This window comes from Nerophis ophidion, linkage group LG01 (assembly GCF_033978795.1).
Source record: "Nerophis ophidion isolate RoL-2023_Sa linkage group LG01, RoL_Noph_v1.0, whole genome shotgun sequence".
Taxonomy (NCBI): Eukaryota; Metazoa; Chordata; class Actinopteri; order Syngnathiformes; family Syngnathidae; genus Nerophis; species Nerophis ophidion.
In genome coordinates, this window is record NC_084611.1 from 60,011,303 (window position 1) to 60,083,391 (window position 72,089).

The 72,089-nt window shown below is 39.7% G+C and overlaps 1 protein-coding gene across 3 annotated transcripts; it reads right to left on the reverse strand.

Moving 5' to 3' along the window:
* Positions 1–18,284: 18,284 nt before the first annotated feature.
* On the reverse strand, positions 18,285–59,597 carry LOC133557813 (high affinity choline transporter 1-like). 3 transcript variants are annotated; one of them, XM_061908630.1, is made up of 11 exons: positions 59,323–59,597; positions 50,788–50,988; positions 50,581–50,694; positions 44,494–44,649; positions 41,363–41,483; positions 35,919–35,965; positions 35,152–35,300; positions 24,127–24,270; positions 23,756–23,909; positions 23,443–23,660; positions 18,285–20,916 (listed from the first exon to the last, which is right to left on the reverse strand). In XM_061908630.1, exons 2-11 carry the CDS (start codon positions 50,969–50,971, stop codon positions 20,386–20,388), a joined length of 1,818 nt encoding a protein of 605 aa, XP_061764614.1. In that variant the 5' UTR covers positions 50,972–50,988; positions 59,323–59,597; the 3' UTR covers positions 18,285–20,385. The 3 variants fall into 3 exon arrangements, with proteins under 3 accessions (XP_061764614.1, XP_061764623.1, XP_061764631.1); XM_061908639.1 differs by lacking the exons at positions 35,919–35,965; positions 41,363–41,483; XM_061908647.1 differs by lacking the exons at positions 35,919–35,965; positions 41,363–41,483; positions 44,494–44,649.
* Positions 59,598–72,089: the final 12,492 nt, after the last annotated feature.

Below are 72,089 nucleotides of genomic sequence, written 5' to 3' on the forward strand. Positions count from 1 at the left end.
ATAGAACCTGGACTCTGAGGTTGGCCATTTGTCTTGACCAATTGTGAAGCGTGAGAGAGAGAGGCTGTATAGTGTAGCCAGAGATAAGAAGTAACAAATAATTCAGATGGAGTACATCAGTGCAAATCAGAACTTATTCATATGTTACCTCAGTCCCACAATAAGTACATTTTAGTAACACATTAGTCTCTTTACTTCAACAGTTCTTTAGTATACTTTAGTATATGTTGTTGTTGACCCAAATAGCATTTCTTGCTATGCGCTCTGTGAAATCAATGCGCCCGGATACAAAGTTGTGGTAATGCTTGAAATGACTAAAATACTGTAAATAGTACATGTTAATGTGCCTGTTACTACATTATACACATACTTACAGCAAGTATAGAAAAACATTTGTAAGGTTTTTTAGAGGACTGTATAGGGAGAATAGATTTTTCCCCACTGCCTGCATTGGGAACAACGTGAGATTTTGTGTCACAGGGATTGTAACTGATGGGCAAAAATTCCCAAAAAGGTGCATTTTTATTTTAAGGCACATCCAAACTGCCTAGATGATGGGAAAGCGCTGGAGAGTAGCAGCAGCAGATGCAGTGAAACTTGACCTTGCTTTTCTTTATTCAAGGCGTTTGTTGATTGCATCCACCTCTTATAAATAGAGTGAAAGTAAAGTAAGGGCTTTTTCCAATCAAACTTCCTACTTGAGTTAGGCGTTAAATAAAACAGCTGTTCAGCTTGTCTATGCAGAGTTTATTCTTAGCCCTCTGAGGTAAGCTGATATGTGATTTTGCTTTCTTTCCCTTACTGGCCCCATTACTTGTATTAGATTTTGTGACGTTATAAACTTCAGTATTTAGTCTTGGACAAGATTAAGCAGACTAACGTGAGTATGACAAGTCCAAGCCAAAGCGGACATGAAACAACCTGGCCAATCAGTCATGCAAATGAGGCAGACATACCACAGAACATAGCTCATTGTTTAGCATACAGCTCCTCGAGGTCATCAATCAACTAGATGTGCAATGTAAGCGCATACCCAACTAGAAAACCATTTGGAGACTGCAGACCTCTCCAGGCCCTATTTCCCAATGTAGCTCACCAGCGTGACGTACTTTCTGCTCATAAACGTGAAGCATTTTGAGAAGTAGGGGCAGCAGAGGCTCTGACCAGGCCCAGAGGAAGGCATCTGTGAATGCAGATTTTGGCGTTTATTTAATAAAAAACATACATTGTACAAGTTAATGGCGAATTGTTGTGTCATCAACAGCAATTATCTTTGGGAGCTAAGTCGCAAAACACCTAGACACGTAAAAAAGGCTAAGTACACCACTGGCTACTCGAACATAGCTTTACACGTCAGCTCCAACGACACTGGGATGAGACACTTTGAGATTATAAAGAAAAACATAGCAAGGGCTTGTAATCTCGCAAGGAAGATGGCTCGGCATTGTGTAATTGTGTTTGGTCCTTTGATGCAATAGGCACTGATGAGCAATAGAACCGATTATTATAGTTGAACAAGTGACTTTTACAGAGAACAGGGATATAGTTGTGTCGATATTGGCCCTCCTTTTGGGACAAACCAAGCCTGCTGAGTATGAACGGCCTTCACCCTAACCGGAAAGGGACCAATATTTTTTTCTAGGGACATAAGATTACTGTTTGAGTTTCACTTGACTAGCTACGCTGTTAGCCCAGGTGAGAAGTCAGTTAATCTAGACTGCTCCTCCTAACAACAAAAGTTCACATGTAGCTTGTCACCTAAAAAGGGGTAGAGGGATCACACTAATCTCTGATACAAACTCTAACCTTAGCTCTAGCCTAAGTAATAAATATAAATAATTTGAAGTTCTTACACCATTACCGCGCCACCTGACTCTTATTTATCACCCCCATTGGTCTTATTCAGATTTTATCAGTCTACCCCAGGGCATCTGTGGCGACAAATGTTGCTTGCCACCACCAACGTGTGAATGTGGAGTGAATGAATGATGGGTTTTCACTTCTCTGTGAGCGCTTTGTGTGTGTAGGCGTTAGTTTAACGCTATATAAATCTAATCCATTATTTTTATTATTATTATTATTTATCAGAAAATTATCCGAGTTTGCTGCTGTCCTAGTGACCAATTCAGATAATTAAGTTATCATGTGTGATTTTAATATTCACATGAATACCCTGTTAAACACTCTTTGCGCCTCACTGTGGCGCTCAAGGCATTAATTGACAGTTGCCGTCCTACACAAATAATACATGAACCCATGTCTCGCAACGGTAATAGGATAGATCTTGTCCTAGTCCGGGGTGTTACCGCCTCTAGTCTTGGTACTCCTGTACACCAAAGTAATGTCCGATCACTACCTCGTAAAATTTTAAGTTCTGAGCCATTGTCAACAAACTGTTAATAAGCAATGCTTAAAGGCCTACTGAAACCCACTACTACCGACCACACAGTCTGATAGTTTATATATCAATGATGAAATATTAACATTGCAACACATGCCAATACGGCCGGTTTAGTTTACAAAATTAAAATTTTAAATTTCCCGCGGAGTTTCCTGTTGAAAACGTCGCGGAATGATGACGCATTTGTGACGTTATTGGTTGGAGGGTACATATTAGCGCAGCACCACTTACGGCTAAAAATCGTCTCTTTTTATCGCGCAATTACACTGTATATTGGACGTCTGTTTTGCTGAATCTTTTGCAATTTGTTCAATTAATAATGGAGAAGTCAAAGTAGAAAGGTGGAGGTGGGAAGCTTCTGGCCTTTAGCCACACAAACACATGGTGTTTCCTTGTTTAAAATTCCCAGAGGTGAAGCTTTACTATGGATCAGAGTGGTCAAGCAAACATGGATCCCGACTACATGTCGACCGGCAGTTTTCGGTGAGAAAATTGTGGAAATAAGTCGCCTCTTACTGGAGATCAGCGGAGCTTCTGTCGTGCTTAGCTGCCGTGACTTCTCTCAGACACTGGCGTCAACACACCCATTGCCACACCCCTCCGACTATCAGGTACTATTTAACTCACTAAAACACTAGCAACACAATAGAAAGATAAGGGATTTCCCAGAATTATCCTAGTAGATGTGTCTAAAAACATCGCCTTTTTTTTTTTTACTTTTTTAAATTAAAAAAAAAAAATTCTAGTCCGTCACTCTAAATTTCCTCATCCAAGAATCTTTCATCCTCGCTCAAATTAATGGGGTAATTGTCGCTTTCTCAGTCCAAATAGCTCTTGCTGCTGGAGGCTCACATTATAAACAATGTGAGGATGTGAGGAGCCCTACAACCGGTGACGTCACGCGCACATCGTCTGCTACTTCCTTTATTAGCGACCAAAAGTTGCGAACTTTATCGTCGATGTTCTCTACAAAATCCTTTCAGCAAAAATTTGGCAATATCGCGAAATGATCAAGTATGACAGATAGAATGGACCTGCTATCCCCGTTTGAATAAGAAAATCTCATTTCAGTAAGCCTTTAAGCAGCCGTAACATCAATGTTGCCACAACTCTGACTCTCTGTGGTTTACTACCCTCAGTAATGGCATCATTTTTAAATTATGTGGGCTCTATTGATAGACTCACCAACAGTTTTAATGATGCATTGCGCAATGCCATTGATAGTTAAAACTAAAAAAGGTCCCTAAGAGGCGTCCCCTTTAGTTCACAGAAGAAACCAGAGCTCTTGAAAGGCTGGAACGCAAATGGCGTGCATCTAAACTAGAGGTTTTCCATAAGGCATAGAGTGAATTTTCCATAACATATAAACACACTCTTGCCTTAATTAAAATTAAGTACTACTCCGATCTCATCTGCCTCAATAAAAACTATCCTAAATATTTGTTTACAACAGTCGCATCACTGACTATTCAAGGTTCTTCTCCTAGTAGCTCCACGCACTTGGGGAACTGCAATTTTTGAGGTATTTTGCTTATTGTTCAAAGCATTATGAGAGACTTAACAATGGATGTTTTTTTTTTTTTGAATGCGTTCTAAATATTAAATAAATCCGATCAAAAGTCAGCTTACAATGGAGCCTATGGCAGCTGTTTAATTCTACCAAGCTCTTTTTGTATCGTTCTCGTAGTTCCAGGCCCTTAATGGCTGTCAAAGTTTCTCAACTTCTCAGACTATATCCTCAGCCATCTACTTTCCAGGTGAGAGCCATGATTTATAATAAACAATAAACTTCTAAGGAGCAGGGAAGCGAGGAAACAGCAGACCAATCAATGATGTAAACATTGGCACACACGGTAGTGATCACGGCGCCACTAAATAGTTTGTGTGCGTTAGTACTTATAATAACAATATCACTAACTACTTGGTTGACATTCAAGTTACGAAATATGAATGGAGTACTGTTCGTGCTTTTATCAGATTTTATGGGCAGAATAGAGTACTTCTCATTTAAATTCCCCAAGAAGTGCAGTTCCCCTGTGAAGTGTGTGTGTGTGTGTGTGTGCGTGCGTGCGTGCGTGCGTGTGTGTGGGTGTGTGTGTGTGTGTGTGTCTAAAGCACAAAAGTCATATACAATTTACTGCAATAAGGTTTCTCGAGTTGGAAGTGGAATTCCTGTCGGCTAAATATGAATAATTCTACTGACACAGACGACAACACATGATATAAATGTTCTTTTTACAAGTTTGAAAGTAATCATTAAAGATTTGTCATGTCTTGTCTGATGTCATCTCACCTTTATCAGCCAGCGCTTTTCTATATACTAAATTAGTCTGATTTGTCAGATAATTCAGTTTTTGGATGCATTTTTTAAAGTGATTGGAATTGATAGGCAACATTTTATAAAAGTGCAGTTCCCCTTTAAAGCAATTATTTACTCAGAAAATATGGCTTTGTGTGTGAATGTGAGTGTGAATGTTGTCTGTCTATCTGTGTTGGCCCTGTGATGAGGTGGCGACTGGTCCAGGGTGTACCCTGCCTACCGCCCGAATGCAGCACCCCCCGCGACCCCAAAAGGGACAAGCGGTAGAAAATTAATGGATGGATGACACTCAACTTTACATGCCCCTAAGGCTGATAACATTGTAGTCATCTGGAGGCATGTCTTGATAAAATTAAACAATGAATGTCCTGCGACTTTTTTCATCTTAACGCTAACAAAATTAAAATGTTAATTATCGGTCCTGTTTAAAACATGCACTTATTTAGGGATAACACATAAAAAACATTGACAATAAAACAAGCTTACAAAGCGACTGAGTGAAAAATCACAACATTATTTCCGACCAAACTTTCGTTTGAGCTGCATATTAAAAATGTTACTAAAACAGCCTTCTTTCATCTTCGTAATATCGTATATTGTAACATATTTAGCAATAAGTCTGTATTACGAACAACTGGCAAGCTTGTCCAAAACAATGGCAAGCTTCATCTGGAAGGCACAAACGGTCTTTTTCTTCAGATTTAAATCTCCACATAGCTTTATGAATGAACTCCGAGACAATTGAATTTTTTGTTCCCATGATTCTCTGTCCAAAAATGTTTTCTAAACAACTTTCCCCCGCCAATCTTTCTTCGCTTAAGATCTGTGTCCGCTCCGAAACATTTTTGGTTGTAGGGTCACATTCGTTGCGCAATCTGTAAGAATATTTTTTGATACTGTGATACTACGAATAGACATGCAGCTGCTGGTGACCTACTACCGTTCCACAATTGAAAGCTTGCTGACTTAAGCGGTAACAGTGTGGCACTCCTGCTGCATGGAGGCCGACAGGAAGAGACTGCAGACTGTGGCAAAAACTTCATAAAAAACCTTTGGGTGCCCCCTGCCCTTCTAGACTGCCATACAACTCCCGTTGTCTCAGCAGGGCCAGAAACATCTCCAAGGAAACCACCCACCCTGGCTCCCATCTTTTTAACCTGTTATCCTCTGGCCGGTGTTTCAGGTCCATACAAAACAAAACAATCAGACTCAGGAACAGCATCTTCCCCAAAGCTATCACCATACTCAATGCACATTTTCACAAATAGATACTGTTTGTTTGCACTGATCCTTGAGACGGAAACTACCACTTCTCTTGTTACTTGTCTGTGTTTTTATACTGTTTTATACTGGGTAATTATACTTTTACTTGTGCTATTTTTGTGTGTACCAAAGGAGCTTCTCTCCATATCTCATCATACTGTGTATTGGAGTGTCCACCCTGAGATTGGTAAGTCGTGAGTTCAAATCCCGGCCGAGTCATACCAAAGACTATTAAAATGGGACCCATTCCCTCCCTGCTTGACACTCAGCATCAAGGGTTGGATTTGGGGGTTCAATAACCAAAAATTATTCTCAGGCACGGCAACCGCTGCTGCTCACTGCTCCTCTCACCTTTCAGGGGTAGATCAAGGGTGAGGTGTCAGAGAATAATTTCGCCACACCTAGTGTATGTGTGACAATCATGGGTACTTTAACTTAACTTTTTATAATGTCAATAAAGGCTTTCTATTGTATTCTATTCTATTCTATTCTATTACCCAGTAACCCATTTTGGACGGGTTAATCAGTATTTCTATTTATTTATTAGGCAAAAATATGCACACTATTTTTTTTAACCGCCTAAAAACTCCATGCAGACAGAAAATGCTCCTTCTTCAGCCACTCCTTTGTTTGCCTTTGTTTGTTTTGGGTCACGGAAATCAAATTAAAACAAATGACCCTCACAGCTTGTTTAAGAAAAAATACTTGAACATTGCAAAAACAATGAGGTCGTTTAAACCTTGCAAAGGTCTGGCAAGCAACTGGTAGCTTGCAAGTAACGGATGAATGACCAACTTGTATGTAATTGCCCCCGTAAGTATGTTGTGATAATGTCAGTTACGTTAGGAAACATGTTTTTATTTGAGTTTTGGTTGAAGAGCAGAGCATCAAAGGAAATGTGTTGTTTTACCAGAATCTACTGTGCATTTAAAATGTGGCTTGGCTGCTGTCAACTTGTATAAGTCAAGTCTTCATCCTGTCTAAGCGGTTGTTCGGACAAACACTTGAGTTAGGAAACAGATTTTAACTTAAACAAACAACATTGTTCTGTTAAGTCCTCATGCATAATGAGAAAAATAAAGTGTGAATCCAAATCTGAATTATTTTTATTTTTGCAGTTTAAACCCAACTGGGTATGCATTAAAAATATAGCAGTATACCATATTTTTAGGAATATAAGGCGCACTTAAAATCCTTTAAAAGGGAAATTTATCACAATTTCAGAAGGGTTAAAACCAATAAAAATCAGTTCCCAGTGGCTTATTTTATTTTTCGAAGTTTTTTTCAAAATTTTACCCATCATGGAATATCCCGAAAAAAGGCTTTAAAGTGCCTGATTTTCGCTATCTGCAAATCCACCGTCCATTTTCCTGTGACGTCATCTAGTGATGCCAATACAAACAACATGGCGGATAGCACAGCAAAATATAGCGACATTAGGTCGGATTCAGACTAAGCGATTCAACAGATTACGCATGTGTTGAAACGGATGGTTGGAGTGTGGACGCAGATAACGAAAACGAAATTGAAGAAGAAACTGAAGCTATTTAGCGAATACCTATTGAAGCTATTCGGCGATCGTCTTCTAACCAACGATCGCATCTTTTGACCGGACCACTGGAGCAACTTAAATCCGTGGATTGGTAAGTGTTTGTTTGACATTAAATGTGGGTGGAGGGAAAGGTTGGATGAAAATATAGCTACAAATGTACATACAGCTAGCCTAAATAGCATGTTAGCATCGATTATCTGGCAGTCATGCCCCAACCAAAAATGTCTGATTAGCACATAAGTCAATAACATCAACAAAACTCACCTTTGTGATTTCGTTGACTTTATCGTTGGAAAGGCATCTGCTTTGAGTGTCGCAGGATATCCACACGTTTCTCTGTGCCATGTCTGTCGTAGCATCGCCGGTAAAATGTGCAGACCAAACGAGGGATTTTTGCATCTTTTGACACTGGTGCAACTTGAATCCGTCGATTGGTATGTGTTTGTTTGGCATTAAATGTGCGTGGAGGGAAAGGCTGGATGCAAGTATAGCTACAAATGAGGCATAACGATGCAATATGTACATTACAGCTAGCCTAAATAGCATGTTAGCATCGATTAGCATGCCGTGCTAATCGCTGCACACTCCACGTAAATCAACTTGAATCCGTCCCTGATCGTGTTGTTACACCCTCCGACAACACACCGACGAGACATGATGTCTCCAAGGTACGGAAAACAGTCGAAAAAACGGAAAATAACAGAGCTGATTTGACTCAGGGTTTGTGATGTATTTGAGAAAATGGCGGATTGATTACCTATGTGATGTCACGTTGTGACGTCATTTCTCCGAGAGCGAATAATAGAAAGGCGTTTGATTCGCCAAAATTCACCCAGTTAGAGTTCAGAAATCGGTTAAAAAAATATATGGTCTTTTTTCTGCAACATCTAGGTATGTACTGACGCTTACATAGGTCTGGTGATTATGTTCCCCTTTAATTTTCTCAAAAATCGACAGTGCACCTTATAACCCGGTGCGCCTAAAGTACTGCATACCGTATTTCCTTGAATAGCCGCTGGGGCGCTAATTAATTTAAAACCTCTTCTCACTCCTGCGCTTATTCAAGGCATGCGGTAAAAGTGAGCAGGCGCTAATAATTTTAAAACCTCTTCTCACCCCTGCGCTTACCAATGGCATGCAGTAAAAAATTGAGTGTGATGCAAGGATACCATCATGAAAAGCACATTTAATTAAATAAAACGTTATTATGGTTATTATTTTCAGCACCGAAGGCTTGGAATAACCTACAATTGAATATTCAACTCAAAGCCCTTGTTACATTAAATGAGTTTAAAGCTACTGTGAAAGGATTGCAGTCTACCTTGTTTGTATGCACATGTGTCATATGAGCAAGCTTTAATGTTGTAAATGTGATGATTTAGGTGTTGTTTACTGTTTTTAATGTAACCTTGCTGCTGCCCTCTTGACCAGGTCTCCCTTGGAAAAGAGATCTTTGATCTCAATGGGATTTTGCCTGGTTGTAGAAAGGGAGATTTTTGTCATAAAATAGGGAGATTTTATGGGTTAGTGCACTAATGGTAAGAGTATCTTGTATTTTTTAAGTTGATCTAATAGAAAAAAAATAAAAAAATAAAAAAGATCACAGCTATAAAACATGTCATCGCGCCCGCCTTTACACCATGCTATTTGAGTGCCGGCCAGACGCATGCATTTCGCTGCTTCTCGTACGAGATTGCAAGGCATACTTGCTCATCAGCCATACTGGTTACACTGAAGGTTGTAACCAGCGCCCCTAACCTCGCCCACCTCAATTGATGTTAAAGTTGTTTTATATCACAACCTTCAGTGTGATCTATATGGCTGTTGAACAAGACCCCTGGTCGGGGACGGCGTGGCGCAGTGGAAGAGTGGCCGTGCGCAACCCAAGGGTCCCTGGTTCAACTCCCCACCTAGTCACGCTCGTTGTGTCCTGAGCAAGACACTTCACCCTTTCTCCATCAGTGTGTGGCAGCTCCCTCCATCAGTGTGTGAATGGGTAAATGTGGAAGTAGTGTCAAAACGCTTTGAGTACTTTGAAGGTAGAAAAGTGCTATACAAGTACAACTCATTTATCATTTATTTACACATAGTACAAGCAAAAAAATCCTCCTCCGCCATTTTGAAAATGACGACAGGGGAAGTGTTACTCGTGACGTCACGAAATTGACCCCGCGGTAATATTAAGCATGCGCTAATAATTTTGGGAAGCGAGTTTGACCCGGCAGTTATTCAAGGCAGGCGCCTTTTACATGCCCGGCGACAAGGAAATACGGTAATTTTGGTTGTGCTTACTAACCCTGAAGCAATTTTATTTGGTACATAGAAGCACCCACGGACAATGCAGAGCACCCACGTAGGATTGATGGCCACTTTCAATCTTTAAAATAATTTTAGAAAAATCGATCTTGTTGTAGTTAATTTTGAGGCAAATTTGGTCCCGTTTTACAAAATAATAAAACCACAAATCATATGGCATATTAACTTCACTGAACATATATATATATATATATATATTTATATATATAACCCACTGGCAGAAATGTAGATCGGCGCCTATGCATAGTTTGACCAGTAGATGGCAGTCATACATAAGAGATATGTGTAGACGGCAATATGATGGCAGTAAACAATACCAAAACGTTAAATGTTGCATTGACAATATAAAACATTACACACGGCACTCAAAAATCTGGCAAAATGTTTTTAGTACGACTTTGGTAAGCTATGAAGCTGCACCGCTTGATGGATTGTTGGCGCAATAAACATACCAGTATGATTATGGTGCGCATTAGAGATGTCTGATAATGGCTTTTTTACCAATATCCGATATTCTGATATTGTCCAACTCTTAATTACCGATACCGATATCAACCGATACCTATATATACAGTCGTGGAATTAAGACTTTCTTATACTAATTTTGTTGTGATGCCCTGCTGGATGCATTGAACAAAGTAACAAGGTTTTCCAAAATAAATCCAATCAAGTTATGGAAAAAAATGCCAACATGGCACTGCCATATTTATTATTGAAGTCACAAAGTGCATTATTTATTTTTAACATGCCTCAAACAGCAGCTTGGAATTTGGGACATGAGAGACTAAGAGACTATGAGGAGGTTGAAGTGGGCGGGGTTTGGAGTGTGTGCTGGGGGTGGGGGGAGGGGGTAGCGGGGTGTATATTGTAGCATCTTGAAGAGTTAGTACTGCAAATGATTCTGGGTATTTGTTCTGTTGTGTTCATGTTCTGTTATGGTGTCATTCTTGTTTGGTGTGGGTTCACAGTCTGGCGCATATTTGTAACAGTGTTAAAGTTGTTTATACGGCCACCCTCAGTGTGACCTGTATGGCTGTTGAACAAATATGCGTTGCATTGACGTGTGTGCGTGAGAAGGTATCGATTTCATTTGACTGGGCCTGTATGCAAAGGCAGTGCCTTTAAGGATGTTTGGTGCTCTGTACCTTTCCCTACGTCTGTCTGTGTGCTCAGCGGTGTTTAAAGGAGTCATGAATTTTATTTATTGATACCGATAATCATGAAACCGATACCGATAGTTTCTGATATTACATTTTAAAACATTTATCGGCCGATAATATAGGCAATCCGATATTATTGGACATTCCTTGTGCGCATATAAGGACCACACAAGGGCACCTAATAGCAGAGATATTACCTGACGATGTGTTTTGCAATGCTATGATAAACCGACTTTTCTTACCCTCTGGTACCTGCTGGTGTGTATTTGGGATCTGCATAAGTACTAAAAATGCGCGCGCTTCCGCAATGGTAGTCCGTGGAAACACCATAGTCATTAGCTTCTTCTTTTTCTCTTTTGTGGCATTCATCTTCCACTGTTGCCATTTCTAATATAAAGTAACGCAAAGCGCTAAAAACTGTAGTGGGTTTACATAATTCACTCACGGAACTTCAGTTATTAGACGTTGGACGTTTTATTATTGGGCCACGGCTAAGATGATGATTTGAATTATTGATTTAAGTTAAGTCTGCATGTCATTACAGTCAGCACCATCTTTTGACACTTCTTCCACTCCCATCCTTGCACGCTACACCAACGACGCAGTCGAAGGTGAGCCACGTAGGTAAGACCGCCCACAAAACGGCGCATCCTGTAGAGACGGTCAGAAAGCGACTTGAAAATGGTCTCTAAAACATAACCTTGCAACACTTTGACCAAAGAACCACCATCACATGTTATGTAAACCACAAGATAGTATTTTCAAATTTAGAAAAAAAATCATAATATGACCACTTTTAATACACCTTATAATCAGTTGCGCATTTTGTATGAAAAAAGACCTGAATAGACCCGTTCATCGGGAGTGCACCTTTTAATCCGGTGCGCCCTATGGTTTGAAAAATAAGGTACCCTATTAAACGCCTTTGCAATATGACAAAAAAAAAAGTATCACGATTAATTTTTTCATATCATCCGATATAGATTGGTATCGGGATTGTTTTACATTTTTTTATTAAAGGCGGTTTGTCCTGTGCAGAATTACTGCGGAGTACCGTATTCCTACTGCAAGAGACAATTCCACCATGTTTGATCAAGGTAATATATGCTGAAAGTTGACAATTGCCATTTTGTTCATATCTATCTATGATTGTGTTTATGAGATGTGCAAAGGTACCTTGGCTGTAAGGCCACGGTTTTACTCAGTTTTCTGGAGTAAAACCTCAAAATTATTTTGTTGTTTTTGCTTGTCAACACAAACAGTTTGCACCAAACAAAGTATCGTTGGTGTACTGAATACTATAAGACTTTTATTTCAAGTTAATATTGTGGGAGAGTGGCCGTGCGCAACCCGAGGGTCCCTGGTTCAATCCCCACCTAGTACCAACCTCGTCACGTCCGTTGTGTCCTGAGCAAGACACTTCACCCTTGCTCCTGATGGGTGCTGGTTAGCGCCTTGCATGGCAGCTCCCTCAATCAGTGTGTGAATGTGTGTGTGAATGGGGAAATGTGGAAGTAGTGTCAAAGCGCTTTGAGTACCTTGAAGGTAGAAAAGCACTATACAAGTACAACCCACGTAACAACCCTTTCAAATGGGAAATTATTATTTGTATTATTTAATGACTTGTATACATCAGTGCTTCTCACCAGTACTTTGGCAAATGGTAAGTTGTGAAGTTTTTTAAAAAGCAAATACTGATATTTTATTAAAGTGCAGTTTGAATTTGAGATACTGCAAAATAATGTGTACCAACACATGAAACAAGTTTAAAGATTATTTCAGAAACAAAATGTTTTTTGTTTCTGAAATAAACAAACAAGTAAACAAACTCAAAAATTATTTGAACACAAAGTATCTGCAGTTTTTTTTCTTTGAAAACCTGTTACCTCAGAGGAGTTGAATCTTTGCAGGCACATAAACAAGAAGTCTGATCAAAAAATATTGAGATATGACACATTTATTTCTTCTGATTAAATTAGTGGGCGTTTACTCTCCCAGTCATGACCAATACGGTATTTCAGTCACAAAGACCTTCTCTGCCTGCCTGCAAGTCCGCGTTCAGGGCAGGATTACTTAGATAGATAGTACTTTATTGATTCCTTCAGGAGAGTACCTTGTGAGCGGGAGTGAAACTAAAGTCTGTTACTAAAGTTGTTGCCCCCTTTCAATGTTGTGTTTCAATTTCTATGCTAGTGTTAGACATATTTATTTATTTTATTCTTCTGCGTAAGGGGGAAGAGGCACAATGCACAATGCTGATTGAACCTTATTTACATCATGATGAGCCTCTCTTTTGCAATGGTGGAACGGAATGGACGCGCACACACACAAAGACACACTGTCACACAAAAACACACACTCAGACACATTTATGAGGATTACGGTCAATAAAGGGTACACATTGATGCACATTGATGAATGTGTGAATGTGAGTGTGAATGTTGTCTGTCTATCTGTGTTGGCCCTGCGATGAGGGGGCGACTTGTCCAAGGTGTACCCGCCTTCTGCCCGAATGCAGCTGAGATAGGCTACAGCACCCCCCGCGACCCCAAAAGGGAAGCGTTGTTGCTTCCCTGATGTTAACTACTGCGGTATCTTCTAACAGACATTTCTGCCATATGTGATTGAGGTAAAAATGCTAACAGCTGATCACTGTGATCGAACTCAAATGAATCGGGATCACGATCATTTAATCACCCAGCCCTGCAATAGCCATCCCAAAATAATAATTTTAAAAAAGAATAAAAGGATAATAAAAATATATAAAGTTGAGTCATACGCTCAAATCAAGTCTTTTTATGTCGCCTTTGAGGAATGAGGGAATGGTTTATACCAGGGGTCTCAGACATGCGGCCCCCGGGCCAATTGCGGCCCGCAGGACGTTATTTTGCGGCCCCCACCTTAATATGAAAGTTTATTGTTAGTGCGGCCTGCAAGTTTTATATGAATGGCGCTTTCAACGTTCTGTGTTGCCTACCTCTGCGTTGGTGGAAAAGTAGCAAATGAATGAAAGTGACAGAAACATTGTCATGGAGACGAGGGTTTTCTTACGTGCCTGGCTGCAGTCACACCGCAACATCTGTCCATCAGTAATAACAGTCCCCTATAACCTTGACTAATTCAAACCGTTATTTGTTTTTTATTGTTTAATTTGCATTGCCTCACACAATGAACACTACATATTTTTCTACATGATGGCGGATAACACTACGGGAGCCGCCACTTTTTTGCGCTGGCTAACTCGGTACTTTCCTGGCTATTATCCGCCGACCGCCCTGTTGCTGTAGGGAAGAAAAGCGTAATGACACACATTGCGGAGATAACATTATTATCCATGCGTCGGCTGATTACAAATATATTCCACAACCCCAAACTTGTCTTTTTCAAAGTCTGCATTGAAGATAAAGGTTAGTGATGAGCAAAGACAATTACAGGAAAAGTCGGGGATGCAATATTTCTTTATTGAGCAAAGGGGTACCCCGACGTGTCTTATTTGCACAGAAAAAGTTGCGGTGCACAAGGAATACAATTTGAAATGTCATTATACAACTAGACATGCTGAGGAGTATGCAACATTTTGTTAAGAAATATTTTGTTGCGGCCCCCAGGTTAATTGTGTTTGAGACCCCTGGTTTATACATTTTTGGACCATTTTGTACTCTTCAGGACAACGGAATTTGACCATAATCCAAGATCTGTTGGCTGCTTGAAAGTTGTCTGGTGCCTCCCATTAGGTTGAGGCGGCCCTGATTATATTACATCTCAAATGATGTCAGATTCAGGAAGTACAAGAGTCTGTGCGCATGACCAACGTCATTATCCCCTGTCCTGGTACGTCATGACGCTTTATTGTGCTTTGTGTGTTCCTGTGTGGCCTTGTGTGTCTGTCATCTTCTCCACCCTTTTTTTTCCGGGGCAGTTTTTGGGTATCCAATTTCCATCATTGGGGTCCCTACGGGGTTGAGGCTGGTGCTTCCTGAGGCCCTGTGCTGCAGCCTTCTTGGGTGCTCCGTCGTGCTCTCCTGGATTGGTCTTGTCTCTGGCCAACCTGAGTGAAATGGGCCATACTTTTGCTCCCGTACATATCGGGAAACAAATGTACTGTACACAAGATGGCAAGATGGAGCTAACCGTTTGAATGACTTTCAGATTTTACTTAAATCAATGACGAAGCGGCATCTTCTCATCCGTGGCTCAATAATGCAACATCAACGCCGGAAATGTGTCCGTGAAAAACCGTCCGACCAGGACTCTCTAATAACTAAAGTTCCGTGGCTGAATTATGTAAACCCACTACAGTTTCAGCGCTTTGATAGCTCGTCTCCTGACAGATATACAGCAGGAAATAAACAAGACATCAGCAACTATAGAGCAATTAGCATTCTCCCCGTTATATCCAAAGCAATACAAAAAGTGATCGGTGAGCACCTCACAGAACCTTTGGACTGTGAAGACCTCCTACATCCCATGAAGTTTGGGTTTCGGGTAAAAATCACTCGACCGAAACTGCATGTTGCCTTCTACTAGAAACAATAAAACAAAAAATTGACAATGGAGGTGTAGTAGGAGCAATATTCTTAGACCTCCGCAAGGCATTCGATACAGTCCCACGTTACTTTCAAAATTGACAACTTTTAAACTGGCGACAGATACTCTGGCCTGGATTATGTCATATCTATCTGGTCGGACCCAATGTGTCCATTTGGTAATTGTTATATATTGTATATATGATATAGACATAATATATCACTATATATAATATACTGTACATATACTATGTAAATATTACGTATATATGTTATATTTTATATCACTATATTTAGTCTATTTATACCTGCATTGTCCTTTTCATCCTTACACTTTCCATCATTGTAACTGAGCTACTGTGTGGAACAATTTCCCTTGTGGATCATTAAAGTTTGTCTAAGTCTAAGTGCAACACAACATCCAGTTTCATGAATTGATTTACGTGGACTTCGACTTAAACAAGTTGAAAAACTTATTCGGGTGTTACCATTTAGTGGTCAATTGTACGGAATACGTGCAATCTACTGATAAAAGTTTCAATCAATCAATTCACTGCTACTGATATTGGCCTGCCACAAGGCTTTAATATCGGCCCTCTTTTCTAAATGACCTGCCATCTGTATGTGAGGATGTAAATATCCAGATGACGCGGTTATTTATACTTAGGGAGAGGACGCTGAAACGGTCGCCAGAAAATTTACAGCAGCCATGGAGAAGGTGGCAAAATGGCTGGCTACATGACTCTAGTCTTACATTAAACATTAAGAAAATGACAACAATGTATTTTGTAAACAAATATAAAATGTTATCCTTTCCAAATATACCAGTTAATAAGGAAATAATACAAAATGGTAGTGAATATTGTTACCTGGGTGTCATTTTAGACCTAACACTTGGCCGTAATGCTACCGGGGAGAAGAAGACAGCCCTGAGGCTGAGAGAGCGTTTAGCCTGAGGCGTATGGATGGATGCAAACATTATTTTATATAATATATTATATATCTATATATATTATATAATATAATGTGGATGTAACCAAAAGAAAATGGGTGTCAGACAATGTGTAGTACTAAACTGTAGGGTTTTACCGTAAATGTTGGAGGTGCGTGTTGAGAGGGGCGGTGCTGTCAGACAACGGCAATGCAGGCAGGGTTGTCCAGGGGCTGAAGCGTGGTCTAGAGGCAGGAGCGAGTCGTCGTAGTCCAGGGGCAAGCGAGGAGTCGAGAACCAGGAAGCACGAGGGAGACAGGGAAAATCCAGGAGCACAAGACACACAGCTTGACTCGGGGACGCACACAAGGAACTGCGGGGCGACGAAGGACACGAAAATCAACTCAGGGAAAAGACAGAGATCAGGATCAAAAGAAAAGTAGGGAGCTAAAAACGAGCTTACGGTACGATATACAGATTGCTACGTTCTGTGTCAGAACGTAGCAGCACGTTCTGGTAGCGGTGGTTTAAGTAGGCGTCCCTCTCATCGTGTGTTGATTGCAGATGGAAAGCAGCTGCCCGCAGCAGCAAGAGTGACGCGCGCGCGAGTGCGCTTGGAGGTGCGCTCAGCGCGGCTCACAGATCATTGCACGCTGATGTGTGACTTTGGCTTTAAAAAACATGTCAAACAGATGTGCCAGAGTCTTAAATACAACATAAAAATGTTCAAATGTATCAGGAATTCGTTAACACTGGAGGCAGCTCAAACTTGTTTTAATGCAATGATTATGTCTCATTTTTATTATTGTATAACATGTTGGTCCAAGGCGAGCAAAATGACACTGAGGCCATTGGAAACTTTGCACAAACAATCACTCAAAATCCTTGACCGAAAACCACAACACCACCATCACTGTTTAGTTCTCCAAAAATATAGACTGTTAAATTTAGCTAATGTTTAAAGATTAGCATCAATACGAATGGCCCATCGAATCCTAAATAACACTGCACCAGCCCCACTTAAGCACTTTGTCCAGTTTACATCTACTGTGACAACTAGAAACACACAAGCATCCACCAGGGGGCAGTATAGCGTACCCAGATGTAAAACATCTTTTGTACAACCTGCCTTTTCATATAAAGCGATAAAATAATGGAAAGACCTCACAACAAACTTGAAAAGTTTAACAGATTAGTCTTCATTCACAATTGAAGTTAAAAAGTGGCTTTGAAGCAATCAAAACCACTCGCATGGTCACTAAGGTGGGCACTATTATTGACACAACAACTTAATGTGCATTATATTTATCCATGAGAGCATTTTGTTGTAAACTGTGAGGTGCGTCTGTTAAAATCATGGTTGTTTTTACAAATGATGACAGCTGTGAACAAGAACACGTATTGTCTGTGTGATGATGTACATGTTATTGTATATTAAGTATGTGTCCATGAAAGGGCATTTTATGACTTTTCTTAATTTGATTACATGCTATAGTATGATTTTATTGTTATAATTTTGTATCATGATTTTTGTATCCCTTTAATTCAGGTAGCCAGAGACTGCAGATGGAAATGAGCTTTCTAGCTATTAACTGGTACAGAACATATCTGTCTTTGAGCCTAATGTTTCTGTGCATTGTCCCTTCAAACAAAGACAAAACTACTACTACTATGGTGCGCCCTACGGTCCAAAAAATATGGTAAATTAATTCTGCTTTGGATGTATTCATCCTTGAACAGCCATAGTTTTCATCCATTCCCTTTTTGTGCCCAAAGACTTGTACTTGCAAATGTGGCAAATAAAACCAAATTAGCAACAATTTTGGATTAGCTTTTATTGTTAAAGAACCTCACCCCATGGGGATTTACATTAATTGATTACAAAGTAGAATCTTGCCAAGTGGCAAGAGAGGAACAGCCTCCGCAAAAGTTCAGTATTCATACAAAGGTCATTGACAATTGTCATGCATATAAGTATAAAACCAAATACAGACATGAAAGGAGAAAAAAAAAGCTTTGCATTTTTAATGAAACTAAAACCAGTCCAGAACTTCAATGAGCTTCAACAACCTAAAATGGAAAAACGAATATTCCTGTCCCAACAGTGACCAAGTCAGTAACACAGTACCATGTAAATATGCTCCAATAAGGCACCATTTCTCATTGGTGACAACTGCTGGCTGAATTTGTGAAGATGCATGACAGTGTATTAAGTTTGGTGACCATGAAAGCAAATAATAGGCAATAACACTTTTTGAAAGTGCAGGCCAATCATAAGGCCAATGTAAAAATAAAGAGATTGCAGGTCTTCATTAATTTTTCAGCAACTTAACTTCAGATACAAATACACATTGGTACTTTTTCCTCATCAACAAACAATGCAAGGCAAATCAACTTTGATACAAAAAATGTGTTAATGTACAAATTGTGATTAGGCTGTACAAGAGAATAATACATTTAAAAATGTCACGCCTATGTAAAAAAAGATGCATGCAAATAGTCCTGTTTTGTGTTCTACAAGATGCCTTTGGAAAACAACCGATTTTGACCTTCTTTTGACCACTAATTCAGACCCATGTGTTGAGCTCTTGAGCAACTCCACAAGGTATTTGTATACACCTGTTTTACGGTACCCAGCATAAAAAAACCACACTGATGTGACAATGCAGACCAGGTTCCAGTGATTATTGTGGTAGATAGTATGATGCTATATGTTTAGATTGTCATACACACAGTGCTTGATACAACAAAATGTTTGGAAGTTGATAACAAAATAAACCTTTCCATTAAACTTTACGTGTACATGAATCTTTTAAAAACATCAAAGTGAATTCAATTAATGATAGTTTGAAGAAAAGTGTGTATAAATAGTGTTTGTTTTTCACATTTGACTCTTTGAATATTGTTTAGCAGCAAGCGACTGCAACCAGAGCAGTCAGACCTGATGGGACAACCTGATTGATGGAGGTTGTCTCATTGTCACAGCATTGTTGAAAATGATATAAAAATGGCAAGTTTTGAACGGGCTCTGTTTTTTTTTTCCGACTGTTTGAGACAAAATAGTGTTTTCACTTTATAGACATGCTCACCTTTAATTGGGTTGATGGTGATTGGATAACTGTCAGATTAATTTTCTGTGATGTTAATAAAGCGACAATCCAACACATCAAAAGTAGGAACACTTGTGTCAATCAATATTAGAAGTGCTGTCTTTGTGGTATTGTACAATTATCTAATTGTGCTGAATTTAAATAACTCATTCAAGGAAGATGATTAATGTCTGATTATTGTGACAATTTGGATTCACGCTACAAAAGCATTTTGTTAAGAGTGAGCTGGAAACTACTTCATTATTCTTCAGTTTGACTGAATATGTGGTTCATTTGCGCTGATGGCCAAAAAGTGTTTAATGTGCAATCCAGTCTAGGGACAACATTTATACGCCCAAAAGGAACATTATCTCAAATTGCGAGAGTGAAAAAATATTTTTTCAAAATATCTGTACAAATCCAGATCTATCTATTGAACAAATTCATTTTATTTCATAAATGTATCAATACTTTCCAAATGGAAAGGAATTTAAATGGATGAGCTAAGTCCGTCCATTTCAAAGCTGTGTGATATAGTTTATAACAAGGCTTGTCATAATTATTCACGGTGTTTTGAATCAGTCCCATAATGTGTTATACATGTTCATGGGCTCTTTACTCTCATACAAAATTTAAGTTGATCATTTTACTTTTTTTGTAGAAGGTAACTGATGCTAAGGTGTTCAGAGGACATGTTGATGTTGATCTGTACAGGATGTGACACACATTCACTGCTTCTGTAGAGACAGTCTCATGTCAAGACTCTGTAGCTCCCTGTGCATGTCTTCCTCCTGTCATGACCCATCATCTGCTCCCTTTGAAACACCTCAGCAGCTGGTGGTGTCCAGTAACTGCTTAGCCACGGAGGCCTCTTCTTTGTTTTCACTCGTCATCTTGTCTGCAGGTACTTTCTGCTTGCGTTTGATCTTGTACAAATCCCACTTCTCAGACAACAGGCCTTTGTTAAAAATGATACTTGCTAGCCAGGAGAACAGCAGGATGGATAGCAGTGAGGTGACCATGATAGTGGTGCGGAAGGGGAAATATTGGGTGAGCGTGCCTTCAGCGTTCAGCCGGCAGCCGGGGTAGCGGATGACGGGCGGCAAGCCGATGAGGGGCTCTCCACTTAGGATTCTCATGAGGATTCCTACTAAGAAGCCTAAACTGGCCCCGTAGCCATTGGACACCTTGAAGAAGAGAATGCAAACCAGCTGAGGGAACATGATGGTGAAGGACATGTCCACACCCACAAGCCAGAAGACCAGAACACTGCTGTCCAGGAAGGTAAGGCCAGTACCAGCCAGACCTACAACCACCACTGAGATACGAATCACCCACTGCATTTCACGGTCTGATGCCTGACACAAAAGAAAGAAAAGCTTTAAAATATGGATCTTTTGGTTTTGGGATCATAGCAAATACAACACAATTAGTAGTGTACATGTCTCACTACAGGGAACATTCTTTGGAGACATTATGATATTTTCTCTCCAACAATGACTCTTTTCATAGGCCAGATTCAGTGTGACAGTGTGGGCATGCTAGAGTATGCATTATTAGTCTCTAAATACAGAATAGCTACTTTGTTGCTGTCAACTAAAACTTTGCTTATGGACTGTGGTAAGTCTTTGAACTTTAATAGTCCTGTTTATAGTATGTTATTTCTTGTAAATGTACATGGGTAATGATATTCAAATAAATAAAAAGCAAGTGTTTCTTTTTTTTTTTTTTTTTTGACTGTCTGACATAATTTCCACATGTCGTAGGTCTACCCCAGGCTTATGCAAGTAAACACCTCACCAGGGAGGCATCCTGGAACCTTAACTAGCTCCTCTCAATGTGAATGAGCAGTGACTCTACTCTGAGCCCACACTAGAGAGGAAACACATTTTTTGACACTTGTATTCGCAGTCTTGCTCAGAACACAGGTGAGGATATAAATATAGATCAATGTGTAACTTGAGAATTTTGCCTTATGGCTCAGTTCTCTCTTCAGTCCGATACAGCGACAGCATGTATCGATTTGCCTGTAGATTTCACACTTCAGTCTCACTCATGAGCTTCATTTGTAGCCCTGACGTGGATTGACAAAAACATTAAGTTTATACACCGGCACCATTTTGGCAAAGTGGGTATCATGTCTAAGGACACAACAGCGGTGATTGGGATTGAGGACTGAGGGTTTGAACTTTAGGGACAAGTTGTCGAAAATGGACGGATGGATGGGTTTCAACTTTGAACCAGAAACACTTCCGTTTCTGGACAACCACTCCACCACCTAAGCTTCTCAGAAGCTTACATTCGGCTATTAAATGCTCCAGTAAACGCTCAAGGTAACAGCCCGATGACGCCATCAAGACCACATCTAATAATATCAGAGATTAGATGCCAAGGCCTCTCAAGACTCGACACGTGTTCGTATTTTTTATTTTGTTTCTACTTGAAAAGTTACATTTTTCCACAGTTTAACATGTGAGATACTAAGGGCCCCAAACTCCTTCAATGCCTTGGCAGCACCTAAAAATGATTCCCATAAAAAATATTAACAGAACCGGTGATAAAAGACAGCTTTGGCGAAGGTCAATGTTTACCAGGAACAAGCTGAACTGACTGCCATGGCAATGCTCCTGCTTCAGTTATATAAAGGACTGAATGGCACAACGTAGCGTGCTAAGAATCCTGTACTCAAGAAACCCCACCCACAGGACACCACAAGGGACAAGGTTGAATGCCTTTTCCAGATACAGAATGTAAAAATACATAATTTGTTTTTCCGACACATCTTTATCTCTCAAATTTAGTGTAAATAAATCCTGTCAATAGAGTAAATAATTTTGTCAGGGAAATGTCAGCATTTAATCTTATCTGTTAACATAACTAAACAATAGCAAGAATATGTTGTCAACAGTTTTGGACCACTTCTGTGTTGTCCTTCTTGACTCGTTCATTACAATATATAGCAAAACAATAACACATTTTTAGAATAATGTTTTAAACCATCATGTTTTTAATGCCAACAGAACTGTCTTTCAGAATTTGCTCTTAAAACCACACCTCTGCAATTGGTGACAAACCTTGGATGATGCACACAGGTTAAAATCAGGTGACTAAATTATATATTGTTTTTCCAGATAACAACAATATAACATTTTAAAACATGATTGCATTGACCTGCCAATCCTGAACAATTTAAACATTAATATATTTCTATAGCCTTAGAGCAGTGGTTCTTAACCTGGGTTCGATCGAACACTAGTGGTTCGGTGAGTCGGCCTAAGGGGTTCTGTAAGTCGGCCTAAGGGGTTCTGTGGAGCCTCCCCCACGGAAGTATAGACACATCCGAATTATCGTGTAAATAAAAACTTATCCCTGTCGGCGTATTATGGATACTCCCAAACAATTTTCCCTCTAATTTTCCATCTGATTTGCAGGTTTTTTTAATGATTGATTGAAACTTTTACTAGCAGATTGCAAAAGAAGGGAATACATTATTATGAAACAGTACAGTTTAAACAGTACAGTACATATTCTGTACAATTGACCACAAAATGGTAACACCCGAATAGGTTTTTCAACTTGTTTAAGTCGGGTTCCACGTTAATCAAACCATAGTAATGTGTGTAAGGTGTGTAATTTGTTGTGAAATCATGCACTGTTAGTTTTTTTCAGTGAACACGGTGATGTTTATGCACGGTTCATTTTGTGCACCAATAAAAAAACATAACTTTTTCTTGAATTTGAAAAAAAAAAACATTTTATTTTTCACTAAAGAAGGGTTCAGTGAATGCGCATATGAAACCGGTGGGGTTCGGTACCTTCATCAAGGTTAAGAACCACTGCCTTAGAGTCACTCTATTTAGGAAATGTAATGTTGACATTCTCACCTGCTTTCGGAGGATGTTCTTGTAGATGTTGGAGGAGAACAGTGAGGCAGAAGACAGCAGGGCCGAGTCCATGGAGGACATGACAGCAGCAGCTACAGCTCCAATGCCAATGATGGACACGTAGATAGGTGTGAGAGACTGTAGAGCGATGGGGAGGATAGAACCTGCCTCTCCACGCTCATATGGAGTTGGTAGTCCATAAATGGTTGAGTTCCAGTCTATGGAATTATTCAATAAATATCAGTGATCACAAACAAAAAAGTCACAAGATAAAAATCTACCAAAACTGAAGTTAAAACAGTTAAATGTGTACCAGTAGAGGCAGCAACAGCTCCAATGAGTACAGAGGGGATACCAAGCACCAGGCAAAAGGCAGACGAGGCAAAGCAGGTCACTTGAGCTTGGGTGTAAGATGAGGCGGACAGGATCCTTTGGTAGAATGCTTGGTAGGCCAATCCACCCAGAGCCTGGTAGAAACATAGTTACCATTAAGATGACAGAAAACACAAGGAGGGTCATTCCTGATATGCTATCCTAATAAGCCATCATTATTCTTTGCGTAAATAATATGTCAGTTTCATTTGAAGCTCCTATTAGGCAAAGGGTAATACAAATCTAGCCCAAGTTGTGCCATTTGAAAATTGTACTGTTCATTATGTGTATATATAAACAATTTGAACTCACCAGCACCATGAAGTCGTCAAACCACTTGCCAGCTTCATTAAGCTCCACCTTGCCAATCCATGGAGCCTGGAAGCTCTGATTATAGGCCGTCACTGAGATGTCCATGGAGTGAGGGTTGGTCAACATAAAAGGGACACACACCCACTGTATACACAAACACACACACACAAAAATAGCTGATCTAATTATGTATTCAGTTGAAGAGAAAGTTTGCTGTCTGACAATGAACAATATGGATCTAAATCTAGAGTTTGAGCTCAAGTTTCTTTGATTTAGACTGTGGTCGCTGAAATTTGAGGCTTGAATTGCATTTACTTGTTGCAAACTATGACGTAACCATGGGGTTGAATGAAGGACTTTCCCAAACTTTGAAACTCAATTCAGAAGAATACAATACATTATCAGAAAAGATAAATGTTTAATACAACAACAACTTTTTCAAGTGCATCTGCTCATAATTATGAGCTTCCAGGTCAGAAACTAAAAATAAACATAATTTGTGGCAAGGTGGGCCAATCAGCTCCAGTTACAAGGACGAAGACCTATTAAGCTCGAAAATTATTTAGGCAGATTACTCATGCTACGCATGTGCGCAGAACGGATAAAGTGTGCAGTAAATATAAACTTAGAGCTCCTGGAACAGTTATTCCTAGATGGCTGCATTGTTCGTGGTTAGCTCAAGCACCACAGCAGGTTTACAGTACTACATATGCATATACATATTACTATGTTGATGTAAGAAAGGGTAATCCCCCCACACAAAAATGCATCTGAATGCAGACATTTTGTTAATATAGTTAAAGGGGAACATTATCACCAGACCTATGGAAGCGTCAATATATACCTTGATGTTGCAGAAAAAAGACCATATGTTTTTTAACCGATTTCCGAACTCTAAAAGAGTGAATTTGGCGATTGAAACGCCTTTCAATTGTTCGCTGTCGGAGCACTGACCTTTCACCCGTGACGTCACAACGGGAAGCAATCCACCATTTTCTCAAACACATTACACACGCCAAGTCAAATCAGCTCTGCTATTTTCCGTTTTTTCGACTGTTTTCCGTACCTTGAAGACATTATGCCTCGTCGTTGTGTTGTTGGAGGGTGTAACAACACGATCAGGGACGGATTCAAGTTGACTTACGTGGAGTGGGCTAATCAGACATATCAATGGTCACGGCATGCTAATCGATGCTAACATGCTATTTAGGCTAGCTGTACGTACATATTGCATCATTATGCCTCATTTGTAGCTATATTTGCATCCAGCCTTTCCCTCCACCCACATTTAATGCCAAACAAACACATACCATTCGACGGATTCAAGTTGCACCAGTGGTCAAAAGATGCGAAAGTCCCTCGTTTGTTCTCCACACTTTGCCGACGATAGCGATGCTACGACAGAGATGGCACAGAGATGTGTGGATATCCTGCGACACTCAAAGCGGATGCATTTCCAACGATAAAGTCAAAGAAATCACAAAGGTGAGTTTTGTTGATGTTATTGACTTATGTGCTAGTTATGTGCTAATCAGACATATTTGGTCATGGCATGACTGCAAGCCAATCAATGCTAACATGCTATTTAGGCTAGCTGTATATACATATTGCATCATTATGCCTCATTTGTAGTTATATTTGCATCCAGCCGTTCCCTCCAACCACATTTAATGCCAAACAAACACTTACCAATCGTTGATCAGAAGGCGATCGCCGAATTCGTCATCGCTTCCTGCCGCGCCGCTGTCTGTCATGATATAGCTCAATAGCTTCAGTTTTTTCTTCAATTTCGTTTTCGCTATCTGCCTCCACACTCCAACCATCCGTTTCAATACATGGGTAATGTGTTGAATCGCTTGCGCTGCTGAAATCAGAGTCTGAATCCGAGCTAATGTTGCTATACATTTCTGTTCTATCCGCATGTTTGTTTGTGGTGGCCTCACGCAGTGACGTCACAGGAAAATGGACGGGTGGATATAACGATGGTTAAAATCAGGCACTTTGAAGCCGGTTTTCGGGATATTGCGTGATGGGTAAAATTTTGAAAAAAATTTCAAAAAATAAGAAATAAGCCACTGGAAACTGATTTTTATTGGTTTTAACCCTTCAGAAATTGTGATAATGTTCCCCTTTAATACCATACCACATGGCTACTTAGGAAAGTGTACAACAAGATAACATCGTAGATGACACTACTATTCTACTGACCTTCCTGCTTGGCTCTAGCATCTAATGCCATGGCGAAGTATTGCAAATATGCTCCTAAACATACGGACGTTGATCGAGTCTCGCTACGTCAGCAACACTCGACGTTTGACAGCAGTGTCGTAAGGTAGATGTGACAAATATTTGTTTAGTTTCAAGATGTTGTCACACGCAATGTTTGGCTTATACTCTTTTAATTTGTTTTGCTTGTCTTTAGGAAGACCATTTAAAGACAATATTTTTGGCGAAATATGAAAGTGCATATGTAAAATATGTTTCATTGAGTACTTGTGTTTAAAGCCAAATATTTACATACAGTGGCAAAGTCGCATACGTTTAAACTAAATCACCAGTGTCATTGCTATGAAAATCAAAAATTATACTTATTACTTATATTTGTACACGTTTCTGGTCCGCCATCTTTCTCCTCACACTCGACAGTGTAGGGAGGTGTGTGAGCTCACTTCGCCTCGAGGGAGGTACTTCGCCCCTCCACCCTACCTGACGGATAATTCGAACGACTCTTGATTGACGTGAACGTGCAAAACGAAGGTGGAGGGCAAAAAAAAGGATGCAGGAGGGATATTCAAATCAAGCCTAAGTGAACGTCTTCAATCAAAGTCATTGGTAGAGGATAATTTCACCACACCTAGTGTGTGTGACTAGCGTTGGGACTTTCACTTTAACTTTAATTTTTTAGCAACTTTAACTTTTTAAAATCTTCCCATGTTTTTCGTATTTGGTCCAGATTTTAGACACAGCTCATTGTCAACACTCAACATCTTTTGCAACATTAATGATACATTGGCGAGCATAGGTTGTATCCACATGAATACAATCAACAAATCTACATCCACATTTATGATTTTAGGGTTTAAAAACATGAGATAATGTAGCACATTTCTTAATCTACAGAGGTCGGTTTAACCTGTCCTCACACAAACGCGAAAGCCTTTCAAAAAAGTCTTACAGATGTTCTAACATTAGGGACGAAAACCTATATTTGAATGTGGGAAAGAGGCCAAAGTAAAATATGGATTTTTAAAGGATCCTATATTATTGTCTTCTGGGTTATCATCGGCGCACAGTTTAAAATACCATCTTAAAGCAAAACACGTACTCAAGCAACTAGCAACACATCTTGTGACTTTTCCCGGGGATATTGGAGACTCTTTTGTGTCTTAGAGACTGTGGTAAATCAAGCAGCATTCACCATCTTCAGCAAGCATTGACGGCTGCTGCCAGTCAGCTGGTGCTGCCACGTCGGCTACATGCTAGCATGAATTCTAGCTACATCGACAAGAAGCAGAGGAGAACGCTGTGCAGGCAAAGTTCACTGATTCAATGTTGTCAACAAAAATAATACAGTTAAGGTAAACATATACCTCTTGATAAACATACAGCCAACGCATGCAGGACATTAACACCTGTTAAGACCAAGTCTTGCAAGAAGATGTTATGCCAATCACCAGAGCTGATCTGTCGTACAATACCTTGAAGAGGCACATTTACAGTAAGGTTAAACCAACTGTGTTACACAAACAAAACCATCAATTTGCATCTATGACTAAATTTGAATTTATTTTGCTTCCTCAGCTCGTTGTGATTACTTACAACGAGCTGGGGTCGCATTGTACCAAAAAACAAAAAAAAAAACAACAAAAAGGGGTAAACAAGCTTGCTCGTCTCAACAACTGTTCAAACTAAAGAAGAGTAAATGGTGCGCTATGTTAAGTTGTTAATGAGTGCATTTACTACATTATCGATTAGTAACTGTACCTTGTTTGCAAGATTATTGCAAACTGGAAAGACTTTCAAAATGTGCACTTAATTTGTATTAAAGTTATTTTCGCAAAGTTTTTAGCAAATCAATGACTTGCAATTCAGTAAAACGTGAAAGAAATGTTTCTCTATGACATTCTGACTACTGAATTGGATTTGTACCTAAATATTGAATTATTTTCTTCAGGATATTTTTTTTATGCAAGAAAATAATAACCCGTGATCAATTATGATTAATTACAGGTTTAAAGTGTGAATAATCTGATAAAAACAATTAATCAGCCCTATTTTTGACAAAATACAGGTTTTATTGAATGTTCATGAGCTGGAATATATTAAAAATTATATTTAACTGTTTTATTTTACTTTTTTCTGTCAGGAAAACTAGCGTCAGAATGACTGCAAGATATGTTTCCGTGCACAGCCACCCACGTCCTTGGTAGCAAACCTGGTGCCTGTTGTTTAGTTGTTTATACTCTTGTTAAGAATTATCCATGTTTATATAGGTTTCCAGATACTTGTATTTTGAAGCATTTCTTGACAGTGTCACGGCGTGGCGAAGATGGCAGAGTGGCTGTGCCAGTAATCTGAGGGTTACTGGTTCAATCCCCACTTTCTACCATACTACTCACGTCCGTTGTGTCTTTGGGCAAGACACTTCACCCTTGCTCCTAATGGGTCATGGTGAGCGCCTTGCATGGCATCTCCTGCCGTCAGTGTGTGAATGTGTGTGTGAATGGGTGAATGTGGAAATACTGTCAAAGCGCTTTGGGCTCCTTAAAAAGCGCTATACAAGTACAACCCATTTACCATTTTTTTTACTTCTGCCTCCTTTCTGTAGTTTTCAATTCCGCTTCCGCTTTAATGTGTGTTAACTTGTTTTTTCTCTGCTTCGTTCAATCGGTGCTCTAGTCTTTGACGATGTGAGTATGTTTATGATTGTATAAGACTCATTTAGATTATTAATAGAAATTTCTGTGTTAGTGTAATGTAAGAACATCTCAATGTTTCCCCCAGAAAATGTGTTAGTTAAGCGAACAGAACGAGGAAGGGGGTGGTTGGGTGTAAGGATCGGTGTAAGTCGGCCTGTCGCCATCACGTGTCCACCTCGTCGCTGCCACCATAGCCTGGGGGGCAATAGACTACAGACTGCGGTGAAGTAGGCCGGCTTCGTTCCGCTCCATTTGCTAAATGGGGATATACGATATATATCTCGATATTTTTCCGTAAAGCAAAAACAAAACAAACCTGGTTACCTGAGATACTAAGTATGTCATTATAATGACTTAGTAAGTCAATATTTTGACTTAGTAATTTAGTAAGTCAAAATAATGACAAATATAATTACTTACTAAGTCAAATTAATGACTTACTATAAGTAAGTGTTTGCAATAAGCGTTTGAAAACAAGAGTTAAAAGTGCTGACATATGCTCAACTCATCATGCTTAATTTATTACAGCATTTGGAAAGCCTGTGGTTGATTTTTAATACGTAAATGTTATATCTTTATCAAAAGGGACCCTGCCATTCAAAACTAGGCTGCTACATTACTAATAATTAATGTAACTATAGCTGAAAAAATTGTACAATAGCAATAGGAGAGACTATTTATCCCTGAACAGTAGGCTTTATGATGCAGTTGCATTATTATAACAATTATCAAAGACAGAAACTTTTCACAAGTAAGATTTAATATTAACCTACTATTGGTTGTATTTTGTGAAAAGAATATTACCACAGAGTTGAGAAGGAGCAAAGATCTTCAATAGTACTGACATCGTAGCCGCCAGCAAACAAGAGTATGATCATAACAGAATTGCTTGTTAATTATCCATCCATCCATCCATTTTCTACCGCTTATTCCCTTTTGGGGTCGCGGGGGGCGCTGGCGCCTATCTCAGCTACAATCGGGCGGAAGGCGGGGTACACCCTGGACAAGTTGCCACCTCATCGCAGGGCCAACACAGATAGACAGACAACATTCACACTCACATTCACACACTAGGGCCAATTTAGTGTTGCCAATCAACCTATCCCCAGGTGCATGTCTTTGGAAGTGGGAGGAAGCCGGAGTACCTGGAGGGAACCCACGCATTCACGGGGAGAACATGCAAACTCCACACAGAAAGATCCCGAGCCCGGATTTGAACCCAGGACTGCAGGACCTTAGTATTGTGAGGCAGACGCACTAACCCCTCTGCCACCGTGAAGCCCGCTTGTTAATTAAATTAATTAAATGTAAAAATGTCATATTTGAATGATTCAAAAGGTTAAATAAATGATGAAGATAAAGATTGTAAAACATAATTTGGTTTTATTCTGAATCCAGTGAAATCAATTGGTGGTTTTAGCGGATAAAAAGACTTTCAGGTGTTTATGTATGTTAGTATTTGGCAGACGCTTTTATCCAAAGCGACATTCATTAAAAAATACATATAAAACCATCACTGTTAACATTATCATTAAGTGAAAAATGTAATACAGAATATCAAGACAGAATAAACTCTGTTGCTGCAGCAACAGAGATACAGTCTATAGGTCCCTAAGATATATTAATTGATTGAAACTTTTATTAGTAGATTGCACAGTACAGCGCATATTCTGTACAATTGATCACTAAATGGTAACACCCAAATTAGTTTTTCAACTTGTTTAAGTTGGGGTCCATGTTAATCAATTCATTGTAAATATAGATTTATAGATATCTAATGTATTGATACATTGTTTATGTAGGATATACGCATGTATATATAACCTAATCATATTGTTTCTTGAACTTAAAAATAGCTGACCGTTTTTCCCCCCCTTCTCTGGGATTATATTCCCAGTTTTGATATCGGACGCCTGGTCACTTATAGCATATAAGAATATTATATTACTGTTAAACAAACTAAAAAACGCCAAAACATGTGTCCTTTATCATATCTACACGTATGACAAAAAAAAAAAACGTGTGAAAATCAGTGGTATTCAGTGAGGTAATTAAAGGCCTACTACCCACCGCGCAGTCTGATAGTTTATATATCAATGATGAAATATTAACATTGCAACACATGCCAATACGGCTTTTTTAGTTTACTAAATTGCAATTTTAAATTTCCCGGGAGTTTCTTCTTGAAAACGTTGCGTAATGATGACGTGTACGCGTGATGTCACAGACTGTTAGGAAATATGAGCACTGCACACACACAGCTAAAAGTCGTCTGCTTTAACCGCACAATTACACAGTATTTTGGAGATCTGTGGTGCTGAATCTTTTGCAATTTGTTCAATTAATATTGGAGAAGTCAAAGTAGAAAGATGGAGTCGGGAAGCTTTAGCCTTTAGCCACACAAACACACGGTGATTCCTTGTTTAAAATTCCCGGAAGTGAAACTTTAGTATGGATCACAGCGGTCAAGCGAACATGGATCCCGACCAATTGTCAACCAGCAGGTTTAGGTGAGAAAATTGTGGTAAAAAGTCGCTTCTTACCAGAGATCAGCTTAGCTTGCGCCGTCCATAAAGCTGCCGTCGACTCCCCTGAAACACTGGCGTCAAGACACCCGTGGACACACACCTCCGACTATCATGTACTGTTAAACTCACTAAAACACTAGCAACACAATAGAAAGATAAGGGATTTCCCAATCCTAGTAAATGTGTCTAAAAACATCTGATTCCGTCCCAATGCAACGCTTTTTTTTTTAAACTTTTTTTTTTCCAAGTCCGTCGCTATCAATATCCTCAAACAGCGTTTTCTCGGTCCGAATAGCTCTTTTTGTTGGAGGCTCCTATTAAAAACAATGTGAGGATGTGAAGAGCCATCAACGGGTGACGTCATCGTCTGCGACTTCTGGTAAAAGGCAAGGCTTTTCTGTTAGCGACCAAAAGTTGCGAACTTTATTGTCGATGTTCTCTACTAAATCCTTTCAGCAAAAATATGGCAATATCGCGAAATGATCAAGTATGACACATAGAATGGACCTGCTATCCCCGTTTTTAAATAAGAAAATCTAATTTCAGTAGGCCTTTAAATGCACTGACAGTTCATTGCTCCTGCCAAATGAATTGCACTGAGTGGAGCGGATCACCACTCCAAGATGGCGACCCCGCGTCTCGTCAGCACCAGTAGGCAGTAGCGCTCGATGCTGTGTCTACTTATAAGATGTTTATGGCACTGACTCCATGCACTCTGAATACGCACTGCTGATTGGCTGTTACATGCGCTGTGAATATGCACTGCTGATTGGCTGTTACCGCTCTGCGTGTAACCAATCAGATGGTTCTGTGGGTAGGACAATGCTGGGTGCTGCAGAGAAGTACTGACAGAGGCAGAGGCAGAACTAAGCGGAGCAGCTTGTTAAGACTTTAGATTAGGCGGTGGCACTTAACAACAAAGCGCTGCGGGAAACCCTGCTGTTAAGGATTGCATTGCAGCTGCTAATGTGGATAGTTGCTGTTGTGAAACTGCAATATATTGACAGCTTGTTTGTGGATGTATGGTTTTTGTTCTTAATCTTATTTCTCTAGTACACATATACCTTAAACATATACATATACACATACATACACATATATATATATATATATATATATATATATATATATATATATATATATATATATATATATAGGCATTAGACACAGATTGTTGTTTAATTAGATAACATAAGTATTAATAAGTATTTAACTTGTGTGTTACAGATAGTAACCGAACCCAAAATTACCGCTGTGTATCCAATATGCACCATTAAAGCTTGACGAGTCCAACTGATGACCACGTGTTATCTGACCGGAACCCCAACGTGGTCAATATCCTAATAAACCAGACTCAGAGTTTCATACTCAACAACTCTCTTTATACACGACTCTGGTAGTGTCATTTTTTAAGTCGTGTATAGATAAATGATTGCTACTTTTGGTCAAGGGCGTAGAATTGGGTAAGGACGCTAGGGACACGTCCCTACCAATATCCAGCCGCTACTGTGTAGTCACTATCAATACAAGCGCTGCCCGTAATGTTTAGTCAATGATTATGGCACAGAAAGGGTTAAAATGTCGGTCTCTGCTAGAAGTCCCGCCTCTGATCTAAATATCGCTCCCTGATTGGTTGGCAGTTTCATGCTAACTTACGTGTGATTGGCTGTCTACGCTGTCACTCCCGCTTGTAAAAGCTAGCCTACATGCTAATTGCTAGCAACTGGACGAGAGGTGGTGCAACTGTCAGTGTAAGTTGTCAACATGTTCGGCATTTGTTGTTCCTGGCACACGGTAGCTAGATGGATTTTAATATCAGTGCTGTGATTTACATTGTGTTTGTGTCTGTTTGCGTGCGTGTGTGCTGTAGGTTTTGAAGGATGTCAATGAAGAGAAAACTGGAAATAAAAGACTTCTTTAGGAGTCAAACTGTAAGTTACTTCAAGGGTGTATAGAGGCTCAACAATATTGAATAATTAAACAATATATCATTCCAGTCACGCCCCTTAGAGTGGTATAATGAGCATATACCATGGACTGGAGTGATATATTGCTTTTATAAAACTGTTACCAATAAAGGCAATATGAAATAGGAATACTTTAATCAATTTAATGCAGTTTTATTCAACCAGAAATACATACTATCCAATAAAATAGCCTCACTGTGGAAAAAATAGTCCCACCTATCCAGACGTTAGCTCCAAATTAGCACTGCAGCTCGTCTTTTCCTCCGCTTTTTTTCAGGTGAAAGTCAATGCTCAGTCCCCTCTACCATACGTTAACCGTGAACATGTGAATTCAACTACTTTAGTCCGTTTTTTAACATCGTAAAAACATGAGCTGTCTTTTACTACGGACTGCAACAGTCCGTTGTAATGGATACATGACAAATACTTTAATTCATACCAGTCATACGTGCCTGAGGCGGAGTTATAGCCTACGCTGTGATAAGGCTTTAGAATAGTAGCCGTGCTCAGTATTTAAACCACAGTTAACAGCCAATCAGATCACCGGATTTCACCTTTCCGTTTTATTTTTTAAATTATTTTTTAGTTTCATGTATTTGTGTAGAAGTGAGCAACGGTTTGAAAATACCAATTAACAAAACTTTGTGGTGGAAATACAATAAAACCTCACTAGATTATCATTTTTAAGGAGACTTAAAACATGGCTTAGAACCACCATGACACAAGTAAGACTGAACAATCTTGCTGTGTGCCATGTCCATCAGGGAAAACTGGACAATACTGACCTGAGAGAAATCTGCCAGCAGTTCATTTCTGTTACAGACCGGCAGAGGCATGTGTTGGCTCTTTCAAATAGGAACAACCAGTGGACACTAATCTGCTTGTATTTGAGTATTAGTGACAAACATATTTACAGTACAAAAGCAGCAATAGAAAGAAGTAGATGAAGGGAAAAAAATGTGAGTGATTTGAACACAAGTTGGGGAAAACATTATTACAGTTCATTTATGTTTATTTACAATGTTGTATTGGATTAATGTATTTCTGATGTTGTTGATGGACAGTAGGCTATGTTAATTGACAGTATGATGCACAGTTGCACTACAGCCCTGCACTGAAGATTAAAGATGAGAACTCTTCGAAGTTGTCTCCTTTGCTTTCATTTTAGTTGCTTTACCCTATAACATCTGCATGACGTGAAATTATGATTGCTTATGTAAAAAAAAAAGGAAACTTTAAGAGTGCTGCCTTGGAGCACTTTTGTGTCCCCACCAATCTCAAAATCAAACCTACTCCCTTTCTTTTGGTAATAATCTAACATCCTTAATAAGCATGGTTATTGCAATGCATCCCAATAATACCACTGTGGCCCCAAGAACCAATATCAAACTAAATTTGAAAATGTACAAGACAGTCCCCACACAGTCTTCTTTTTTGCAGATGCCAGTTGATGTTGATTTTCAAATATTGACTTGCTACAACTTCATGACCAATTGCACAAACTATTGTTTTCTCCTTGACGGTATTCAATAATACATAGATACTCATCAAAATGTTGAGACAAGGCACTGTGAAGGTTCTCTGACAAGTGTGTGAAAAGATGCTACCTACCAGGCTGATAAAGATGAGGATGAGCTGGATGACATCTGTGTAAGCCACAGAGTAGAGCCCCCCTAGGAGTGTGTAGACAATGGCCACCACCGAGGAGATGATGATGGAGTAGATGTAAGAAAGGTCTAGGATCACACTCATAGTTCCACCTGGAACAACACAGCATAGTCGTGAGCACCAGAGAACAGATGGGACAAACAATGTAACAGTAAGTTGTCTAATGCACATATATTTATTGCTGGCAATACATGCAACATTTTACTATCACAGGTTTAGATGATTAATATTAAGTTTTAAATCTCTCATTGCTTTTAAATAATTTCTCTCACACACAGACACACATATGCATGCATCCACTTTTCAGGAGCTACACATTATTTAAGTTATATGCCTTAATGCAGTAGTACCTAAAAAACAATGACGTGTGAATAGTGGCGCAATTGTCATCTAGGTCAATAAACTTACACTTGGGCAGAGAAAAGTTTGCTTCAAACAACTTAAAAAAATATATGAAAAACCTTAAAGCAACAAGCTGACATAAAGTGTAACAGAATCGTACAAAAATAAAACTGAACAAACGCAACCTATCGATTGTGGACTCAAAACATGTTTTTCACCCTTTATAACAATTCAAGAAAAGAAAATACATAGTGTGTTTCAAGTAATAAAAAAAAACCTCAAAGTGTAAGTAGTTCAAATGAGTAAAAGTAAACATGAAATAAAAAAGACATCTTGTTACTCAAACAAGGCAAGCAAAACGTCACTACCTTTACAGTCTCTTCTCCCACATTGCCAGGGTCCCCCCAGCCGCAGCCTGTAGCCACACCACAACAATGCCCTTAAACAGAGAAGTGTCAGATCTGCACCATCTATCGCCACTTACCACTCCCATGACCAACCGTACCCTCCCCCTAACTAACCTCATACACACGTTTACCTAGCCCACGTGTACCCTTTGTGTTAAATGGATACATGAATGCTAAGTTTTGCTCTTCTTGCCCCTGTCCCATTGAATGCATTAGTGATATTAGTTTATTAGTCGGTACACACCTACAGTAACCTACTAACCTTTACATAACTTTGACTGCAGTCATCAACGGTCTGTTCACACTTGGCACTAAAATACCAGAATGTGCTCAGTGAGCTCAACATGATGGTGTTAAAGCACAAGACCCTGTGCACTCCACTTTGTGGTGAGTCACATAAGCATATGGTAAATAAAACCTTGGATGACAAATCTCCAAAATGCCACTGTCATCCTCAAGTCACAATGGTTTGAACCTTTCTAAATTAATGTTCCTCACTTCAGATTGCTTTAACGGTTTTGTATTCACAAAACTAAAACAGCCCAATTGTCATTTTAAAGAGAATAAATAATCTTGACCTTTCAATTTTTCTGCATGCAACCCTGGCTGAAAAAAGTTTGAACACACCCGATGTTCATTGTAAAACATTATATAGCATCACGCATACTACTTTTAAACTGTCACAGTTTCAGAGCTGGTTTGGAAAAGGCTTTCAGAGCTTTTATTTTCCATTATCTAGGCTTCAAAGGGGTGTCATACAATTTTTTTTAATTTTCTGGAACCAAAAGCTTGCTTTGCTTATTAGTGCTCACCCGTTTGGTTAATCAAGTGGAGGTGGTGATATCTTAAGTAAATCCCCACCTATTGACTTTATTTAAACGCAACTTGTTTTTGTTTACCTCCGCTTGGAGGAAATCATATGTATTTGCTGGGGTTTGTTTTTTTGTCTGTTTTTTAGTTAGTTCGCAGCATAACTCAAAAGTTATGGGCGCATTTTAATAGTGCCAGAAAAAAACAGATTTACAGCCAATCGCAAGTCTTGTTCATTACAAATTGTGAATTGATTAATTATTTTCAAGAATCAATTTTTAAAATTACGTTTTATTATAAATTATCCATCCACCTTTTTCCGCTTATCCAAAGTTGTGTCATAAGGGCAGCAACCTAAGCAGAGAAGCCCAGACTTCCCTTTCCCCAGCCACTCTGTCCAGCTCCTCCCGGGAGATCCAGAGGCATTCCCAGGCCATCTGGGAGACCTAGTCCCTTCAATCAATCAATCAATCAATCAATCAATGTTTACTTATATAGCCCTAAATCACTAGTGTCTCAAAGGGCTGCACAAACCACAACACAAACCACTACGACATCCTCGGTAGGCCGACATAAGGGCAAGGAAAACTCACACCCAGTGGGACGTCGGTGACAATGATGGGTCTTCCTCGTAGGCCTCCAAAAGGAGCTGTTCAGGGGGCATCCTGACCAGATGCCTGAACCACCTCACCTGACTTCTCTGAATGTGGAGGAGCAGCTACTTTACTCTGAGCTCCTCCCCATCTCTAAGGGAGAGCCCCGCCACTCGAAGGAGAAAACTCATTTTGGCTGCTTGTACCTTTTTACTTGTCCTTTCAGTCATAACGCAAAGCTCATGACCACAGGTAAGGATGGGAACATAGATCGACCGGTAAATTGAGAGCTTTACCTTCCGGCTCAGCTCTTTCTTTACCACAACGGATTGTTAAAGGGTCCACATTACTGCGGATGTCGCACTTTCGATCTCTCGATCTACTCTTCCCTCACTCATGAAAAAGACTCCGAGGTACTTGAACTCCATGTGGAGCAAGATCTCCTCCCCAACCCGGAGGTGGCACTCCACCCTTTTACGGGCGAGAACCAAAAACTCGGGGTCGCTGGAGCCTATCTCAGCTGCATTCGGGCAGAAGGCTGGGGTACACCCTGGACAAGTCGCCACCTCATCGCAGGCCCAACACATATAGACAGACAACATTCAGACTCACACTCATACACTAGGGTCAATTTAGTGTTGCCAATCAACCTATCCCCAGGTGCATATCTTTGGAGGTGAGAGGAAGCCGGAGTAGCCGGAGGGAACCCATGCAGTCACGGGGAGAACATGCAAACTCCACACAGAAAGATCCTGCCGACTGCACAGGACCTTCGTATTGTGAGGCAGATGCACTAACCCCTATACCACCTTGCTGCCCTTATTATTAATGTTATCCCAAATAATGAATTTGATTTAAATAATGATTTAAATAATCATTATATATTTAAATAATGATTTAAATAAAAAACTTGACGCCAAGTATTAAACTCTAATGCTGAGTTGTTTTAAATTTTACTTCCCTAGAACATTTTAATGAACCTTATTTAAAATGTCTGAAATGGATAAGAATCAAGTGAGTAGATAATTTCTACATTCCGTCACACAGTAGAACATATGTAGCTGCAAAGAGTGAACACTCGAGCAACAGTTTTGGGAGCGACAGGTGAACAAAACTAAAAAACAGAAACTCAGCAATTTTATTTAGCCATAGATTTTCGGGGCGTTGTTTGTCCGTCTGTCTCTCTGTTAGTTAGCAGCATAGCTAAACAAGTTATGGGCGGATTATTTTCTATAGGAAGATATGGCCTGGTGGAGATCTGCGATTTTACAGTGCATTTCTGAGTCACCATATTATTATTTTGTATTTATAATTTTTACCATTCAATTAGACAAATGTCCAAATCTACTGTATTTTGCAAGCCATTTATCCAACAATGTAGTGAATGATGTGGAAAAAATTTGAAAATCATTTGCACATTTCCTAATATTAAAATCACTATTCATGACAAAGAAGTGTATTTCCAACACATATTGTACACATAAAAACACTTGTATAAACTGACTGTTAGTCACTATTGATCACACACCAATCACAGCGAGGAAATTGTTACTTTTATTCTACATTTCTTGCTTTAATCCACACTTGTATACATTTAGGTTTATGTTTGTTAGCATGCAATCAAGTGTTGGTGGTGGAGAGACGTATCTTAATCTTTTAATGTCTGTTGGTGCGTGTTTTGGTTATTGCTACCTGTAAATAGATACGTTCAAGAATAATTGCTGCAGTCTTATAAAATATTTTATATCCTTTTAAGTATTTGTCTGATTGATTTGTTGGTAGTTTGGGAATCCTCAAAATAAAAGCATTTAGTGTAATCTATGCTCCAGTAACCTCATTGCTTTTCGTCAGTAAATTTTACAAAATTGAACCTTAATTAATTGACTTTTTTTAATTATTTATTGCAGGGTTAATCCATGTGACACAAGGACATAAAAATTCACAACCAAGTTGGCAATGTTCCATCCATCCATCCATTTCCTACCGCTTATTCCCTTTCGGGGTCGCGGGGGGGCGCTGGCGCCTATCTCAGCTACAATCGGGCGGAAGGCGGGGTACACCCTGGACAAGTCGCAAAGTGTAATTAATTGTAAGAGCAATTACTATATGTTTTGACAGGAAAATGACAAGGTGATTGTAAAAGATGTTGCATGAATAAACTGTCACTTTCACTATTAGCTGCAAGAGTTCTTGTTTTATAGTAAGACCTTTATTTCAAAGTCTCTTTGATGAAAAATAAATGAATAATCACTTAACACCTTAATAAATATGTTGTAAAATTTGAAAAAAATATACATATAGTATACTATGTATGTATGTATATATATATATATATATATATATATATATGTATATATGTATATATATATGTATATATGTATATATATATATACACAAATGTATAGTTATGAAGTTGATGCCAGACTGAGATATTATGTAACATGTCACTTTGCTTACCTAAAATATGGTTGGCCATGACATAACATTAGCTGCATCGTAAATAATTCCTGGTGGGTTTGCATTCCAGTTTTAGAACCAGATTTCTTATCTCTTGTGTGCTGAGCTGTGCCCTTTACCACCGTTCTAAATTTAGGGTTTAAAAAAAAAAGTTGGAATGAGATTCCGGGGCCTCTTTGGCTCCATGGAAAGGACTTGAGAGGACCAGATAGAGCTGCCTAAATATCCTCGTGTTGTTTTTAGATCCTCTGCCTACCCACATATATGGCTAAGTGTGTGAAGAAACACACGCACACATGCATGCACAAAGACACACAAACATACACCATTTTCAACATACTGTATGTTCCCAGCCCTGCTTTCCTTTCCTGCAGAAATTTCTGTTGATACTACAGGGACCTGACATTGCACAAAGTCGGTCTTAAATTGACATGCTGAATCCATACACAAACACCAATAAAGTTAGTGTATAGAACAGACAAAGAGGCTCATGATCGACAGCACACGTGTGGGCAATAAGCTCAGCATACTCAGTCCAGTGCATCAAATTTTGGTCGGTGTGTGTCTGTGAGTGTGTGTCATGCTAGACATACAGTAGGGATGCATAGCTATACTACAGACGACAGGAGGCTTTACTGTGCAGTGAGCCAACCACCCATCCAAGGCTAAATTGGTTTAATAGGTTTGGACTAAAATGTCTCATGAACATTCCTGTCTCCGAGCCATTCCTTTTGTGGTGTGTTTGCATGTCTTACAGTATATGTAAATGCAAATGTATGCTCCTACACATACCGTATTTTTCGGACTATGAGGTGCACTTAAAATCCTTTAATTTTAATTTTGGTTGTGCTTATCGACCTCGAAGCTATTTTATGTGGTACATGTTGAAATTATAAGTGTGACCAGTAGATGGCAGTCACACATAAGAGTTATGCGTAGATTGCAATATGATGGCAGTCACACATAATAGTTAGAGTTTCCACCCAGAGATCGGTAGGTTGTGAGTTCAAACCCAGGCCGAGTCATACCAAAGATTATAAACATGGGACCCATTACCTCCCTGCTCGGAACTCAGCATCAAGCGTTGGAATTGGGGGTTGAATCACTAAAAATTATTTTGTGCTCGGCCACTGCTGCTGCCCACTGCTCTCCAGGGGGTGATCAAAGGTGATGGGTCAAATGCAGAGAATAATTTTGCCACACCTAGGGTGTGTGTGACAATCATTGGTACTTTAACTTTTTAACTTATAACAAAATATATACATGTAGACTGCAATATGATGCCAATCACATATAAGAGATACGTGTAGACTGCAATATGACTCACGTAAACAACACACGGGGCTCAAAAATCTATCAAAATGTTTTAGTACGACTTTGGTAAGCTTTGGATTGTACTGTGCTTGAACATGCAAGGACGGTTATGGTGTGTGTATAAGGTAAGACACATTATCTGCCATTTTTTTCACAATATTATGCAAAAGTAACTTGTGGAGAGACGGAGCCGAGGAGCCGACAGCAGGGTAGGGCAAATGCCGGTCCTACCTGCAATGGCGGCCAGGAGGCAGGGCGTGCGGCGGAGAGAGGAGGCGGGACGCACTCAGAGCGACGCTCCAGCCAGCCAAGTCAGGTGCGTCCACCACACACCTGCGCTCAATCTGCTCATCTATTGTTACAGCACAAAAGAGGGGAAGGAGGAACGATCGGGGAGTAGCAGGCGAGGAAACCACCGCAACCAGACCACGTGCAGCGACGATCACGACCCAGAGAGAGAGATGAAGAACCCCCGCATCGGACGCAAACGCCGAAAGGCGTGGAGCGGCGGCAAGCAGGAAGAGCCCGCGCGCTGAAAAGTGACGCAATCGGATGGCCAGAAGAAGACAGGTTTATTGAAATAATAAACACAAGTCAAACCTGCTATGATGCGTCTTGTGTCCAGTGTCACGGCAACCCACACGGTGACGTCGGCAAGAAGACCGCCACACAACTTTTCTTACCTTCTGGTACCTGGTGATCTGTATTTGGGATCTGCATAAGTCCTGAAAATTTTCCCGGGTCCGACTTTGTAGTTCGTGCCGACACCGTAGTCGAAAAGCTTTTTTTCTCTATTTTTTTTGTTATTGGACATTCATCCTCTGCTGTTGCCATTTCTAATATAAAGTATTGTAAAGTTCTTACTTATATCTGTCAGTAAACTCGCCATGAAAGCGCTAAAACATACCGGCATAGTGAATTTACATTATTCACCCAAAGAACTTTAGTTATTAGAGCGTTCCGGTCGGACGGTTTTTCACAGGCCCCATTTCCGGCATTTTTATTGCACTAGTGAACCACGGATGAGGAGATCCTGCTCCGTTATTGATTTAAGTAAAGTCTGAATGTCATTAAAACAGTTAGCTCCATCTTTTGACACTTCTTCCACTCCCGTCCTTGCACGCTACACACAACAAAGATGACAGACAAAAGACGCTGTCGAAGGTGAGCCATGTAAACAAGACCGCCCACAAAACGGCGCATCCTGAAGCGATTGTAAGAAAGCGGCTTAAAATTATCTGTAAAACATAATCTATGCAATATTTTCACCAAAGAATCACCGTTACATGTTATGTGATGGTGATTACATAACATGTAATGATTACAAGGGAGTGTTTTCAATTAAGAAAAAAAATATACATATATTACTCCTTTAACGCGCCCTATCCGGTGTGCCTTTTGTATGAAAATAGACCTGAATAGACCCGCTCATTGTCAGTGCGCCTTATAATCCAGTGCACCCTATGGTCCGGAAAATAGGGTAATTTACATATAAACATATTACACACACAATTTGTTATATAAGACATGTATCATTGAACCAGCCAAAAGAACAAAAAACTAAACTGTCATCATGTGAACAACCTGATTTGAATATTTGACCACCTTTCACAATCAACAGGCTGCTTCCACTAGAAAAGAAGACAGCGTTAAAACACACACACAAAATTATGCACATTCACACCGACATCCACCATTCACACCAACACACAAACATATTATTCAAACACATTATATACAAAATGATACAGTAGGAACTATGTTGTAGCCAATGTACAAAAATCCCGTTTACAAATTGATTTAAAAGGAAAACATTCTCTTAAATGCAATTCACGTAATAATATACTACAAATATTCCTTTAAAAAAATAGCGTTCAAAAAGCCAATCCAAAGTTACAATTACTCATAGAAAAGACACATTATGTTTAAAGAATCCTCCATTAGGCCTTTTTCCACCCCAGGAACTTTGACAAGAACTTCCCAAAATACTCTAGCTAATGAAATACCCTATGTGTAAAATCAAGTTCCACCAGGCATTTATATTACAACATACTTGGCAAAGTGAGAGAGAAGAATGATAGGAACTTTCAAGTTCCAGGAACTTTTCTGGGGCATCTGTGTGCTGAAGAACGCTGACTAGTGCAATTATCTTGCAGTGAGTTTATTCAGCCGTAGTGTTTAAACTAGTTTTTCAGTTTAATGCGGTTTAATCATTTTTACAAGTTTAATTTTTATACGCAAAGCTACGAGAAGTGTCTTTTCCTCTTTTGCAACACCACCTGTCAGAGAGCAAGACTACCCAAGAATAAAAGTAAGGAATAGTTTTCTATGCTATCTCCGCCAGGAGTTGATGTGATCGCCGGGATTTGTCTGTCTGTCTGTTGGGAGTGAGATCCATCATTTTGACTATGTTACCTCATGTTTAAGTTACAAGACCTTACTTCTGTGTGTGTTTGTGTGTATGCTAGTGGTCTCACCTCTACCTACAAAGAAAAAGAGTGGATGACTGACAAAAGGGTTCACTCAGTTTATTTAATTCTCAAAAATATATGGGCAGTTGTTAATTAAACCTACGGCAAATGTCAATGTTATTTGATTTCGGAGGTGACCCAGATCACTGACTGCATTCAGTTTTTTTGTTAAATGATTCTTTACCATCAGAGCCTGGAAACAACACACCTGCAGCCTGCATGCTTGCAAAGGACAGCGATTTGTCCGGTTATATTTTTCACTTGCGAAAATCATCCCCAAAAATGTGCTTGTCAAGATGAACTAGTAAATAGGAGTTTTATCACAAAACAACTGTTGATTTTACAAATATCTCTAGGTGAACCCAACCTTTTGATGAGTTGTTACTTGTTCATATCTTTAACTGTAATTTAATTTAACACTTAAAGTGTCAATCGAAATTCTCATTAGAAGCGCTGAAAGCTTGATTTAGTTTGAGTGTCTGACTGGTGAGGGACCCAGTGCCATTGGACTGAACAAGTTAATATTATATTATTTTAGCCCTGCTGCATGGCTTCAACATATGCAGAAATAAACAAACTCCAACATGCAAGTTTACTTTTGCCATGGAATCAATGGCAGATTAAACATTTTATATGTGGATAATATACTTGAGGATTTTATGGCCTTGTATTATACGGTTGAATCATAAAAGGTTGTACTTTGTGCAGCCTTTTATGGTCAAATTTCTATTCCTTCTTGGTTCTGCGTCTTGTCTCTGGCACCAATCATCAATGGCCATCTGTTTTACTTAAGTTTTCTATACATTGCATGCCTTGATATGTTTATGTCTGCATGACGTACGCACACATGATAGAACCAAGCAAACAATTCTATAGTGCAAAAAAACTCACCCAGGCTCACAAGTGTGCGTGCCACCCACAACACATCAGCGACTAGTGCCGGAAAGATTAGAGCAGTGGCCAGTACGTTTCCGTACTTCTGCTGGAAAGGATCCATCATTGTCACATATCTGTTCTCTCTCATGGGCTTTGCAAAAAAAAAGCCACCTAAAAAAGGGAAAGTGTTAGTGTTAGGCTTCAAAAAAAAGTAAGCATGCTTGTGCAGCTATCAATGGAAAGCACAAACAGAAGTCCAGTAAGGTATTGGTCAAGAGAATACTAACTGACTGCTAGATGATTAAACACTATGAGCTAAACACAGCAACAAAGGCAAAGGACAGATAATTCAATGCTATATTTCTTGAATGGGAACTTTGACATTTGCTCCAGTCTTAACTCTCATAGTATGGTGGCCTTTGTGGCAACAACCAGTTGCAAATGTTCATGTGTTCAAATGTTCATGTGTAAAAGCTCATTGATTTCAGGTCTCTTAGGTTCAAGTCATCACTTTGCACTTGTCACCTCAAATTACCATCCTGAACTGATTCAGTTCGGTCCTATTTTTAACATGAGAGAAACTTTCATATGTTTACAGGGATAATGATATTCAAATAAGTTTTGCCAACCTCTGGAAAAATAAATATAGGAAGTTTGTGGACCAGAAGCTAGGTGGATAAGTTTTATTTAGCTAGCTAACAACTGCTCGCTAACTGCCAAGGCACAGTAACAGCTAAAGCAAATAGATTAAAAAAACATCTTAAAAAAATTTAAACGACAGTGAAATTTACAGGTGAGCTATCAAACAAGCTGGGATGGATTGGATTAGCCTTTTGCAAGAAGTTGTCAATAGAATGTATTCAAATTTTACAGACCTTTTTTTATTCTCAGCGTAATACTATAATGTGTCCCTTTTTAGCTCAAAACTACATTCCTACTGTTACGTGTTGGTCGCATCGTGATGCTCGAGTAATGTCACCTCAAGATGCTACAGGACCAGGAGCAAGCAGGATGAAGGTAGGAACTGGTTTTAATATGAAAATACAAAGTAATACTTGACAAAAAGGTAAAATAAAGGTGTGCCTTAGCACGGGGAGCGAAAAGCTAATCGTTAGCAAGGGTAGAGTTCACAAGTCCATATAAGCCCGAGCCGAGCGTGCGGAAGCTAAGCTAAAACTTAGCAGGCTGAATACAAAAAGAGAATACACACGTAACTGTCACATGAGCAAACAAACTCAGGTAGCAATCAAAACCAGGTGTGCAAACAAACTCAGGTAGCAATCAAAACCAGGTGTGCGTCCGAAAGTAAGTGCAGGTGGAGTAAAAGAAGTAGCCATGGTGACAAATACAAACAAGGAAGTGCTCAAACAATGGGATAAGCAGAGTCCAAACATAATAAGAAAATACACAAAAGCAAACAACAAACGATCCGTGTAGCGGATCGTAACACCTACGGTTTTTTCTAAAGACATGGTAATTCTGTTTTTTAAAGGACAAATGGCAACATTGGTGGTGAACAACACTATCATTTTGGAAATGTATCCAGTGTAAATTTCATAAAGGTGACCCGTGATGATTTTAATAATAATAATGATAACAATAATAATAATAAAAATACATTTATTTTGTAAGACAACTTTCAAGGCACTCAAGGTCACCGTACATTGTATGAAAGCAGCAACAATAAAGATTGAAGCAAAGTTAAAGTTAAATGAAAACAGAAATTTGCATTAAAAGGCATAGGCCTGCCTAACAAGTGGGTTTTGATGTGTTTTTTTTAAAATGACAATAAAGCCAATGTTGCTGAAGGTAGGGAGTTCCAGAGGTGAGGCGCAGAGAGCCTGAAGACTCTTAATCCCATTGTACACAGGCGAGTTGATGGGACAGTCAAATCGATGGAGGAAGTAGACCTTAGGGATCGAGTAGTAATAGTGATGTTGAGAATGTCAGACCAGGTGATTCCCTTGTCCTACTGGGAGACTTCAACGCTCATGTTGGCAACGACAGTGAAACCTGGAGAGGCGTGATTGGGAAGAATGGTCGCCCGGATCTAAACCCGAGTGGTGTTTTGTTATTGGACTTTTGTGCTCGTCACGGATTGTCCATAACAAACACCATGTTCAAACATAAGGGTGTCCATATGTGCACTTGGCACCAGGACACCCTAGGCCGCAGTTCCATGATCGACTTTGTAGTTGTGTCATCGGATTTGCGGCCTTATGTTTTGGACACTAGGGTGAAGAGAGGGGCGGAGCTTTCTACCGATCACCACCTGGTGGTGAGTTGGCTGCGATGGTGGGGGAGGATGTCGGACAGACCTGGCAGGCCCAAGCGCATTGTGAGGGTCTGCTAGGAACGTCTGGCAGAGTCTCCTGTCAGAGAGAGTTTCAATTCACACCTCCGGGAGAACTTTGAACATGTCACGAGGGAGGTGCGGGACATTGAGTCCGAGTGGACCATGTTCCGAACCTCTATTGTCGAGGCGGCTGATTGGAGCTGTGGCCGCAAGGTTGTTGGTGCCTGTCGTGGCGGTAATCCCAGAACCCGTTGGTGGACACCAGCAGTGAGGGATGCCGTCAAGCTGAAGAAGGAGTCCTATCGGGTTCTTTTGGCTCATAGGACTCCGGAGGCAGTGGACGGGTACCGACGGGCCAAGCGGTGTGCAGCTTTAGCGGTCGCGGAGGCAAAAACTCGGACATGGGAAGAGTTCGGCGAAGCCATGGAAAACGACTTCCGGACGGCTTCGAAGCGATTCTGGACCACCATACGGCGCCTCAGGAAGGGGAAGCAGTGCACTATCAACACCGTGTATGGTGCGGATGGTGTTCTGCTGACTTCGACTGCGGATGTTGTGGATCGGTGGAGGGAATACTTCGAAGACCTCAATCCCACCAACACGTCTTTCTTTGAGGAAGCGGTGCCTGGGGAATCTGTAGTGGACTCTCCTATTTCTGGGGCTGAGGTCGCTGAAGTAGTTAAAAAGCTCCTCGGCGGCAAGGCCCCGGGAGTGGATGAGATCCGCCCGGAGTTCCTTAAGGCTCTGGATGCTGTGGGGCTGTCTTGGTTGACAAGACTCTGCAGCATCGCGTGGACATCGGGGGCGGTACCTCTGGATTGGCAGACCGGGGTGGTGGTCCCTCTCTTTAAGAAGGGGGACCGGAGGGTGTGTTCCAACTATCGTGGGATCACACTCCTCAGCCTTCCCGGTAAGGTTTATTCAGATGTACTGGAGAGGAGGCTTCGCCGGATAGTCGAACCTCGGATTCAGGAGGAACAGTGTGGTTTTCGTCCTGGTCGTGGAACTGTGGACCAGCTCTATACTCTCGGCAGGGTTCTTGAGGGTGCATGGGAGTTTGCCCAACGGGTCTACATGTGATTTGTGGACTTGGAAAAGGCATTCGACCGTGTCCCTTGGGAAGTCCTGTGGGGAGTGCTCAGAGAGTATGGGGTATCGGACTGTCTTATTGTGGCAGTCCGCTCCCTGTATGATCAGTGTCAGAGCTTGGTCCGCATTGCCGGCAGTAAGTCGGACACGTTTCCAGTGAGGGTTGGACTCAGCCAAGGCTGTCCTTTGTCACCGATTCTGTGCATAACTTTTATGGACAGAATTTCTAGGCGCAGCCAAGGCATTGAGGGGTTCCGGTTTGGTGGCCACGGGATTAGGTCTCTGCTTTTTGCAGATGATGTAGTCCTGATGGCTTCATCTGGCCGGGATCTTCAGCTCTCACTGGATCGGTTCGCAGCAGAGTGTGAAGCGACCAGAATGAGAATCAGCACCTCCAAGTCTGAGTCCATGGTTCTCGCCCGGAAAAGGGTGGAGTGCCATCTCCGGGTTGGGGAGGAGACCCTGCCCCAAGTGGAGGAGTTCAAGTACCTAGGAGTCTTGTTCACGAGTGGGGGAAGAGTGGATCGTGAGATCGACAGGCGGATCGGTGCGGCGTCTTCAGTAATGCGGACGTTGTATCGATCCGTTGTGGTGAAGAAGGACCTGAGCCGGAAGGCAAAGCTCTCAATTTACCGGTCGATCTACGTTCCCATCCTCACCTATGGTCATGAGCTTTGGGTCATGACCGAAAGGATAAGATCACGGGTACAAGCGGCCGAAATGAGTTTCCTTCGCCGGGTGGCGGGGCTCTCTCTTAGAGATAGGGTGAGAAGCTCTGCCATCCGGGAGGAGCTCAACGTAAAGCCGCTGCTCCTCCACATCGAGAGGAGCCAGATGAAGTGGTTCGGGCATCTGGTCAGGATGCCACCCGAACGCCTCCCTAGCGATGTGTTTAGGGCACGTCCAGCTGGTAGGAGGCCACGGGAAAGACCCAGGACACGTTGGGAAGACTATGTCTCCCGGCTGGCCTGGGAACGCCTCGGGATCCCCCGGGAAGAGCTAGACGAAGTGGCTAGAGATAGGGAAGTCTGGGCTTCCCTGCTTAGGCTGCTGCCCCCCACGACCCGACCTCGGATAAGCGGAAGATGATGGATGGATGGATGAGAATGTCAGACAGATATGGCGGGTAGAGGTTATAGATAGCGTTTAAGGTATGGAAGAGAGTCTTCCTCTTGATTCAATTATAAACGTTAGAATGTTGGACTCTCATTTCAGACAATACTCAGGATAAACAATGCCGAAGCGTTAAATCATAAGGCTTTGTATTGTGGTGTGAGCTTGCACGCAGTTTTGTATATGTCTGAAAACTGTGTTTTTGTGTCTTCTTTTTAACAGTGGGCTATTTGGGATGTCACAGATTGACGGATATACATTTGTAGTTATTCTCAGACATGTTGTGTTGGCAAGCCTCATCTCCCTCTGCTGAGCCCACACCACTAAAACTGTTGTTTCATTTCTCTGAAATAAATGCTTCTGGGTTCATTTGTCCACAACATTTTATAAAGTGAGACAATTAAAATGTACATGAAAATAAAGAATTTGGAATTTACAATATTAACTATGAACGATTAAACACTGAATATTGACAACATATGAACGTTATACCCCCTCTCGATCGACATATTTTACAATCAAGCGAAACGCACCAAACACAGCGATTTCGCTGTGTTTTTTGCATTTTGGTGAACGCCATAGGTACAAAAAAAAACCTCCAGCTACGATCTGATATATCTGATATATCACTAAGCTTTAAAACTTTGTTGTAAAAATCTCCTTCCGCGTCTGTCCCAGATACCTGCATTTCAGGCTGGCTGCTCTGGTAACACTCTGTGGAAACACTCTCCACCCACACTGCTTGGTGCCTCGTCTGAGCTGCTGTGACTTAGATTACCACAGTAACTAGTATATCATGCAAAAGCGCATATTCCAACCATTGAAATACTTTGTATAGTTCCAGACTGACAGTGATTTGAAAACATCACTGCACATCATAATGGCAGCTACAGTTTCGATCTTAACGAAAAAAAAAAAAACATTTGGGAATGTGTGGCGGAGCCTGATTGAAAAGCTGAACGGGCCTTAATTTGCCCGGGTCTGCTATATACTGTACTAATAGAGAACATGGTCACATTCAATATATACATTTAACAGTGTGCATTTTGCAATAATACATTCTGATACTTTTGGAAAACGGGGGCATCCCCTGTTTCAATTGCAGTCTAACTCAATAAGAGGGTTTAAATGTATACACGAAAGCATATCCAATACATATGATCCAGACAACAAGTATGTGTGTTGAATCATCATAGGTTCCCTGTAAGAGTTATGGTTGTGACTCTTGCCAAAACAATCCATGAGAATCTATGTGTTGATTTGTACTGAATTGTAGGTATCCTATTGCAGCTTCTTGTGAAATGAAAGATATTGACCAACTTAATGTGATACGCTTATCCTCCAGATATATTTACACATATATATATATATATATATATATATATATATATATATATATATATATGGAAGTGTGCAGATTACATAATGTACAACTGGACACCTTCCTGTCAGTATCTAATTTTGCTGGCATTTCCTGCTGCATGTTGTTGTTAACCTACACCCGTCCCTCTTGAGTACAACTATGCTGTCTTTCATTTATCATCTCACACTGATCGGAATGTTAAATTTCAGTTCATACCTTTAGGTTTTGAAGTAGAACTTACCTAAGAAGAATGTAAGGACATATGGCACTGGCATGAGAGCCCACACTGCTCCTAATGTCGGGTTGTATGTTGCTTCAGCAATGCCGAGGATAAACCCTCCTCCTACCCATGTGGCTGCAAAAACATGACGAACAAGTTTTTTTCTCAATACAAGTCAATTATTACTTCATTTCTTCTGATGGCTTAATGTCAAAAGAAAGATTTTACCTGTAAGAGTAAATACGCCCACGAGCAAGTTGATGTTACGTCCAGCCAGAAGCGTGATCTCTATTCCATCTCCTGTCCACTTTTTCTCTTCTTTCCTAGAGCGCATTGATGCCCAGATGCCCGTTCCCAGGATTAGGAGGTAGAAAGCTGCCATCACCACCAGACCCGGTATGTTCATTGTCATTGTTATTTATTGTGTCTCTGTTAACAGAAAATGTGTATAAATACACAAAACAGGACTACACAGCAGAAGGCAACAACTAAATAACAGAACATAATATAGGATATATCCAGTCTTGATAAAAAAAAAAACATTGATAGGGAAGGGAGAAATTATGGGATTTAGTTTGCGCACATTCTAAGACCATGCTTTAAAATATTCATGATATGGAAGAAGCACATGGGTAAAAATAACTGAACATTGAGTTGGAGATGTGTGGTTGAGGAGAAATTCTATAGGTCTTTCTAAAAAGTGGAAAGACAAGAGGCAACGGTGGTTGGGAAAATGGGGTAGCAGCAGTAACTTTATGACCCGGCTTTACTTTCATGGCAGACTGTAGTATGGGGTAAGGAGAAGTTGAAAATAAGGGAAAAAACAGAAAAAAAAAAAACGGGAAGGCCAAAAGTGTAGGTGACGAGCTGACAAGGAAAAAGACTGAGAGGCTAAAGGGGGTCTCACCATGTACCTGGCCGTACTTAGAAGATGGTGGAAAGCTGTCCCCCCTCTTCAGTAGTTGAGTGGCCTGCGATTTGACCCCAAACAAATTTGGGAAGTGAACACAACTCAGACATTTTAGTGCGTAAAGATGACTGCTTGTTCACAGTGTACTGACATGTCTTTTAAACATTGATATTATTTTCCTGCACATTGAAATACTTTTACATTTACGCAATTCTATTAATGCAGCCGCAAACAACTTGAGTGTTTATCTAAATTATAACAGGAGAGTTGTTTCTTGGAAAACATTTTGTGGAGGAAAAACAATGCACATGAAAGCTGGTATTAAAGCTGTCAGAAGAATGTATGGACATTCACTTGAGAATGCGTGAAGGGAAAAGGAAATGTTTGTCTAGGGAAAGGTCCGAAAAATGCAAGCCAAGCTGAGTATGTACTGTATGTGCATTTAAGAGAAAGCATGGAAGGAATGGATGAGAATGTGGGACTACTGCCAAAGTCAACAAATGCCTGAAAAACTCACTCACATGCATGGCTCATGTGTTTTTGCTCTACCAGTGTGTAAGTGTGTGCAATGTACAGTACAACTCTTATTATAAGAAACATAGAAGATTTCTAAACGTGTAATGTGCATCCCTGTAGTCCAGCAAGAGGCTGTGCTCAGGTTAAAATGATATACAGTGATACTGTTTCTGTTTTTTTCGAAAATGTATGTTACATCACATAGGGAACTGAGGAAACTAATTGTTGAAGCTTTGAAAGTGGAATTCTTTCTCATTCTTGATTTATGTAGAGCTTCAGTAGTTCAACAGTCCAGGGTCTTTGCTGTCATATTTTACGCAACATAATGCGTCACACATTTTCCATAGGAGACAGGTCTGGGCTGTAGGCGGGCAGGGAAAATACCTGCACTCTTTTACTACGAAACCACGCTGTTGTAACGCGTGGCTTGGCATTGTCTTGCTGAAATAAGCAGGGGCGTCCATTATAACGTTGCTTGGATGACAACATATGTTGTTCCAAAACCTGTAAAGACCATTCAGCATTTATGGTGCCTTCACAGATGTGTAAGTTACCCATGCCTTGGGTACTAATACACCCCCATACCATCACAGATGCTGGCTTTTGAACTTTGCACCTATAACAGTCCGGATGATTATTTTCCTCTTTGTTCCGGAGGACACCACGTCCACAGTTTCCAAATATAATTTGAAATGTGGACTCGTCAGAGCACAGAACACTTTTCCACTTTGCATCAGTCCATCTTAGGTGAGCTTGGGCCCAGCCAAGCCAGCGGCGTTCCTTGGTGTTGTTGATAAATGGGTTTTGCTTTGCATAGCAGAGTTTTAACTTGCACTTACAGATGTAGCAACCAACTGTAGTTACTGACAGTGGTTTTATGAAGTGTTCCTGAGCCCATGTGTACACACTGATGTCGGTTTTTGATGCAGTACTGCCTGAGGGATCAAAGGTCCGTAATATCATCGCCTACGTGCAGTGATTTCTCCAGATTCTCTGAACATTTTGATGATTTTACGGACCGTAGATGGTAAAATCCCTAAATTCCTTGTAGTAGCTCGTTGAGAAATGTTGTTTTAAAACTGTTTGACGATTTGCTTACAAATTGGTGACCCTCGCCCCATCCTTGTTTGTGAATTACTTAGCATTTCATGGAAGCTGCTTTTTTTCCCAATCATGGCAGCCACCTATTCCTAATTAGCCTGCACACCTGTGGGATGTTCCAAATAAGTGTTTGAGGAGCATTTCTCAACTTTATTAGTATGTATTGCCACCTTTCCCAACTTCTTTGTCACGTGTTGCTGGCATCAAATTCTAAAGTTAATGATTATTTGCAAAAAAAAACAAAAAAAACGTTTATCAGTTTGAAAATTAAGTTGTCTTTGTAGCATATTCAACTGAATATGGGTTGAAAATGATTTGCAAATCATTGTATTCTGTTTATATATACATCTAACACAATTTCCCAACTCATATGGAAACGGGGTTTGTACATGTTCAATAATAGTCATCTGCTTCTGGGAATTTTCCGTTTGGTAGTGATAACATTTAATTCTGCAGCAGTAATTGGTCTCTCTAACTCAGACTGATCAACTGAGCTGATGTTCAGATTTGCAAAAACATTTTCAAGCTCAGGAGTAAAACAGTGAGAACGGACGCATAAGAATTCCTAACTATATCATTGCTCTCAAGATCATCCGTAAATATACCTGCGAAATAAATGGGATGCTAATATCTGGTGTAGTTGATGAGCTAATAGGCTAACAGCCTTATGGCAATGAAACACCTTAACAGACCTTGATAGTGGGAGAGTTTTTGGTGATGAGCAATCAAGCTGGTGATCAAGCCAAAATCTTAAAGTCTCCTCCTGGCATTAAATTTTACATTGACATGTACATGTCAGGGAGACTCAGAAAAAGACATTTAAAAAGGTGTCATCGTCATAGTTGGGACCATAAATATTTACAAGAGCTATTGGGTTGTTGTCAATAACATACCTCCCATTAGGATCTGAAAACTATTCAAGTGTACAAAAGAAACAGGTTTATGTAGCAAAATAGCAACTCCCCTAGATTTGCCCAAAAATGAAAAGTGGTTAGTCTGTCCTATCTATCTTCTCCTCAGCCTCAAGTGATCAGAGGGTTTAAGATGAGTCTCCTGCAAGAACATTACCTTGGCGCCCAGATGACAGAGATAATGTAATGTCTTACTTCGTTTTATAGGATTATTAAGCAATTTGCAATTGGAACTTGTAAACCAAATGCCACACTGGATCGTCGCAAAAAAAAGTAAACATCAAATTTACAGTTTACAAAAATGCAGTCTGTGGGAAAACAAAAAACAAAAAAAAAGCTTGACTGTACTAACAGAAGCATCTCTCTAAACTGGGTGCGTGCAACATCCCCACCCCACAAAAAACAACCATCGCGCTGCTGTACACTGACAAACAATGCAGTAGGCGCCAGAAATGTGACATCCAGTGAGCAAATAAAGTGCCCTTCCCTCCTCCACCTCGAGCGGCCCTCCAAATCATGGCATTTTTTTAGAGAGATCAATGGTGGCAGTTAGCTTGTTGTTTCTAGCTTGCAGTGAGCTTTAGGCTCGTGATAGCTCTGCCATAACAGCTGCTATCTGTCCTGTCGGCTGGCATTTCATCCGTCTTCTGACTTATCCACTTACAAATGACTGACGCCTTGCACCGACCATGCTCAACCGGAACTACTGTTTGTAATGTACTGTATTCTTAAATGTTTGGCTAAGTTCCCTCTTCAATTTGGTATGTCTTAAAACATTAAGATAGCAGATTAAGTGTAAAACAGTTGTGTAAACATGATTACAGATCACTCTGAGTCAGCACACAATTGTAATAAATAATAAAAATAAAAAAAAACAACTGAAGTTTGTCTAGTGATTTTGAAATCAAATTTGTTTAGATACAGATTTAATTACATACAAATACCGTCATTTTTGGACTATAAGCCTCTACTTTTAAAACGGAGCGGCTAAATTATGTATTTTTCTTCGCTGACGGCAATAATAATCGTATAAAGAAAAAACAAGAAAATACACTGACAGGGTGTTTTACTGTTTGTGCTATGGCGCCATCTTTTGGACAAATTTGCTTACAGCCAGTGGTGCAGTGTCCTTTCATTTATCCGTAGTCCTTTTTTGAGTGCTACTCAAATCTTTTACTCAATCTTTTCGTTGTCCAAAGCATTTCTACTCCAATGGATTTTTTATTCATCTTTCTAAGCAACATCTGTAAATTTTACAGTATAACTAAAAATGTTTACTCAACCGTCCCATGTGTGATGTCTGTAGGAGTGTTTTTAAGCATATTTGCTCATGCTATAGTAATGTAATGAATGGCATTAGTTTACAAGTGTCTGTGTTAATAAGTATTAACTTACAATGGGATTCTGTCTTGTATTCTATCAGTTTTACAAATTCCTCATTTTAATCACCATAACTTCACCGTGGAGTTATTGAGTCTGCTTAGCTGTTTGGAGAGCTAGTGGGTCCAATGACGATGACTTCTGATTTGTTTGATCAGCTGTTTTACTGTCGTGTTACAGGCAGCATTTAGAAACTATTAAATGTAATCTTTGTGATACATAAAGATTTACAACATCTTACTCTGTAAATAACTCATGTCGCAACGTGTATATCTGCGGCTTATAGTCCGGTGTGGCCAGTATATGGAAAACATTTTTTTCTTTTAACATTTAGTGGGTTCGGCTGATATATCCTACTCTATAGTCAAGAAAATACGGTATATTTTATATGAATATAAGTACATATACTTCAAAACTGGATATGTATATATATATATATATATATATTGTATACTTTATGTATATGTGTGTGACATACTCACACACACATATACACATATACATATATATATACACACATATATATATATATATATATATATATATATATATATATATATATATATATATATATATATATATATATATATATATATATCATCCATTTTCTACCGCTTGTCCCTTACAGGGTCACCGGGGGTGCTGCATTTGGGCGGAAGATATAAGTATGGAAGGCATATATATATATATATATATACATATATATATATATACATATATATAGGGCTTCACGGTGGCAGAGGGGTTAGTGCGTCCGCCTCACAATACGAAGGTCCTGCAGTCTTGGGTTCAATCCCAGGCTCGGGATCTTTCTGTGTGGAGTTTGCATGTTCTCCCCGTGAATGCGTGGGTTCCCTCCGGGTACTTCGGCTTCCTCCCACTTCCAAAGACATGCACCTGGGGATAGGTTGATTGGCGCCACTAAATTGGCCCTAGTGTGTGAATGTGAGTGTGAATGTTGTCTGTCTATCTGTGTTGGCCCTGCGATGAGGTAGCGACTTGTCCAGGGTGTACGCCGCCTTCTGCCCGATTGTAGCTGAGATAGGTGCCAGCGCCCCCCGCGACCCCAGAAGGGAATAAACGGTAGAAAATGGATGGATGGAGATATGTGTAATATATATATATATATATATATATATATATATATATATATATATATATATATATATATATATATATGCAGCACCCCCGGTGACCCTGTGAGGGACAAGCGGTAGAAAGAGGATGGATCAAATATATATATATATAAAAATACAAATATATTAGGGATGTGGGAAAAAATCGATTCGAATACAGAATCGATTCTCATTTTTAAAAAATTGATTTTATTTAAAAAAAATTCTTCTTTTTTTTTTATCAATCAAACAAAACAATACACAGCAAAGCAATCCAATTCCAAAACAAAACCTGACCCAGCAACACTCAGAACTGCAATAAACAGAGCAATTGAGGAGACACAAACACAACACAGAACAAACCAAAAGTAGTGAAACAAAAATGAATTTTATCAACAACAGTATCATTTTTAGTTATAATATTGACTATATCATTAGATATTTATAAAAATAATAAAAAAGAACAATAGTGTCACAGTGGCATACACTTGCATCGCATCTCATAAGCTTGACAACACACTGTGTCCAATGTTTTCATAAAGATAAAATAAGTCATATTTTTGTTTTGTTTAATAGTTAAAACAAATTTATATTATTGCAATCAGTTGATAAAACATTGTCCTTTACAATTATAAAAGCTTTTTAAAAAAAAATATACTACTCTGCTAGCATGTCAGCAGACTGGGGTAGATCCTGCTGAAATCCTATGTATTGAATGAATACAGAATCATTTTGAATCGGAAAAACATCGTTTTTGAATCGAAAAACGAATCGAATCGAAAAAAATCGATATATTATCAAATCGTGACCCCAAGAATCGATATTGAATCGAATCGTGGGACACCCAAAGATTCACAGCCCTAATATATAAGCTAAGAATTGATAATGTTTCCCATATTATTCCTGTTTTGTATGACATCATGCAAGTTTGAAAATGAAGTAATTTCAAATATCTTTAATAATAATTTATTCTTAGTGAGAAAAATGTTTGTGTATTCGAGTAAAAACAATGATAGAAAACCATGCGATAATATAATTTAGTGTAAAGCTGCAAGGGCAAGAGCAAATTGACCACAACATGGTGTTCCCAAGTAAATTTAACTACTCAACCAAATAATTACGTTTGTAAACCATGTATGGAAAATAACCCAGCTATTGCTAATTACTGTTAGCGAGTAACTAATATTATTTAATAGTGTAATGATTAAATCAATAATCACATTAAAACAGAGTAATGAGATGTCACTCTTAACATAAGTGACTTACATTTTTCACATCAACAACTGGCTTACGCAGCACTTGGTAACTTTCCATAACTCAACAAGAGTCAGAGCAAAGCAGGAAACTGTAACAGATGCCGAAAGTTCGGGGTTGGAACTGATGTTATTAATAGAAATATGCAGTCATTAAGAAGCCGTACAGTTACTCGTGTTTTTTTTATTTCATTCTAAGGTTCCAAAAAGACAATAATATAAACATCCCAAGCCATTAGACAAAAATCTAAGTCTTAAATATATACAAATGAATTGATTCATTTGTATATATTTAAGACAAGTTGTAAAACGTATTCGGGTGTTACCATTTAGTGGTCAATTGTACGGAATATGTACTGAACTGTGCCATCTACTAATAAAAGTTTCAATCAATCAATCAATTAATCAATCAAAATATAAATATGGGTGATTTAGGGTCTTACATCCCACACAGTGACACCAGATGTACATATGTACAGTTGAAGTAAACACACTACATGGTTGACGTCCCCTACTGACATTTGAAGTCATTGCATCAGAAGGCTCAATGTAACCTTTGGTGGTGTTTGGCTGGCAGCAAACTGGCAAAGGATTTATTTATCGCCTATGTAACCTGAGCGGCTTTCGACATGAGGACACTATCTGTCAAAATAAGGCATGTTCTTTGATACAGGTGCAAACGTGTGACTTGGCAGAGCCCAGCAAATACTGTCTATGAATACCTCCCTCCCTAGCCACAGGTCTCCATTACACTGTCTTCCAGTACTTTTCCGCTGCCCACCACTTCTCCATCCCCGCCCAATCAATCTCCTGCTGTTTGATAGGTTATTATCCACTAGCACCCAAATTGTATGTAAATAATGACTTTAATTGAATTCTGTACATGCATACTTACAAAGACAGACTGTCAAACATCAATTTAAACAGAAGAATATTGTTTTATGGAGAGAATAAACAGAAGACCCACTAAGAAAGTGGCCATTATTTACTGTATATGCAAACCATCCATAATATTATCACTCATTCTTCCCTCCTAATCATCAAGTATTAAATAGCTGGATCAGAACCAAGTAGAACACCTCAGGGACTATGTTATTGATAAAGAGGCACAGGTAAATAAAATGTGTCACTCAGATCATCAAAGGGTACTGCTATGAAAATAACATATTTGTTGAAGGAATTACAAACATGGCACTTTTGTGACAAAAACACATACACCACTAATACAGTTAATAATACATTTAGGTTTTAGTTTTTTTTCCAAATTAGTCCTTTTATTTGCATAGTGCAATCTTCATTATTCAAATTACAGGGAACTGCATCAGTAGCACTAAATTGACAATACAAAGACAACAAATGTACACCAGGGGGAGACTCACTAGAACGAGTGTGTGCCTTAAAAATAACACAAAACGCTAATAGGCTCATTTAGGTATGTGTCAAATCCCAACTTGAAAATAAATGTCAAGTACTCATGCCTCCATTATCTTTAAAGTTCATTCAATAAATCTGCATACAATCAAACCAAAACCTACAAATATGAGGGGTTAATTCAACAAACACAATATAATACTTACCTGAAACGTGGATGAGTGTGATATACACCAGATGATTAACTCAGTTCAGGGGGTAAAAAAATATAAAATATGTAGACCAACCAGGTATGGTGCTCAGACTATGGCAACACAAGGAAACAAAATGGGCTTGGTCAATTACTTTTCTCTTACAAAATAAAAAGTAAAATCAAATGTTTGTTCGTCTTTAAGGAGGTGTAGAGAGACAAGAACAACAAAAATCTGTGGAGAAATTAAAAGTTGGTTTTCACTCATTAGAAGAGGTCAATGAGAGAGGATGGAACTCTCCAGAAGCAGCGCCAAGCCTTTCTTTTAAAGCTCACCAAGTGGGCGCGGCCAAACGTCAAAGTGGAAAGGGGGAGGAAAACGCGAGCTGATTGGTGGCTAGACCAAGGCTCCTGAGTAATAGCCATTTAGAAGGCTTCTCAATGCAGACGGAGGCCCAACCCACATGGGCGATCCATATGGGGCCTGCTGTGAAGGGACTCTACACTACAGCTCCTTAACCTCCCCTCTGCTGGTCACTTAGGCCATCATTTTTTATTCAAGATTTTGGGTCATGCAACACATTTTTTGGTGGCTCTCTCGATTTTAGGTTATTAATCTGCTTCGAAAGAAATTGAATGGGTAAAACTATTGGAGGAATAACATATCCTTGGCTATGTTGCTTCCTTCTCGTCTGGAGTGTACTCCCCCGTGAGTGTCTGCTTCCTTGCTCAAGACTTCCACAAAGCCCTCCTTGTTTCTTTTCCATATGGTGGCGTGCATGAAGCATCAAGGGAATCACATGGGATCAAACTGTGCTGCAGCGGTGAATAAATGGGATTTTAAAAGGAATTAATGAACTGGATTTTTTTAAATGTTGTTTTATTTTACGCTATTCCAAAACTCATTTGCTTCCGGTGAAGTCAAACCTGTTTGCGTGCAGCAGCAAAAACAAAAAATGATGCCGTTTTCACTCTTGTGACAAATTCATTTTACGTTCAACAAATATGGCATACTGTATCAGGGGTCCTCAAGTACAAATCTTGAAGGTCCACAAATGTTATTTTGAAACAGGCTGGGTCCGTTTATAATCGGTCAAGCTTATATAGTAACAGGAGGTAGGTAGTAGTTTAATATTTTCTTAAAATTAACAAAAAATAAAATAAACATCCAATAAAATACATGAAAGATTTTCTTTGAAACAAAAATAAATAAAAACTTGAATAAAACTTTCAGTTTTAACAACAAATGTATACTTTTAAACACAACCCTCTTGCCCCTGGTAAACAAATGACCTCAACAGATCTCATTCATATGCAAATATAACTATGGTACAGTACATCCCCATGAATATTAGGAACAATGCTTAAAAATAGGTATGAATTAATCAAGTAGAAGAAAATATTGTGTGGTAAAAAATAATAGTAACAAATTAGGTTAATTGACAACACTAAATTGGCCCTAGTGTGTGAATGTGAGTGTGAATGTTGTCTGTCTATCTGTGTTGGCCCTGCGATGAGGTGGCGACTTGTCCAGGGTGTACCCTGCCTTCCGCCCGATTGTAGCTGAGATAGGCGCCAGCACCCCCCGCGACCCCGAAAGGGAATAAGCGGTAGAAAATGGATGGATGGATAGTCACCTGTATGTTACTTTTGAAAAGCTCCAGTTTCCTCTGGAAGGCACGGACGTTTGACATCAGCTCACACACTGTGTTCTTCTTCCCCTGTAGCTTGAGATTTAGGTCATTGAGATGGGAGGTTATATCAGCCAAAAATGCCACAGCTTGCTGTAGGTGTTACTTTTAGATACATTTTACAGCAACAGTTGCCAGGATTGGAGCTTATAACCTGCACAGCAGCAATGAATACATTATATTTATATAAAGCTTTTTCACACACCAATAAAGTTATAACCTCTTAAACCAGGGGTGTCAAACATACCCGCGGGATGCGTTTGCTAAGTATAAAAAATTGCCAACATTTTTGAAAGACAGAAACTGCTGTTTTACATGTGTCCACTAGATGTCGCAATAACAATACTTTGTAGATTATGCTACATATTTAAAAAAAATAAACTACATGATGAGGGAAATAAGTAAACTACATAAGTAACATCCTGTAATTTGATTTTGATATCATTTTTTAATCTTGATAGATTGAAAATTAACACCAATGAGTTGACTGATGAACATTATCCCATAATTTATTCAGAAAGTATAAATAATTTTAAATAAAAATAGAATACTATTAACTGTGACATGTTAGTGTAAAAAAAAAACAAAAAAAAACATTTTGATTTGTTAATTTTTTTAGAATGCGCATGTTCTATTTTTAAACAAAAAAGACAATTTGAAGTTGTCATTATTTTTAAGTTATCATGCCGTGATTTTACCCACGATCTAAAATGAGTTTGACACCCCTGTCTTAAACCCTTGCTTTGCTGCAAAAATTATATATTCAAAATACATATATATTTTTCTCAGATTCTTTATGAGCTACATCAAAGTAAACAGGAGACTTTGATGTAAAAAGTCCATCCATCCATCCATTTTCTACCGCTTATTCCCTTTCGGGGTCGCGGGGGGCGCTGGCGCCTATCTCAGCTACAATCGGGCGGAAGGCAGGGTACACCCTGGACAAGTCGCCACCTCATCGCAGGGCCATACAATTTAAATCCACTTTAAATTTTAGCAATAGAGGAATTGATATTTTCATCACTACAGTGGGGTCAAAGTCAAGGCCCGCTGGCCAGATTCGGCGCGGTAATTAGTCATCTATGACCCCCTGGACGATATTCAATTAGAACCGGCCCACAGGTCACAACCGCCTGCTGCTGTTTTGCACGCACCAATACTCTATCAGTGTTGGCACTAAGAATTTTCAAAATGGGGTCCCAGGGACCAAATCAAGTCTTAAGTAAATTGTTTGGGTCCCAATTTTTTGTAACCGTTTTAAGAACAAATGATAAATGTATGTGTGGAGAGGCAAAGCCGATGGTCCGACAGAGCGGCAGGGCACGCTGGAGCCCAGCCCAAGATGGCGGCGAGGAGGCGGAGATAGCGAGCGAGGCGGGGTGTGCCGGAAGTGACGCCACAAGCGAGATCAGGTGCGTGGATCGCGCACCTGGATACAATCAATGACTCATCGCACACTGTTAAAAGGGGTGGCAGCTGTGAATGCGAGGTACAGCTACTGGGCAGGACGGAGGTTACGGAAGCGGAAGTAAACCAAGGAGCGCTAGCTGACAAGTGAGAGTGTCTAAATATTTTTGGCGGTTGTGCATAAACTGTTTTGTGACTGGATCGAGATGGAAGGGGATAGTGACGGGATGTGTGGGGAAAGTATGGACATGGATAGGACTAGAGGAGAGAGAGGAAAGAAGGGGAGAGGAGGGATTGAAGGAAAGTCGAGTGCTAAAAGAGTGCACAAAGACGATGAAGAGGTAGATAAGAGGAAAAAGGTTATGGTAGATAATTACAAGATCATTTATACATTTAAATCAAGTCAAGATATAAATGACATTAGTTTGATGACACTGGTTAAGGGGTTAAAGAAGGACATTGGAGAGGTGGAGATAGCGAAGGTGCTCAAGGACGGACGGCTGTTGATTAAATGCAAAAATGGAGAGCAAAAAAACAAAGCAATGCGTTTGCAAAAACTGTGCAACAAGATAATAAAGGGAAAAATCGAAGTGGGAGAACAAAAGGGGGCAAGAGGAGATGTGACAGGAATCCCAAGAGGTGAAAATTTAGAGGATTTGAAAAGACAAATAAAAGGGGGAACTGTCACAATGATGAAAAGAAAAATAGCATTTAGGAATGGTGAAAAGACAGAGCAAATCTGTGCTAGTACAGTTTGCAGAGGAAGTCCTCCCAGAAAGAATCATGATTGGGTATTTAAGCTTCTATGTTAGAGCTTACGTGCCACCCCCAGTACGATGTTCATGACACACACTAGCTATGTGCTAGTGTGTGTCATGCTAAATTGAGATGTGGAAGGTGTGGAGGGGAGCATGAGTATGACAATGTGGAAGCCATGAACAGGTCAAGTGTTGTAACTCTGGCAGGAATCACACAGCAGTGTGTGGGGGTTGCATCGTAAGGAAACAGGCAACAGAAGTACAGCAAATCAGAGTTGAAAGAAATATTACATACGCAGAAGCAGTTAAAGTAAGAAATCAAGAAAGTGCAGAACAGGACAGAAGTGAGAATAGTTTAAGAAATAAAAAACAAGAGGCAGCAAATACAGGAATATCCATGGACAAGCTAGTTGTATTCCTGGCTTATGTAATAAACTGTACACAACAGGCTATAAATAAGACTGAAAAGATGAAAATAATTGTCGAAGCAACAGCAAAGTTTTTAAATTTAAAAGAACTATCTTGGGAACAGGTGCAAGGTGAACTACAGAGAGTAGACGAGACGGAGTCATGTTACCACAATCCATTTTAATTGTTCAGTGGAATGCCAGAAGTTTGATTGCAAACGGACAGGAATTAAAGGGATATATTAATAATATGAAAACTAAACCACATATAATATGTATTTAAGAAACATGGCTGATTCCCAAAATTAAACTTTATAATAAAAGGATATATAACAATACGTAAAGATAGGAATGATGGGCAAGGAGGAGGATGTGCCAAATTTATTAAAGAAGACATGCATTATTCAATACTAAAAGTAAAACAAGAACTAGAAATAGTAGGAGTAGAAGTATGGAATAATAAAGAAAGATACAAAGTGCTAAACTTCTATAATCCATCCAAAAAATTTGAAATTCATCAACTAAAAACAATAATCTAGCACTGGAGTGGCAATTTCATTTGGTGTGATGACTTTAATGCAAAGACATGCACCTGGGGATAGGTTGATTGGCAACACTAAATTGGCCCTAGTGTGTGAATGTGAGCGTGAATGTTGTCTGTCTATCTGTGTTGGCCCTGCGATGAGGTGGCGGCTTGTCCAGGGTGTAGCCTGCCTTCCGCCCGATTGTAGCTGAGATAGGCGCCAGCACCCCCGCGACCCCAAAAGGGAATAAGCAGTATAAAATGGATGGATGGATGGATGGACTTTAATGCACATAGCACAATGTGGGGTGGAATGGATGACTGGAATGGGGGAATATTGGAAGTATTTTTGGAGGAAAAAGAACTGGTGTGTGTGAATGATGGGTCGGGAACAAGATTAGATGTAGTCACGGGTAAAGAAACAGCAATAGATTTAACACTAGCGTCACAAGGGTTAGCAGGAAAGGTGGAGTGGGAAGTAAATAAATGCAGCACTATGGGAAGTGATCACTACCCAATCTTCAATCACATAAACATAAACCAAAGGACAGAAAGCACTAGGATAGAAGGGAGATGAAAGTATAGTCATGGTGACTGGGGACAATTTATGGAAATTACCAAAATAACATTAAAGGAAGTGGATATAAATCAAGATATTGAACAATTAAATACAGATATTACAAAGTGCATAATGGAAGCAGCCGAACAGAGCATACCAAGGAGTAGAATAGGGAGAAGAAGGAAGATAGTGCCGTGGTGGACACAAGAGTCCACATATGCAATACAAGAACGGAATAGAGCATTTAGAATATTGAGAAGAACACATCATTTCCAAGATAAGATCCAATATAAAATGCACCAAGCTAGACTAAGGTATGTTATTAAAAAAACAAGAAAACACTATTGGAGAACTTTTTGTGAAACGCTAAATAGGCCAAGTGTGGGGAATGATCAAGAAAATGTCAGGGATCAGTAAAAAACATAAAAATCATGTGATGAAAGATGGAACACGGTGTGTGGTAGAAAAGAAAGAAAAAGCAGAACTTTTAGCAAAAACTTTTGTTATAGTGCAGAGTAATGATAATTTGAGAAATGTAGAAAAACAAAAGAGAGAAGAAACAATTAGTTTAAATATTGAGGAAATGAAGGAAGACAACGATAATAGCTTTACCAACACTACAACATGACATTTTCTTTGGATGAAATGGTTCGAATTTTGAAAAAGGTTAAAAATACGACGCCAGGAAAAGACCTGGTGAGTCATCAAATTATCAAAAACTTAGGTAGCATCGGCAAAGAAGTGGTCTTGAAATTATATAACAGGATATATGAAGAAGGAAAATTACCAGCTGAGTGGAAAACAGCTGTAATAATTCCAATATGCAAGCCAGGGAAAGACCCAGAAGAGGCAGGAAATGATAGGCCGATAGCATTGACCTCAAATTTGGGCAAAGTAAGGGAAAACATGATTAATGAAAGACTAGTATATTATATAGAGTCAAAAGAAATAATAAAAAACTACCAAAGTGGTTTTCGCACAGCAAAGAACACAAACGACCCAGCAGTGCAGCTGGAAGAGGAAATTAGAAAGGGACAAATAAATAAAGAAAGTATAATTGCGGTATTTTTTGACATAGAGAAAGCGTATGATATGAAACAGGGGTTGCTGATGAAACTAAATAAGATTGGGATTATAGGGAGAATGTACAGATGGATAAAATACTTCTTAACAAGTACAACATTATTAGTAAAAATAGAGAATGAATATAGCAGAAAATATGAAGTGGAAAATGGGACCCCGCAAGGGAGTATAATAAGTCCAGTACTATTTTCCATAATGATAAATGAAGTTTTTAGTGAAGTGGAAGGGTTAGTGGAGGTGGCATTGTTTGCTGATGATGGAGTGATGTGGAAGAGAGGTAGAAATACAAATCATATAGAAAAGAAGATTCAAAAAGCGGTAAATAATGTTCAAGACTGGGGAACGGCTTGGGGTTTAAGATTCTCTGTTGGAAAGACAAAAGTCACACATTTTACAAAGAGGAAAGTACAAAACAAGCTCCAAATAAAACTCTGTGGAGAAAATTTAGAAGAGGTACAAGTATTTAAATATTTAAGAATATGGTTTGATAAAAATATTAACTGGTCAACCCACATCAGCAAAATAGTGGACAAAAGTAAAAAGGTATTAAATATAATGAGTGCTTTGAGGGGTAAAGATTGGGGGGCTGCTAGGTTGACATTGAAAACAATAAACATCACTTTAATTTGATCCGTTATTGATTAAGGATGCATTATTTACCAATCTGCTTCAAAAACATTACTTGGGAAAATAGATAGGATCCAGTTGCAGGCTTTACGGTTATGTTGTGGAGCTACTAAATCAACCCCAGTTGTAGCATTACAAAAAGGAATGAACAAAAAACCTTTGGACATGAGGAGAGATCAACTCTCAGCAGTTTATTGGGCAAACTTAAAAGGATCCAAACAAGGACATCGAACTCGTCAAGTGCTACTAAACTGCCAAGAAAAAGAGAAGAAAAAAAATGAATAGTTTTGGGTGGATAATAGGGGGAAGTGGTAGCAATTTATATGGCAGTTAACTGGATAGAGGAAAACAAAGCAAGGAAGGTAGTCGTGTGCTCGGACTCAAGCAGTGCATTGATGAGCATAAAAAACATAGCATCAGAAACAAGACAAGATATAGATTATGAAATAGTTCAGGCAATCTACAGAATAAATAAAGGAGTGGTAACATTTCTCATTTCTTTGGGTTACTGCTCATGTAGGAGTTGTGGGGAATGAATTAGCTGATAGATATGCAAAAGAAGCAACCACTAAAACAGAAGTAAACATGGAGATTAAGCACAGTAAAGAAGAAGTGAAGAACATATTTAAGATAGAACACAATAAAAAAGTGCAGGATAATTGGATTAAGGAAACAAAAGGTAGAGCGTATTACAAAGTCCAGAGGAGAGTAGGTGTAATGAGTGGAGGGGGTAGAAATAGGAAGGAAGAAGACATTATTACTAGAATGAGATTAGGACATACATATCTAAATAGTTCATTGAAATTGATATGGAAACATAGTACAGGACTGTGTGATTCTTGCCATCAGATAGAAAGTGTTGGCCATGTTTTAATAAACTGTAGGAAATACAATGGAGAAAGGGAAATACTGGAAACTAAGTTGGCGAAAGAAACTATTAGGTTAGTAGTGGAAGATGTATTAGGATTGAATTCAGAAGACAGGATATATAGCAATATACACTTATTTAAAAAACACTGACTTGGTTAAATAAAAGAATATAGAGTAGGGATCCATCTCGGTCCACACTCCATTACATGCACACCAGGAGTTTGCTTTCCAACCGCCATAAAAACATAAGAAGAAGAAGAAGAAGAACGCAAGGGACAGAGGTGGGGAGACTGGAAGAAGCAGGAGTGCAGCTGACGCAGAGGGAGAGAGGAGGAGAGCCAAAGACAGACGACGAGCAAGCGGAAAAGAGGAGCGGAAAAGCGACCTGGACTGAGGTGTTTATTGAAAATAAACAAAGTCAAACTGCTTGAAGTCATGTCCTACTTTGGTGGTCCATGGAACCCGCAAGGCGACGGCTTGAGACCGCCACATTTGGCGCCCAACCTGGCTGGACCACCGGAGGCAGGGGAGGAGGATCCCCTCTGGGCTCTCGTTGACGCGCTGGAGGGCGGCGAATGGCCCCCCGAAGATGATGATGAAGAAGAACATGATGATGAGGATGATGAACAAAAGGACAAAGAAGACAAAGAAGACAAAGACACAGAAGAAGAAGAAGACAAAGAAACAGAAGAAGAAAAAGACAAAGACAAAGAAAAGGATGAAGGAAAGGATGAAGGAAAAGACAAAAAAGACGAGGAAGAAATAGAACATGCGACAAAGGAGAAGACAGGGGGCACAGGTGGTCGTGGCCGTCTTCACTTCCTGCTCCCGAAAGAAAAGGAGGGGGAAGTATGCTTCTGGCGATGGAGGACTGTGAAGAGGCGGAGCAGGGCCTGCTGGAGAGATGGCGGCGAGGAGGCGTAGATGGCGAAGATGGCGAGCGAGCGGCGAGGCGGGGCGTGCCGGGTGCGACGCCACAAGCGAGATCAGGTGCGTGGATCGCGGACCTGGATACAATTAATGAATCCTCTTGCACTAAAAGGGGCGGCAGCTGTGAACGCGAGGGACAGAGGCGGAGAAGCTGGAAGAAGCAGGAGTGCAGCTGACGCAGAGCGAGAGAGGAGGAGAGCCGAAGAGAGACGACAAGCGAGCGGAAAAGAGGAGTGGAAAAGCGACCTGGACTGAGGTGTTTATTGAAAATAAACAAAGTTAAACAGCTCGAAGTCTAGTCCTTTCTTGGTGGTCCATGGAACCCGTAAGGCGACGGCTTGAGACCGTCACAGTATGCATTATCCTGTTATATCTCACATTCCATATTGTGTTTTGAGAAAAAGGTTGTCATAAACGTTACTTAATTCATTTTTTTGCTTATGTAAATGTATTCAGTTCTAAACATTCATTCACTTTTTTCTTTGATTCATGCATCTAAACTTTACAGCTGCCGATATTTTTTTCTAAATTCCTATTGTAATATTTTCAGAATGTTCTATTGATTCTATTTTTGGCCAAAGTAAGACGAAGAAAACAATCTGAAGTTGTCTTTATTTTTTTGTTTTAATGCCATGTTTTTTAATAGTCCGGCACACGTGTGCACACATTTTCCTCCATGTGGCCCCTGAGCTAAAATGTGTTTGACACCCCTGCATTACTGTTTTGTTTTATGAAATTCTTGTGTTCTTGTTTCCATTTAACTGCTTGTAGTTTGAATTGTATTCCATAATTGTTTAGTTAATTTATGCAGCCAATGTTTTTACGGTTATGTGGCGGTGGCCTATACAAGTTAGCAGATCCAGTGGCATAGGATTGGGTTCAACATTGGGAGTGACGCGCGCACACACACACACACACACACACACACATACACACACACACACACACACACACACACACACGCACGCACGTACGCACGCACGCACGCACGTACGCACGTACGCACGCACGCACACACACAAATTTATGTAGTTTTTGAATTTAGGTTGTTGTAAAAACTACAAGCAAGAAATACTATTTTCCACTTTTTTGTGAACTCTTGTAAAATATTTACTTTACTCTTTTTTACCTGTAGGTGTGCTCTTTTCTCTCCTCCGCTTTGACTCCCTGCCTCAAGCTTGGGATGTTCATGCATGGCATTAATGTATTTACAACAGACAACATTACATTAGTAATGTACTGTATCAGCATTTGACTTAAAAAACAAACATAACCCAAACCCTATAGGATAATTCCTGTAGAAATGATTAAATAATTATCATAATAAATCAAATGTACCTTAAAAAAAATCAACATCTGTCATTAGCTCTATAATTAATAATATGATTTGAAAATATTTTATTATACCTTAAAATTCCACTTGACACTCCTTTCTCTTCCCTGACTCTATTAGTTAGTTAATTTTTGTATTTAAAAAAATAAAATAATAATAACAAGCTCATTTATATTTCACTCCTTCCTGAACTTACCAAAGCCTTCTCAGTCGACCTTTCATTCCTCCACCTGCCTCACGACTTTATGTATTATCACTCTACTGTTAAGGCGCAGTGGGAGAGTGGCCGTGCGCAACCCGAGGGTCCCTGGTTCAAATCCCACCTAGTACCAACCTCATCACGTCCGTTGTGTCCTGAGCAAGACACTTCACCCTTGCTCCTGATGGTTGCTGGTTGGCGCCTTGCATGGCAGCTCCCTACATCAGTGTGTGAATGTGTGTGTGAATGTGGAAGTAGTGTCAAAGCGCTTTGAGTACCTTGAAGGTAGAAAAACGCTATACAAGTACAACCCATTTAAAGGTGTTGTTTGCAATTGCCTCACAGGAACATTTTTCAAAGCAAAAAATACAACATGAACACCACCTGCCAGCTTAGGTCACAATTGTTTATATTTTTCACAATTACAAAGTTTATGTAATACATTTTTTTTTACCAGCCTGAATGCAATTATTGGTGTTTTTAAGGCTGTAAACACCTGTTTCACGTGACTTCAAACATGACACTTCACTGGCTGGTTCTGAGGCAGGATTGATTGCTTCAACCTTAGTTTATCGAAAGTGAGTCTTCCTTTTTGAAGCAGCAAATTTTTCTACACTGACTTTTTTTTTACACTGAAATTTCTACACTGAATTTTCTACACTGATTTTTTGTACACTGAATGTTTTAACATTGAATTTTTATACACTCATTTTTTTCCATGAAATTGTCAGCATAATTTGATGTAAATCATTCAGTTCACAAAATTAAAATGCAAACTATCTATTATATTAATTAACTAATTAATTAATATAATAAAAATAATTCAGTGTAAAAAAAAAAAAAAGCTTTCGTATTAAAGACAAAAATTAACCTCCTTACATTCCTAGGCCCCTTAGCAAACGTCTACTGATACAAGCGTTGCAGGACTTATTATAGGAACTCAATTGAGACCATGCTGCCCATTGGGGATCAGCTACCTGTTTTGGCAAAAGAAAACATTTGAAACAGAAACTCAGCAAAACAGAATTATTTAAATTGTGAGGTGTTGATTAGGAGTGTGTGTGTGTGTGTGTGTGTGTGTGTGTGTGTGTGTTTTATTTAAGTAAGCCATTATGGTAAAATAACAACAGACACTGACGTCAAAGGCCAAGTCAATGAATGTTAAAGACTAACAAAGCCAGCGTCATCACAACATTTGATCAAACTTTGAACTGGATACCAACCCTTTCTGGGAATGAAAGGTCAATGAGGGGTCTCTGTCGTGAATATTCACAAGTTCAAAAATTCCCAGTATGCCTTCATGTGTGTTTCTCTGTACTTTGTACTGCATACATCCGTTTCAGTCAATCAATCAAAGTTTACTTGAATAGCCCTTAAACACAAATGTCTCAAAGGGCTGCACAAGCCACAACGATACCTTCGGTTCAGATCCCACATCAGGGTGAGGGAAAAAAAATCAACCCAATGGTATCAATGTGATACCCTGGAAGGCACCGCAGATGACCGGTGCAATGGATGGCAAGTGGATATGGTTAATAATGTGAGAGTCCAGTCCATAGAGGGTCTGGCAGGGGAATCTTTTGTATGTAGACAAGTCGGGGCGCCGAGTCGTCACCGACTGATGCATAAAGAGTGGTCCACCATGGGTCCCAACTTTATAATGTGAAAGACCAGTCCCTTGGGAGGCCAGCAGGGGGATCATCTTGAATAACAAGTCAGCAGAGCAGAGAAGTCACCAAATGATGCAAAGAGGAGTGGTCCTTCCTGGGTCTACACTTGGAACAGCTGGCATGTCCTCCGAGGCCAATCCATGGTCACCCGATAACCTCTCCATGCAGGAGAAGAGGGGCAAAGCCAAAAAGAGAAACAGCAGATCAACTGGTCTAAAAAGGGGTCTTTAAAGGCCAGAGTATACAAATTAGTTTTAAGATGGGACTTAAATGCTTTTACTGAGGTAGCATCTCTAACTGTTACCAGTAGAGCATTCCAGACTACTGGAGCCCGAATAGAAAATGCTCTAAAGCCCACTGACTTTTTGGGGGTGTTTTGGAAATCACTAATAAGCCGCAGTTCCTTGAACGCAGATTTCTGGCCGGGATTTATGATGCAATACAATCAGCAAGATAGGATGGAGCTAGACCAGTAGTATTTTATACGTAAGTAGTTTAACCTTAATGTCACATCTTAAGTGCACAGGAAGCCAATGCAGGTGAGCCAGTATAGGCACAATATGATCAAACTTTCTTGTTCCTGTCACAAGTCTGGCAGCCACATTTTGTACCAACTGTAATCTTTTAATGCTAGCCATAGGGAGACCCGAAAATAGTATGTTATGGTAATCAAGACGAGACGTAACGAACGCATGAATAATGATCTCAGCGTTGCTGGTGGAAAAA

Excerpts from the sequence above, each read along its gene's own strand:
- LOC133557813 (XM_061908630.1), bottom strand. The coding sequence starts at position 50,971 with ATGACAATGAACATACCGGGTCTGGTGGTGATGGCAGCTTTCTACCTC. Across the intron at positions 44,650-50,580 it reads TGTCCTTACATTCTTCTTAG|GTGGCTTTTTTTTTGCAAAG; the intron begins GTAAGTTCTACT and ends TCCCTTTTTTAG. Across the intron at positions 24,271-35,151 it reads TCCTCATCTTTATCAGCCTG|TGGGTGTGTGTCCCTTTTAT; the intron begins GTAGGTAGCATC and ends TTGTGTATACAG.